The sequence below is a fragment of the Pleurodeles waltl genome, chromosome 6 (assembly GCF_031143425.1).
Source record: "Pleurodeles waltl isolate 20211129_DDA chromosome 6, aPleWal1.hap1.20221129, whole genome shotgun sequence".
NCBI lineage: Eukaryota > Metazoa > Chordata > Amphibia > Caudata > Salamandridae > Pleurodeles > Pleurodeles waltl.
In genome coordinates this window covers 522703509-522775597 of record NC_090445.1, presented here as the reverse complement: position 1 = coordinate 522775597, position 72089 = coordinate 522703509, and positions in this window count along the sequence as shown.

Here is a 72089-nt window from a genome sequence, read left to right as displayed (position 1 = left end):
TAGTTGGAATGTAACTGGATTGGCCTTGAAGCTAGAGGTTGAGGGATGGTGGTCGTTTATATCTAAGGTTGATATTGTTTATAATGCAAGAAACATTGGGTGTGTCTGAATTTGTTCTTGATGGGTACACTAGTCTTAGCAATTTTACCACTTCCTCACCCTCAGGTCATGCTAAAGAGTGTCTGGTTGCTTGGTTCAAGGTCAATATTGGATGCAAGATTCTTCTGGTATCAATAGATATGGGGGGAGGTTCAGGTTTTTGAGGTTAGCTGGGGTGGTAAGTCCAGACTTGTTATGGTGAATTATTATAATAATGATTTTCCATTTAATGACATTTCTACTTTTTGAGGCGTCTCTACACTCATTGGCTCTTTAGCTGATAGATCCCAGGCTAAAGATGGGTTATATAACCTTCTACTGGCAGGGGATTTTAATGCTAAGCTGCAAGATATAGCCCTATGTGTGGACTCCCCCTTCGACCCTGTCAGTTATGAATTGCACCAGATGGGTTTGGATTATATGCCTTCCTGCTGTTACATGACTTAGACAGTCCTCCTATTAGCTCAGACGGTATGGTGGCTCTAACCTTTATTGGGCGGGGTGCAGCTCAACTATTGACTATGTGTTCACTTCCCAGAACCTCTTAGCTTTGATCCAAGGGGACTGAAGTGATGCCATCTGTTTATAGTGACCACAAACCCCTGGCTGTATTTGTTAAAGCTCATTTGCTGGCTGGAATGAGGGTGGTCGGTTCGGATCAAGCTCTAGGGACTAAGGTTAATGGCAGGAAGGTGGTCTGGCATTTTGCTAATCTAGTGCTTATCATGGACCAGGTGCAAAATGACTGTTCCAAATTCATAACATTGTATCAAGCGGATAGTGCTTTCAGGCTATGTTGAGCGTTTGCCTCATATTAGGGATTTGATGAGTAGACCCACAAAGAAAGGTTCCTTAGCTGGTTGCTCATTGTTTGACAAAGCATGCAGGACGGCAAATGCCTCTTTGCGTCAGGCTCTTATGCAAACTCCTAGAGATCAGTTTGTTGTATCTGCCTGTAGAAAGGCATAAGTCCAGGCCTTGAAGAAGTGTAGGGCTGAAGTTAAAGAAGTGCCAATAAAAGGATACTGGGGTTTTTGGTGGGTGGTTCAGCAGGTCTAGTTAATGGTAATTCAATGGACGTTCTTACATTCCACATTACCCCAGATCAGATCAGATGAGGTTAAGTCCAATGTTGCTAAGATGAATTTACCTTTGAATTACAGTTCCCCTTTTTCGGTGATGGAGGTATTAAAGGCTATTCGTGATAGTCTCCCCAAAAAGGTCCCTGGGCCAGATAGGATTCCAATGGATTTGTTTTTAAATATATTCAGAGTTCTGGTTCCCATTTTTCAGTAATGTTTTTAACCAAGTGTGTCTTGCCGAACATTTGTAGTGGGTCACATTTTTTAAAAGTGCGACATCTTGGACCCCAGGTGGTTATTATCCAATTTCTCTATTAGACTCCTCCTCAAATTTAATAGGGTGAGTTGTGTTGGAATGCCTGATTTCTTGGGTGCAAGAGAATACAATTCTCTCTCAGGCCCAATACGGCTTTAGGAAAGGCTTGGGCTCAATAAAACAGTGTCTTAATCTTCACTTCCTTATGGCTTAGTATAAATATATGAAGGGTGCTTCCATCCACTTGACATTTATGGACCTGTCAAGTACATTCAACTGTTTCAATAGGCAGAAGATTTGGCAAATTCTATTGACAATGGGCCTTGACAGTGAACTGGTAAATCTTTAGAGACTCTTACGTCAGGCGCAGAAGACAAAAGTTAGGTATGGGCCAAATAGTGAGACCACCTCAACGTTTAGAGTCAATCATGATTTAAAGCGAGGGTGTGTTCTCACCCCCATCCTATTCCTTTTATATATTATTGGCTTTGAGAAAACCTTGGTCTTGATAGGAGCCAATGTCATGCACATTTGCAACAATGCCATTCCTGCTTTATTGTTTGCGGATGACTTAGTCCTGCTGGCCATGACAGTCAATAGGTTTAAACAGCTGGTAGGTAGCTGGTAGGTAACTTTGTTGAGTTCATGAAAGGTTTGGACCTTGAAACTAATTGCACAAAAACCTTTGCAATGTTCCGTGGAACATTAACACTCGTTCAGTGAAAATAGGATGGTGTGCTCTGGCTAAAGGAAGCTCTTTTCAATACTTGTGACTAAAATTTGATGAGGCCCATTTCTAGTGGGATTAATTGAAGGATTTTTTATTTGTGTATATGATCTGTTGTTATATAATGTATTGTATTGTGATTCTTTTTTTATCTATATTTATATGATCAACAAAAGATTAATTAATTCCTTCAAGTATTACTTTACATTAAAAAAAAACAAGAAATTCACTGAAAAAACAAAGATGAAAGTAACATTATAGTTATGCGTGATAAAAGAATTTGTTTTTATAAAAAAAACAAAATCTTAGAAATTCACTGGTTTTTTTAAAAGTAACCTTATAGTTGAATGTGTCAGTGATGACATTAAGATTTGAACTAAAAAACATAGAAAATGATCAGTTACAGTTACCATGCTAACTATAACTTGCGCCCCCGCCATGCACTGCTAAGGACATCATTCATGCCATGTTCTATGACTTAACTTATGATCTCTGATGACATATCACATTACATCACTGATGACATATCAAATTAAATCAAGCATCTTTTGTACATATTGCTCTATAAACTGGTATTCCATTAGAGCTTTGTGTCATTTGCAGCAATTAACCCCATTCTTTGCAGTGAATGGGTAGCCCAGTTCATGTTGACTATTAACCACATATGAAACGGTAACCTATCCTTCACACAGTGTTCAATTTGTATACAACTGTTCAGGGAAAGCCAGGTTCTTCCAGTGTCATAGTTGGACTCTTGCTCCTAAGTGAGACTACTGGTTAGGGATGACAACACTTCTGTTTGTAGGCGACTAAGCCATTTCCAGAACAAGTTGCAACTGTCAGCCAAACCCTCCCAGCTCACAAGCAGTACCTCACCAAAACTCAGAAAGCAAAGGTGATTTCTGGAAGCCTTATGCATGGACTCTAGATAAGCCCTCTCAGGAAAGTTGTGGTGGAACAGAAGTTACCCTTTCCTCACGTTAGCAACAAGCATTAGTCACACACATGTAATGAAGGAGATGCAAGAAAGTTTTCAATATATTTATTGAAAAGACTGCAATCTACGGGAAAATGCATGGGTTGCAATGATTAGGATAATTAACAGTAAAAGAAGTATAATTTTGACGATGAGAGTTGTGAATATAAACCCCACCTCCATCTTACAATAAACATGAGATATAAAATTCCTAGCAAAAAGAATCTATTCTCTAACTGAATGAGAGCTAGCTATGTTACACCTAATCCGACAGTACCATGCCCATGAGAAGCGCCCCTAATCCAGGCCTCTCGTTCAGCATCTGGAAGGAAACCCTGTAATGACCATGTCAGTGTAAGGTGTATTTATATAGATCATGTAGAACCCCTGATGCAGGTATGTCCCCTAACAACTGATATGGAGACAGGCTTGTGGTGGCAAATATATAAACAATTCCCAACTGGTGTACATTATGGCCCTTTTACAACCCTGGCGGTCGATGATAAAGCGGCGTTAATATCGCCAACAGGCAGGCGGAAACCGCTCAGACAGACAGACACTTTAACACACCAACCGCCAAGGCGGTAGCAACAAGCACCACAGCAGTAACCATCAACAGCCAGGAGGAAGACAACGTTCTGCCCACTGTATTAAGATAGGCCTATCTGCCACCTTTTCCAGGGTGGTACGAACAACATTAAAAGCACAGCGGAAACAGAACACAGAAGTCAAAGGACTCATCTCTGGACACTCAGGGAAAAATCACAACGCCATGGAGCCCAAGTTGCACATTTTCCCTGTGCTTGTCTACCTCTTCCTGCATTATGAGCAGCAAAGCTGGCGAAGGCGACCATGGTGAGTACTGCTGCCTAGCACACAAGGGAGGTGGGAGGATAAAAAGAGTGACACACACATGAAACATGCAACACCCCCACCCCAACAACATACACACAACCAAATGCAGTAACATTACATATTCACCTCCTACCCTTCAGTGCATCAAAATACAAACGTATATACATATTTACAAATGGAGGGACACTGCCCAGTCCTCAATGTCCATGGGCCACAGGGCCACAACACATAGGCCAAGGCCCCACCTCACTCCTGCAACAACACAGAGAGAACACTGCAGGGGCATCAGGTCAAAAACACACAGGCACCTCAGGGGAACAGGGAATGGTGGGCACCTCAGCCAGAAGATGGTACAACGCCACTGGTCCTGGAGGGGGCTACATGCCCTGTGCGATGTTCTGGGGAGTGCAAGGCCACACTCACTAGTGGGTGGTTAGCCCACTGCTTGGTCCTGGGAGTGCAATGACACAGGGGGTTATTCTAACTTTGGAGGAGTGTTAATCCGTCCCAAAAGTGACGGTAAAGTGACGGATATACCACCAGCCGTATTATGAGTTCCATAGGATATAATGGACTCGTAATACGGCTGGTGGTAAATCCGTCACTTTTCCGTCACTTTTGGGACGGATTAACACCTCCTCCAAAGTTAGAATAACCCCTACAGTCTCTCTAGTGGATGGCTTCTTCCACTGGTTCTGGAGGGGGTCTTGTGCCCAGTGTGCTTTATCCTAGCAAGGATGGGGTGAGTGGATGGCTTCTGCCACTGGTTCTGGAGTGGGCATTGTGCCCTGTGATGCAGATCTTGGGGAGTACAAAATCACAGTCTCTCACCTGGGTGACACCTACAGGATTTGCAGGGGCCAGGACGCACTACAGCCCATGGAAGCAGGACTACACACTGCCCGCCTGCGGTGATGGCTGCTCAGTGGTGGCAGTGGTGGGTCTGGTGTCGGGGCTGGCAGTGGTGGGGGGAGGCTCCAGCCCTTCCCCTGCAGCCTCCGACGGCTGCCCACTTAGGCTGCTGCTGCTGGCAGTGGTGCTGGTGGAGGTGCTGGCAGTGGTGGAGGAAGGCTCCAGCCCTTCCCCTGCAGCCTCGGACAGCTGCCCACTGGGGCTGCTGCTGCTGGTGGCAGTGCAGGTGTCGGTGCTGGTGGCGGTGCTGGTGGTGGTGCTGGCAGTGGTGGGGGAGGCTCCAGCCCTTCCCCAGCAGCCTTGGACCGCTGCCCACTGGCTGAACCGCCATGGTTGGTGGTGGGTGCTCCGAACGGTTCCCAGCACCAGGCCTCCTGTCCTTCCTGCCTGCTGGTGCTGGCTCCTTGCCCTTCCCTTTAGCAGCTGGTGGTGCCTCCTTGCTATTCCCTTTGACAGCTGGTTGTGCCTACTTGCCCTTCCCTTTGGCAGCTTATGGTGCCGCCTTGCCCTTCCTTGATGCACCTGGTGCATGCACACTTCCAGTACTGCTGGCTGGTTTCCGGGATCCTCTCCCACCTGCAGTAGCTCTCGACATTACTGTGGCTGTGGACTAGGTGGCTGAGGTGCTCGCCTGGTTCTGTCCACCCTGGCCTGACGTGAAGGACGGGGGTGGGAGGGGTAGGGAAGAGGTCAATGGTGGAGAGGAAAATCTTTTTAGGGACATTGGGGAGGGAAGAGGGTGAAGGTTTGGGAGTGGAGGAAGAGGAAGTGGTTGTAGGAGGTGTCTGCTGTGTTTGAGTGCAGGTGCATGGGCTGGATGCTGTTGTGAGGTAGATGGCTGTTGGGTGACTGAGTGCTTGTGTTTGTGTACTTTGGGAGGAGGGGGCACAGACACAGTGGGAGAGGACACAGGAGACGAGTGCATGGATGTGGGGGTGGTGACTGCCAGTGAGGGTGTGCAGTGATAGGCGTGATGGTGATGGAGGTAGTGGATGAGGATGTATTGCATGAGGTGTGTGTATAGAAGCTACTGGGGAGGGAGGTGGATGACGAGGAGGAGGGGGACACAGTGGTGGCAGTGGATGTTGGTATGTCTGTATCTGGATGGTGTTTGTGTGAGTGCACGTGAGATGTGTGTTGCTTGTGTTTGCCATGTCCACTCCTGTGTGTTGTCCTGGGTGCATGCTGGTCTGCCTGTGTGCTTGGGATAGGTTGGGGTTGAGGGGAATGGGACTGGGTAGAGGAAGTTGGAGGGGGAGTCTAGAAACAGGGACAATGGCTGCCATCAGAGAGGAGGACAGAGCCTGGATTGATCGCTGTTGGGCCGCCATGCCAGAGTGAATGCCCTCCAGGAATGCATTTGTTTGTTGCAAATGGGCTGCCAGACCCTGGATGGCATTCACAATGGTTGACTGACCAACAGAGATGGATCGCAGGAGGTCAATAGCCTCCTCACTCAGGGCAGCAAGCTAACTGGGGCAGGGACTGAGGTGCCTGGGGCGAAAGAGATGCCCACCCTCCTGGGTGAGCGGGCACGGGAAACTCGCTGAGGGGCTGCTGGTATGGGGGGTGGCTGTTGTACATGTAGTTGGGGTGGCAACAAAGGTGTCCGCCACCACCAGGAGGCTTCCATCAGAGGAGGTATCACTGTCCAAACTGTCCCCTCCTGTCTCCGCCGTGGTCCTCCCCTTGCCCTCTGTCCCACTGGTGCCTTCACCGTTGGTGGATTCGGCCTCCTGGACCCTGTGGGATGCAGCTTCCTCCGTCACCGTTGCCTTAGCTCCCCCGCCAGATGATGCTAATGCACAGAAGGACAGGATGACAAAACAAAAAGGTGGGGGAAGAGACAAAGGATACAGTGGGTCAATGGCTGCTCCAACACCACTGTTGGTGTACATGACACAAACACACACACAGGGAACAGCCCTACACATTAGGCAATGCACTATCAGTCACAATGCTAGTCACCAGCCCATGGACAGTAATAGCTAACGCCACTGACAGCATACCAGAGACCCAAAGACACCTTCCCAGTAGTGGATGGCTACTAGCTTGTTTGGAGGTGGTTCACATCATATCCTGCCCAACATGGAACATACCCTGCAATGTCTGGCCTGGCCTGTGGGCACCCACAGGCCCCCATACCCCACCGGGAGACCACCCTACCACGTGAAAGTAGTACATTTGGAAACTGTACTCACCCCCTTGTGGCTGCTATGATGCCCTAAAGCACCCATCCAGCTCCGGATAGGCCACCGCCAGTATGCAGGCCATCGGGGGGGGTCAGGGTTGGACGGGCACCCCTTCCTCATTGGGAGGCCATCCCCAGCTCCCGTCTTCCTTGCCCAGCACCTCAGGTCCTAACACCGTTTCCGGCAGTTGGTGCTCTGCCTGCCATAGACCCCCAGGGTCTGCATGACCTTGGCGATGGCACGCCATATACCCTTCTTTCTGATGGGTGTTGACCTGCAGAAAAATGCTCATGGAAAAAATCTATCAGTCAGACCGTCCGGCCTATTACACTCATGTCCCACCATAGCCCTCCCATCCCCTTACGCACAGACATTGCCCACCATACATGCAGCACACTGTCCAGGACACTTCCACCAACCCCCATTTACATGAGGCCCTCACACACAGCACTCCATGCATTCGTGCATCGTGCTCACAGTGTACTCACCTGTTGGTCTGGAGGCCCATACAGCATTCGGTACTGGGGTAGGACCCCATCCACCAGTCTGTCCAACTCCGCAGCGGTGAAGGCAGGGGCCCTTTCTCCAGTGACACGAGCCATGGTCGGTTCCAGACACAGGTCACAGAAGCACTTGCAGTGTAGGTCGTCTCCTGTTGAAGGTCAGGTAGCAGGTGGGTGAACAGATAGAAAATGGCTGTCACGTCCGCAGCGGTGCATACGGTCACCGCCAGTGTACATCACCATTGGCCACTGTAACCCATAGGGCCCAATGGGATCCAATGAGGAGTTGCACGGCGGTTTTTGACCGCCTCTTGCAACGGCGCTCAACGTCAGCGGAATTACCTCATTTCCACATGTCTCTCAATACAGGACAGGTGGATGCCATTTCATGAGGGAGGGCAGGCCATGGCACCTAACTGCATCACAGTACACTTATGCACCATTTGAGCCTACACAACAATCTTGTCTTACAGTCACGACATGCAATGTAGCATAGTGATTTGAAAAATGGGATACTGACCAGCTGCTCACCGTTTGCCCCGTAGATTGCAACCACTGCGGTTGAATCGAAGATTGGAGACATCCCCCGTGTACAGGCCCCTGGTGGACTTTGCAACAATAGAGGACAGGCACATTATCCTCACCTATAGACTGGACAGGGCCACAATCACATAGCTGTGTGCCCAATTGGAACCTGACCTGATGTCTGCTACCCGTCAGCCCACCGGGATCCCCCCTCTTGTGCAAGTCCTATCTGTGCTCCATTTCCTTGCAACTGGCTCCTTCCAAGTAACAGTGGGCTTGGCAGCAGGAATGTTTCAGCCAATGTTTTCAATAGTGCTGACCAGAGTGTTGTCTGCCCTGATTAAACACATGCGCATCTACCTCATTTTCCCCCAGGTGGAGGATTTGGCCACAGTGAACACTGATTTCTCTGCAATGGGACATATCCCCAACATTATTGGGGCAATTGATGGTACACATATTGCATTTTTCCCTCCCCGGAGAAATGAACAGGTGTTCAGAAATAGAAAGAGCTTTCACTCTATGAATGTGCAGATGGTGTCCCTGGCGGACAAGTACATCTCCCATGTCAATGCAAAGTATCCTGGGTCTGTATGTGATGCCTTTATCCTGAAGAATAGTAGCATCTCAGATGTGATGGCTCAACTCTAGAGGCACCGGGTGTGGCTAATAGGTGAGCCCTGGTTCCCACGCAGTGGATGTTGGTGTATGGGTATGGTGTGGGCCCTAAAGGTTAGTGTGTGTCTAACAGTTGTCCCTCGATATTTGCGGGAGACTCTGGTTACCCAAACCTCTCATGGCTACTGACCCCTGTGAGGAATCCCAGGATAAGGGCAGAGGAAAGTTACAATGAGGCACATGGGCGAACAAGAATAATAATAGAAAGGACGTTCAGCCTCCTGAAGGCCAGGTTTCGTTGCCTCCATCTAACAGGTGGATCCGTGTACTACCCAAGCAAGAAGGTGTGCCAGATCATCGTGGCAGACTGTATGTTGTACAACCTTGCCTTACGTCGCCGGATGCCTTTATCTGCAGGAGGATAAGGATGGATATGGGTGTGTAGCAGCGGTGGACCCTCTGGACAGTGAAGATGAGGAGGCAGAGGATGAGGACAACAGAAGTGCTATAATAAGACAGTGACACATAGGTAAGACAGTGGAATTACACTTTACATTGACAGTTTTGTATTTGACATTGTCACTGGCAGGCTGATTTTTCAAATTCTCTGCCCACTTACTGTACCCTTTGGCATCTCTATTTTCAGATATTTTTGTTTCACTATCACTCCTGGTGTGTTGACTGCAGCCAACTACAGGTCATTCATATGTATACAATACTGTATAGTTATATTGCAGTGTTTAAAGCTTGTTAAACAAATACATGGTTAAATGATGTGACAGACTCCATACATGTATTTTTTCAAAAGGTGTTTATTTAAGTCATAATGATTAGAGGGGGATGTGCAATGGGCTGGGGTGATGATGAAGGAAAGTCCAGGTTGTAGTCCAGTCTATTTGTATCACAGGTGCATTGTCCAAGGGGGCATAGGAAGGGAAGCAATGGCAATTAAAGGCAGACAGGGTAACAGAGTGGGACATAAGGGTGACAATCAGGAAAGTCTTATTTCCTGGCGGGGGGCTTGGCAATGTTCTCTGGCTTCTGCCTGGATCACAGGGACCATTTCTGGGGTGGTTCTCCTTCTGCAGGGGGTGGGGTGCTGGTGGCCTGTTGGTCCGGTGGTGAGGCCTCCTGTCCACTAGCAGCAGCGGAGGTGGAAGGCTGTTCATCAGTTTGGCTAGTGTCAGGGGCCCGGTGGTGTGCCACCCTCAGGGTGTTGGCCATGTCAGCCAGCACCCCTGCAATGGTGACCAGGGTGGTGTTTATGTCCTTCAAGTCCTCCCTGATCCCCATGTACTGTCCCTCCTGCAGCCACAGGGTCTCCTGCAACTTGTCAAGTATCTGGCCCATCATCTCCTGAAAATGGTGGTATGCTCCCAGGATGTTGGTGAGTTCCTTCTGAAGAGTCGGTTCCCTAGGCCTGTCCTCCCCCTGTCACACAGCAGTCCTCCCAACCTCCATGTTGTCCTGCGCATTTGTCCCCTGAACCGTGTGCCCACTGCCACTGACCCCAGGTCCCTGATCGTCCTGTGTTTGTGGGGTGGCCTGGGGTCCCTGTAGTGGTGGACATGCTGCTGATTGATGTGTCCTGGGGACAGAGGAATGGGCCGTCTGGGTGGGTACTTTGGCGGTGTTTCCTGAGGGGGAGGCTCTGTGATAGTATGGGACTATGCCTGGGTAACTGACTAACTGGAGATCTCTGATGGGCCAGGTTGGTCATCCAGATCCAGGCATCCAGCATTGCTGTCATCACTGTGGGCCTCTTCTGGGGGTGGACTGGAAGTTGCTGGCACCTCCTCTCCGGTGAAGTTGGGTGGGGTACCTGTGGGGATGTAAATGCAGTGTTATTGTTTCTGTGTGTGTCATCTTGTGCATGGGTGTGTTGCCCTGTATGGTTGTTATTCCCTGGCAGATTTGCCTTTGAGTGAGTAGCTATTTGGTGAGCTAGGTGATTCTCTCTAGTGTGTATGCAGGTCTGTGAGTGGTGTCTATGCATTGGTGTTACATGCAGGGCTTGGTATTGAATTGCGTGTGTTGTGATGTTGGGGTATCTCGGAGGTGGTAAAGTGATGGGAATGAAGGTAGGGGTGGGGGTTTGTGATGGCATGCAGGTGGGGGAGTAATGGTAATAGAGATTTGACTTACCAGAGTCCAGTCCTCCTCCTAATCCTGCCAGGCCCACAGGATGCATTATCGCCAAATCTTGCTCCTCCCATGTTGTTATTTGTGGGGGAGGAGGTGGGGGTCCACCGTAGCCAGCTGTACAGCTATTTGGTGTCTTGCTGCTGTGGAACATACCTTCCCCCGTAGGTTGTTCCACCTCTTCCTGATGTCATCCCTTGTTGTGGGGTGCTGTCCCACAGCGTTGACCCCGTCCACGATTCTCCGCCATAGCTCCATCTTGCAATGGACGTCTGCTGTACCTGTGATCCGAATAGCATGTCCAGAGAGTAACTATTCACTTAAAGTACCCAAGGTCTGAGGGTGCTTAAGATCAAACTACCACCAGGCTTCATACTGTGGTGAAAACTTTAGAGTTAGCCCATCTCTGGAAGCAACACAAGCACATGTGCATAGGTTAGTACCTGGTACACACAGTCTTCCATGATAAGTAAACAGTGCCATGCTGAGACAATTCTGTCTAGTAACTCAAGGCTGTTACAGTACATAGTATGAAGTAAATAAAATATGTATCCTGCTGTAAACGTTTTCTGCAGTACCAAAAAACATGTGTGGAACATAATGAACACAAGTCAAGTGTTGACAGCACTCAGATTTAGGGGGTCATTCCAACCCTGGCGGTCGGTGTTAAACCAGCGGCCAAACCGCAAACAGGCTGGCGGGAAAAAAAATGGAATTCCGACCCTGGCGGAAACCGCCAACAGAGACCGCCACATTACCACACCGCCCGCCACGGCGGCACAAACAAACAGCGCGGCGGTCACCTCCAACAGACAGGCGGGAGACAATGTATCACCCACTGTATCACAACCTACCAATCCGCCACCTTTTCCAGGGTGGTAGCCCCGCCGATAAAAACACGGCAGAAACAGCCATTTCGAAGGGAAAACGCTCACCTCCATACAGCCCATGAGGAATAAGGACATCATGGAACCCGAACTCCACATACTCCCAGCAATTGTGTTCCTACTCCTCTACCAGGAGCACGAACGCCGGCACAGAAGACAACGGTGAGTACTACACCTACAACACAGGGGAGGGGGGTGGAGAAAATATTACGTGTACACACATATGCGACACACCCACCCTCACCCACTACAACACACACATCAATGTGTATCAACACATCAGAGTGACACCCCCCAAACCCCCCGGAAGAATGCAAACACAAAAGGAAATTATTCTAAACATAGGAATATATTGTATTACTGGCTTAAAAATATAATTCTACATCAAAAACTGTTATATACATAAATGTACAAGTCCGAGCATTGTAGCATGTATTGTCCGTGGACCACTGGGCCCAAATCACATGGGCAAAGCCCACACAAGATACCTGACTCCAATGGAGAGAACACTGCAGGGGCATCAGATAGCAAAACTACAGGCACCTCAGGGGGAAGGGAAGGGGGGGCACCTCAGCCGGATGAGTCCACGATGCCAGATCCACGAGGGGCCTCCATGGCCACTGTTCAATCCTGGGGAGTGCAAAGCCACAGTCTCTCAAGTCCGGACAGTGGGTGGGTTGCCCACTGTTCAATCCTGGGGAGTGCAAAGCCACAGTCTCTCAAGTCTCTACAGTGGGTGGCTTGCCCACTGTTACATCCTGGGGAGTGCAAAGCCACAGTCTCTCAAGTCTCTACAGTGGGAGGGTTGCCCACTGTTACATCCTGGGGAGTGCAAAGCCACAGTCTCTCAAGTCTATACAGTGGGTGGCTTGCCCACTGTTACATCCTGGGGAGTGCAAAGCCACATTCTCTCAAGTCTCTACAGTGGGTGGCTTGCCCACTGTTACATCCTGGGGAGTGCAAAGCCACAGTCTCTCAAGTCTCTACAGTGGGTGGGTTGCCCACTGTTCTATCCTGGGGAGTACAAAGCCACAGTCTGTCAAGTTTCACAAGTGGGTGGGTTGCCCACTGTTCAATCCTGGCGAGTGCAAAGCCACAGTCTCACAAGTGGATAACAGTCTCCACTGGTTCTGGGTGGGGCCTGGTGCCCAGACTGCTTCGTGCAGCCCTGCCAGACTAAGAAGCGGGCCAGCCCCTGGCGCTCATGGTTCAGCGGTGCTTGAGACGGCGGTGCCCAGTTCAGCGGTGCTTGAGATGAAGGGCCCAGTTCAGCGGTGCTTGAGATGAAGAGCCCAGTTCAGCGGTGCTTGAGACGGCGGTGCCCAGTTCAGCGGGGCTTGAGATGAAGAGCCCAGTTCAGCGGTGCTTGAGACGGCGGTGCCCAGTTCAGCGGTGCTTGAGACAGCGGTGCCCAGTTCAGCGGTGCTTGAGACGGCGGTGCCCAGTTCAGCGGTGCTTGAGACGGCGGTGCCCAGTTCAGCGGTGCTTGAGACGGCGGTGCCCAGTTCAGCGGTGCTTGAGATGAAGGGCCCAGTTCAGCGGTGCTTGAGACGGCGGTGCCCAGTTCAGCGGTGCTTGAGATGAAGAGCCCAGTTCAGCGGTGCTTGAGACGGCGGTGCCCAGTTCAGCGGTGCTTGAGATGGCGGTGCCCAGTTCAGCGGTGCTTGAGATGAAGAGCCCAGTTCAGCGGTGCTTGAGACGGCGGTGCCCAGTTCAGCGGTGCTTGAGACGGCGGTGCCCAGTTCAGCGGTGCTTGAGACGGCGGTGCCCAGTTCAGCGGTGCTTGAGATGAAGGGCCCAGTTCAGCGGTGCTTGAGATGAAGAGCCCAGTTCAGCGGTACTTGAGATGAAGGGCCCAGTTCAGCGGTGCTTGAGATGAAGAGCCCAGTTCAGCGGTGCTTGAGATGAAGGGCCCAGTTCAGCGTTGCTTGAGACGGCGGTGCCCAGTTCAGCGGTGCTTGAGACGGCGGTGCCCAGTTCAGCGGTGCTTGAGATGAAGGGCCCAGTTCAGCGGTGCTTGAGATGAAGAGCCCAGTTCAGCGGTGCTTGAGATGAAGAGCCCAGTTCAGCGATGCTTGAGACGGCGGTGCCCAGTTCAGCGGTGCTTGAGACGGCGGTGTCCAGTTCAGCGGTGCTTGAGATGAAGGGCCCAATTCAGCAGTGCTTGAGATGAAGAGCCCAGTTCAGCGGTGCTTAAGATGAAGAGCCCAGTTCAGCGGTGCTTGAGAAGGCGGTGCCCAGTTCAGCGGTGCTTGAGACGGCGGTGCCCAGTTCAGCGGTGCTTGAGATGAAGAGCCCAGTTCAGCGGTGCTTGAGATGGCGGTGCCCAGTTCAGCGGTGCTTGAGACGGCGGTGCCCAGTTCAGCGGTGCTTGAGATGAAGAGCCCAGTTCAGCGGTGCTTGAGACGGCGGTGCCCAGTTCAGCGGTGCTTGAGACGGCGGTGCCCAGTTCAGCGGTGCTTGAGACGGCGGTGCCCAGTTCAGCGGTGCTTGAGATTAAGAGCCCAGTTCAGCGGATCTGGCTATGGCGTGGAGCTCATTTGCCACCTGTCCTGTGGCTGGCGGTGCCTTCCTGCCCATCTATCCTGTGGCTGGTGGGGCCCTCCTGGGCTGCAGTGCCGGGCATGTTGGTGGCCTCCTGCCCACCTGGGATGGGGCTGTTGGGGCCCTCCTGGCCAGCTGGGCTGATGGCGGTCTTGTCGGGCGTGCTGCCCTTCCCAGCCTTCCCTGATTGCCTGGGGCCCTTCCCCACCTTGGGCGGTGTGACAGCTGTCTCCACACCTCATGCCGGAGCCATGGTAGGGGTTTTTGTGCCTGGTGTCTTCACCCTCTCGCGCCGGCCACTGCCTATCTTTGATTGTTTCTCCGGGGGTGGGCTGCCCGTGCCTTGGCTCCGTACTGAACTGGCTGCCCTGGAGGGTGGGGCACTCCATAGTCCATGGCAGACTGTCATGACAGGGCCCGGTTTTGTGGTGGCTGAGGTGCTGACTGAAGTCCTATGACATGGACGGGGGGGGAGTTGGTGGAAAGAGGTTAAGTTTGGACAGGAAAAGCTTTTTAGGAGCAATGGGAGGGGTAGGTGTAGTGGGTATTGGAGTGGAGGAAGAGGATGTGGTTGTAGGAGTTTGAAGTCTGGTGTCTTTGGGTGCAGGTGCTTGGGCTGGAGGCTGTCGTGAGGTGGATGGCTGTTGGGTGGGTGGCTGCCTGCGTTTGTGTATCTTGGAAGAGGGGGTCACAGACACACTGGGAGAGGACAAAGGGGACGTGTAAATGGCAGTGGGGGTGGTGACTGCACGTTTGCGGGGGGTTCTGGTGTGTGTGCTGGTGATGGACGAAGTGGCTGAAGATGTAGTGCATGCAGGTGTGAGTGGAGACGTGACAGGGAGGGAGGAGACGAGGAGGAGGGGGACACAGTGGAGGCAGTGGGTGTTGGTATGTCTGTATGTGGATGTTGCTTGTGTGAATGCCTGTGTGATGTGTGGTGCTTTTGTCTGCCTGAGCTTCCCTTGGGTGTTGAGGTGTGTGCAGGCTGGTCTGATGGTGTGTCTTGGATAGGCAGAGGTACAGGTGATAGGGTCTGGGTGGAGGAAGTTGGAGGGGGGAGGCTAAAGACAGGGACAATGGCTGCCATCAGTGCTGAGGCCAGAGTGTTGAACGATCACTGTTGGGCAGCCTGACCAGAATGAATGCCCTCTAGGTATGCATTACTCTGGTGCACCTCTCTTTCGACACCCTGGATGGCATTCAATATGGTAGACTGCCCAACAGTGAGCGTCCTCAGGAGGTCACTGATCTCCTCACTGAGGGCGGCAGGGGTGACTGGGGCAGGGCCTGAGGTGCCTGGGGCAAAGGAGATGCCCACCTTCCTGGGTGAGCGGGCACGGGGCCAACGCTGAGGGGCTGCTGGGAGGGCGGTGCTGGTGCGCAGGGTGGCGGCTGTACCTGTTGTTGCGGGGGGCACAGATGTTGCCGCCACCACAAGGGAGCTCCCTTCAGAGGACGAGTCCGTGTCACTTATGTCTGCCCGAGTCCCCGCTGTGGAGCTCCTCTCGCCCTCCGTCCCACTGGTGAAATCGGAATCCGTTGCATGGCCCTCCATGGCCATGTGGGATGCAGCTCCCTCGTGCTCCGATGCCACTTCTCCTCCGCCTGATGATGCTAATGCACACATGAACAGGAAAACTACAAAAAAGGGGGGGGGAGAAAATAAAGACATGTTGAGTGCATGCATTGGCGACACCGTTGGTGGACAGGACAGACACAGAAGCCCCCTGCACTACGCCGCACACTTGGGGTCCACTACTCAATCCGTGGGACATGGCCTACAAGCCTATGGACGACATCTGTACACATAAATGACACAGGGCCATGAATAGCTGTACTTGGCACCCTACAGAGATGGGGGTTGGGGGCACAGGGCAATGCCTTACGGAGGGGCCTAGCCTACAGAAATCGCCCTGGCCTAGGGATACCCACAGCCCTCCTCCCCCACCCAAACACCTCCACTGCGCGCAAAGTCACCAGAATAAGAGTGTACTCACCCCCTTGTGTCTGCTGTGATGTCCTCACGCGCCCATCCAAATCGGGGTAGGCCACCGCCAGGATCCGGAACATCAGAGGGGTCAAAGTCCGACTGGCACCCCTCCCACGTTGGGAGGCCATCCCCAGCTGAGCCTCCGCCGTCTTCCTGCTCCAGCGCCGGATGTCCTCCCATCTCTTCCGGCAGTGGGTGCCCCGTCTGTGGTGCACCCCCAGGGTCCGGACGTCCTTGGCGATGGCACGCCAAATATCAATCTTCTGGTGGGCGCTGACCTATGTGAAATGTACAGGGGGAGAAAAAGAGTCATCACCTTCAGCACCCTCAATGTGAGTGGCCCCCCATCCCTACCCTTGCCATGTGGCACATGCTCTCATCCGTCGTTTGATGAATGCCTCAATCGCTCCCCTCCCCACCATCTTTCATCCACCCCACTCAACACAGGCATTGGCCACTAAGCATGGCCCCAGTGTACTTACCTGTTGGTCTGGAGGACCGTAGAGTAGCGCATACTGGGGGAGGACCCCATCTACGAGTTTATCCAATTCCTGAGCAGTGAAGGCAGGGGCCCTTTCCCCAGTCGCATGAGCCATTGTCTCTTCCAGACCGAGGTCACAGCAGCACTTGCAGTGTAGGTCCTCTCCTGTCGAAGATCAGGTATCGAGTGATTAAGCCGATAGAAAATGGCGGTCACGCCCGCGGCGGTGTGTACCGCGGCGGTGTGTACCGCGACCGCCGGCGCACATCGTCATTGGCTCCTGAGACCCATAGGGTTCAATGTTAACCAATGCTGCTTAGCGCCGCGGTCTTTGACCGCCTACCGCCACGGTGTGCCACGCCAGCGCATTTACCTCACATCCCATTGTCGCACTTCACAGGTCAGGCAGTCGCCATTTCAAGGGCCCACATGGCTTACTTTTTACTGCGTCACACATACCTAGGCCTTGCATCAACACTCATACAAGCCATTCAATGCATTGGGAATCGTGTTTTGTGCAAGCTGTGGTTACGTACCTGTGGGTTGATTGACTCTGTGCTCGCTGTTGTCCTTCATAGACACCGTCCGCTGGGACATGCGAGGAGATGGAGGAATCTTCCCGTGTACAGACCGCTGGTAGACCTGTCGACAATGGAGGAAAGACATGTCATACTGACATACAGGCTTGACCGAGCCACTATTCATTAACTGTGTGCCCAGCTGGAGCCAGACCTGATGTCACCAATCCGCCAACCCACAGGGATCCCCCCTCTAGTGCAGGTGCTGTCAGTACTCCATTTCTTTGCAAGTGGGTCATTTCAAACAACAGTGGCCATATCATCAGGGATGTCCCAGCCTATGTTTTCCAAGCTGTTGTCCAGAGTGTTGTCTGCCCTGCTGAAACACATGCGGAGCTACATCGTTTCCCCTGAGGTGGGGGATTTGCCTACAGTGAAGGGTGATTTCTATGCCCTTGGACATATCCCCAACATCATAGGTGCCATTGATGGAACCCACGTGGCTTTAGTACCCCCCAGCAGGAGTGAACAAGTGGAAGAGTTATCATTCTATGAATGTACAGATGGTGTGTCTGGCAGACCAGTACATCTCCCATGTTAATGCTAAGTTCCCTGGCTCAGTGCATGATGCGTACATCATGCGGAATAGCAGCATCCCTTACGTGATGGGTCAACTCCAGAGGCAACGTGTGTGGCTAATTGGTGACTCGGGATACCCCAACCTGTCATGGCTACTGACCCCAGTGAGGAATCTCAGGACAAGGGCAGAGGAACGGTACAATGAGGCCCATGGGCGAACTAGGAGGGTGATCGAGCGGACCTTCGGCCTCCTGAAGGCCAGGTTCAGGTGCCTCCATATGACAGGTGGATCCCTATTGTACTCACCAAAGAAGGTGGGCCAGATCATCGTGGCCTGCTGTATGCTTCACAACCTGGCTTTGCAACGCCAGGTGCCTTTTCTGCAGGAGGATGGACCAGATTGTGGTGTTGTAGCAGCCTTGGAGCCTGTGGAGAGTGAAGACGAGGAAGCCGAAGAGGACGACATAGACAACAGGAACGCAGTAATACAGCAGTATTTTCAATGACACACAACCTGGCATTTTACATATACTTAACCCCTACTACCTCTCTACTGTCTGACCTTTTTTCCCCAGTGTATGGTAACTGAGTTGTGACTTTCCCTTCCAATTTCAGAGATGTGGGCCCCACTGCGTGAATTCTGCTTTGTTTCCCCATGGACTACAGCTGTGTGACAGTGGTATGTTGGCATCACAATGTAAATATGCATTTTTGCCACGGTAATGTCTAATACATTTGTACAAACTCACAGCCAGACTCCTGATTGTTTTGTGCAATAAATGTGTTTATTTCAGTGCTCTATATTGGTGGGTGATTGCAAATCAGTGAGGGGTGATGGTGGAGGATTGTCCATGGCAGAGTCCAGACTATTAGTATCACAGGTGCATTGTCCAAATGCCTGTGGAAAGTGGAGCATGGGCAGTATAAGGATGGACAGTGTGTCAATGTGGGACAGTGGGATGACAATCAGGGAGGTATCCTTTCCTGGTGGGGGTCTTGGCATCTTACTCTGTCTTCTTCCTGGATCTCAGGGCCCGCTTGTGGGGTGGTTCTCCTTCTGCAGGGGGTGGGGTGCTGGTGGCCTGTTGGTCCTGTGGCGGGGCCTCCTGTCCACTAGTGCTGGCAGAGGTGGTAGGCAGTTCTTGGTCCATGCTAGTGTCAGGGGCCCTTTGTGGTGCCACAGTGTTCCGCAATGTGGTGACTACCTGATTCAGAGCCCCTACAATGGTGGCCAGGGCGGAACTGATGTTTCGTAGTTCCTCCCTGAACCCCAAATACTGTTCCTCCTGCAGAAGCTGGATCTCCTGAAACCTGGACAGGACTATCGCCATCGTCTCCTGGGAGTGGTGGTAGGCTCCCATGATGGAGGAGAGGGCCTCGTGGAGAGTGGGTTCCCTGGGCCTGTCCCCTCCCCTGTTGCACAGCAGCCCTCCCAGTTCCCCTGTTTCCCTGGGCCTCTGTCCCCTGGACCGTGTGCCCACTACCACTGCCCCCAGGTCCCTGTTGTTGTTGGGGTGGTGGGTTAACCTGGGTGCCCTGTAGTGGTGGACACACCGCTGATTGACGTGTCCTGGGGACAGAGGTATGGGCCCGCTGGGTGGGTGCTGCGCAGGTGTTCCCAGAGGGGGGAAGGTCTGCTATGGGCTGTGGCTGTCTGAGGGGAACCGACTGTCCAGAGGTCCCTGATGGGCCGGGCTGGTCATCTAGATCCAGGTCGACAGAGCTGCTGTCCTCACTGTGGGTGGAGTGGACATTTGTGGATCCTCCTGCGCGGTGACGTGGCGTTCGGGTCCTGCAGGGGTATAAAAGTATGGTTATTGCATTTGTGTGTGCCATAGCGTGTAATGGGTGGGTGCCCGTGTACCCCAGTGCTGGCATTCCCGTGTGGGGGCTTTTGTGACAGTGGTTTGGGGGGGATGGGTATGTGCAGTGGGCATGCTTTGTTGATGGGTGTCCATGCTTTGTGGTCGCATGCAGGGCTTGGGTTTGGGATGGGTGGGCTGTGATGGGGAGACATTTGCAAGGAGCAGGATGTAATGGGGGTGAGGGTGAGGGTGGGGGAATGAGTTGGCATGCTGGTGGGGTGGGGGGGATGAAGTAGTGAAGATGAGACTTACCAGAGTCCATTCCTCCAGATACTCCTGCCAGGTCCTTAGGATGCAGGATTGCCAAGACCTGCTCCTCCCATGTTGTAAATTCTGGGGGAGGAGGTGGGGGTCTGCCGCCAGTCCGCTGCACCGCGATGTTGTGCCTGGATACCATTGAACGCACCTTCCCCCGTAGGTCAGTCCACCGCTTCCTGATGTCGTCCCTATTTCTTGGGTGCTGTCCCACAGCGTTGACCCTATCGGCTATTCTGCTCCAAAGCTCCATCTTCCTGGCAATGGTGGTGTGCTGCACCTGTGTTCCGAAGAGCTGTGGCTTTACCCGTACAATTTCCTCCACCATGACCCTGAGTTCATCCTCCGAGAACCTGGGGTGTCTTTGTGGTGCCATGGGGTGGTGTGGGTGATGTGTGGGGTGGATTTTGTGGTGATGTGTATTGGTGTGTTGTGTGAAGTGCGTGGAAATATTGCTAGGTGAAAGTAAAATGCGCGTCTGGGTGCTCAGTTCTCTTTTTCTCAGTGCGTGGTCCCGATTCTGTAGGAGTGGGGGTTTGAGGGTGATGTGGGTGTGTGTTTTATATTGTGTTGGGTGTGTGGGAGTGGTGTGTGTATGTGTATCAGGTGTGTGTATTTGTAATTGTCCAATGTGGCTGTGTTTTGTAAGTGTGTGTGTATTTTGAGCGCGCCGGTGTGTACCGCCAATGGTATACCGCGGTTGAAAGACTGCCGCGTGGTTTCGTGTGTCGTGATAGTGTGGGCGTATTTCTGTTGGCGTGACGGTGGAAGTTTGGTCATCGCCCGTTTCTCGCTGCCCTTTGGTGTTGCGGACTTTTGTGGATGTCTGTATTTTGGCGGTTTGCCTGTTGTGGGTCAGAATGACCGTGGCGGTTTACCGCGGTCGCGGCGGTATGTTGGCGGTCTTCTGACAGCGGTAAGCGGCTTTTACCGCCAAGGTTGGAATGACCACCTTAGTCTTGAATACAAATATTTATATCTTGTTGAATATCTCTATACACCTTTAGTGCATTAGGAGCACATACACTTATACTGATTAGCTGGTTACAGGCTGTATAAGTGGAAAAGTAATATGGTAGTTACCTGCCACTATGTAACCTATAAAGGAAACTAACACACTCATTGGATGATGTCACCAATGATATCATCATGGATGTCATCAGTGATGTCAATTGAGATATCATAATTGATGACATAAATGATTTCATAGAACATGTCATGAGAGATGTTGTGAGGTCATAAGCAGTGGATAGTATGGGCATGAGTAATAGTTAGCACTGCTGACTATAACTTGTGAATTTAATTGTTTATTTTAGTTCAAAACATTAATGTTGTCACTGAGAAATTTACCTAACTATAATTTTACTTTAGCATTTGTGTTTTTCAGTGAATATATACATTTTTCAGATATCATTCTCTCATACTCCCAAGTCCATGCAGCACCTAGTAAGTGCTCAGGAGTGAAAGCCCCCAAAATACAAACACGGCTTCTCAATGAAGAAGAAAATACACACATCAAAATAACACTCTTCAAATCAGGTTTCTGTACATAACTCGATTAATTGTGGCATCCGCCAACAAGTTTCATTTTAGTGTAAATCTGTTCATTTGTTTTTTTTATTATTTAATTTTTTTCATCATTTTATGATCAACATTTCTTGACTGACTATCCAGTTCAATCAGTTCTACATAAAAGATTTACCTTACCACATTAATGGTGGTAATATTAAATGGGTGCTCCTGAAAGGCTTTGTAGTTTCCTGCTCACCTGACTCGCCTTACTTCCATCTGCCCTGTGTGAAACAATAATAGGAGTGAAATAAGAATGAAAAACTTTAAAAACAAGTACACTAAAATATTATCTTTCATGGATGCAAAAATATTCTACACAGAGTGTATAGTACCTCTGGGGTTATGGTTTAGTCAAAAAGCTATTTGTGTTTTGCTAATAACTTTTGTGCATGAAGTTGTCCCCAAAATGCCCATATGATTTATATTCAGCATGGCAAGGTTTTACAGATCTGTCTAGTGGGGAAAATATGGGATCAGGTCAGAAAATATGACATTTGATTTGTAACTGCCATGACATGGAAATTTAAACAAGGAGATGCCTTTGCTTAGAATGGTGTACATCCATTTAGCAGTTGTCAAGACACTAGAATAAGTAAAGTGTTTTGTTGGCTACAAATTTAGCCAGCTTGTCAATCAAACTAAGAATGATATATTTATCTGGACCATTAGTCTGTAGATGATTCATGAACTCTGAGTTCACGGAACATCTGTGGACTCAAATAAAAAAAGAAAAAGCTAAATCTGATTTGATGAGGGAGATTGTTATCCTGTGTTTCATTTTGAAACCACAAATCCAAAGCCGAGTTTGCTTAACAGACACTCTCTGTTTGGCTGGACACAAGTTTATTGTATTTTGCAAAAAACATTATCAGATATTGCAAAGCTGTCACTGCACCCCCCCAAAAGACAATGAAAGAGCCATGAGCGAGCAGGTGAACAACACTGGAACCCCTAGCTCCAATGAGAGGGTAAAAAAGTGACCCCCTTCTTAATTTAACATAACAAATCTGATTTTCCCCATGATTCAAGGACTCAGAGGTTGGGGTTGTGTCTTCCTAGCTCCTCAAATCTGAGGTAAATGTCCACGAATCCCAGGCAAAGGGTCTTGGATGCTTTTTTGGTGTTTCACAGGTGGACCTTTAAAACAATGTTTTTTGCTATAGGCCTGGCCCTGCAGCCATTCCAGGAAGGGTAAGGCCATGTGAGGGTGGTAGGTACCCATGACAGGTTGGGTGCAGGAAACTGTTGCTAGGACTATATGATAGAAGAAAACAATTGACTGAAAAAGCAAAGGTTAGTTTTTGTCATAACACCTAAGCATTAACACTGTTTGAATACCTTAGAAACAACTCAGTTAAAATGCTGTTATGGTTCGAATTAAAACCAAAAGCACACTGAAATTCAGCAGTTATGGTTAGAAGTTCAGCCCCTAACTGGTCCAATAGATATATAAAACATAACTTGTGCACCAAATACCATGCCTATGACCTAACTCAATTTATAACAGTAAGTAACAACACCTAAATATGCAACATAACTAAATAAAAATATATATCCAAGTGTATAAATAGTAATATATTTGTAGTCATTTTGTTCAAAGTGTTAAGGATAAAATATATGAAATCCTATCGCTAAGGTTGTTTGCATAATTTGTAATTGCATCTGTCACATCAAGGACAAGGTAATGAGCACTGCAATTGGTTTGCAAATTATTGCTTGAATGGCAGTTAACAGGATTGGAGCACTAATCAAAACTTGTGAACTTCAGTAGTTTCACAGTTTTAATTTGCAACCATAACTGCCACTTGAAAGTGATTGATTTTTTAAGTAACTACTTATTGAACACAAAAAGTCAGCTAAGCACTTTGAATGCATTGTCTGGTCTAGTGATTAAAAAGAATGTAGCCACTGGATTAATGAGTTCCGGTCCCACCTCATTCTTTCTCAAGACAAGAGTAACAACTGATTAACATAAAGTCATGTATTTCATATAAAAGCAAAAACATGTATAAACTAGAACTAAGTTATACTGGACTGAAGAGGCCCAATCAGGTTGGAACTGATTTAGGGATGCTTGTTTTCCAGTTCTAAGAGGACCTGACTTGGCAGATCAGGCTGGATAGTTCATAGTAAGAATGACTTTCAGGCATTAATCTCCTTTCTCTTCTAGGAAGCCAACATTTTATGCAAATCTATTCACTATAATTTTTCCATAAGTAAAACTTCCAGGAATGTTTATCAGTATATTTAATCATTGACCAGTGGCATTCCAATTGATGGTTTCTTATGGATTTTGTAGCCCTTCAACAATGTAGTTCTCACTCTTTTTTGTGACCCATCTAAATTCATTACCTTCATTACAATCGATTCTAATTTGCTTACCTTTTTATAGTTTCTGATATGTTATAGTTAATATCGTATCAGCATGTTTATTTCCTTGCTAGTGTTTACACCTTGAGGATATCATGTTTTCAGTCTAATAATGAACCCTCACAAAATCTTTCTCCTTTTTTTGATGTTTGAATGCTTTTGCCCCTTTAATATAATTTTTCCACTTTGTTTATTGCAAAATTGCATAATAGTTCACTGTTGATTTAACAGTCTTGTTTAAAATATCTTGCCAGATTACAGGCATATTTGCATTTTTGTGAGTTACTTCTCATGTGTGTTCAGGAACACACTTTTTATATTTAGTGCAATCTATCATTTTTGGTATGTGTATGAGCATTCTGTGACATATTACATGCTATGTGATAAAGTAATACTGTGTTTGATACTGTATCCTTTTATACCATAGAGCACCACCTGCCATTTTCCCTTTAACATTTCTGCAGGCTCTAACTGCCACAAAACAAAAAAGTAATATTAAAATATATAACATGCAGTATTGATGGAAAAATGTTGTCTCCAGTGCACCTTGATAACAATATTAGTCTACATTAAATCGTAACCCAGTATATCTATCTGTCTGTCTGCCTGTCTATCACCATATTATCTTTCTCCTATTTATTGATATATCACATGAATGTGAAGCTATGGTTAATAAACAAAACAAAATCACAGTCATTTGTCAGTTAGGGTTAAATACATTAATCATAACTTGTATAAAGTGAAGACAATTCTGGTATGCTTGACTTCACCGCTGTTGGGCAGATGCTGGGCTAATCACAGGGCAGGAGCCCTTTCAGAAACATTGTAGCGCTCCCGCCTCACAGGCTGCGCTTGACTTTGCCGCTGCTGGGCCGCTGGGCCAATCACAGGGCAGGAGCCCTTTCAAAAACATTATACTGCTCCCGCCTCGCGGGACGCACTTGACTTCGCCGCTGCTGGGCTAATCACAGGGCAGGAGCCCTTTCAGAAACATTGTAGCGCTCCCGCCTCGCGGGACGCGCTTGACTTTGCCACTGCTGGGCCAATCACAGGGCAAGAGCACTTTCAAAAACATTGTAGCTCTCCCGCCTCGCGGGACACGCTTGACTTCGCTGCTGCTGGGCTCATCACAGGGCAGGAGCCCTTTCAGAAACATTGTAGCACTCCCACCTCGCGGGACGCGCTTGATTTTGCCGCTGCCGGGCCTATGGGCCAATCACAGGGCAGGAGCCCTTTCAAAAACATTGTAGCGCTCCCGCCTTGCGGGACGCGCTTGACTTCGCTGCTTCTGGGCCGCTGCTGGGCTAATCACAGGGCAGGAGCCCTTTCAGAAACATTGTAGTGCTCCCGCCTCATGGGACGCGCTTGACTTTGCCGCTGCTGGGCAGCTGGGCCAATCACAGGGCAGGAGCCCTTTCAAAAACATTGTAGCTCTCCCGCCCCGCGGGACGCGCTTGACTTCGCTGCTGCTGGGTTAATCACAGGGCAGGAGCCCTTTCAGAAATATTGTAGCACTCCCACCTTGCGGGACGCGCTTGATTTTGCCGCTGCTGGACCGCTGGGCCAATCACAGGGCAGGAGTCCTTTCAAAAACATTGTAGCACTCCCGCCTCGCGGGACGCACTTGACTTCGCTGCTGCTGGGCCGCTGCTGGGCTAATCACAGGGCAGGAGCCCTTTCAGAAACATTGTAGTGCTCCCGCCTCATGGGACGCGTTTGACTTTGCCGCTGGGCCAATCACAGGGCAGGAGCCCTTTCAAAAACTTTGTAGCGCTCCCGACTCGCGGGACGCGCTTGACTTTGTCGCTGCTGGGCCGCTGCTGGGCTAATCACAGGGCAGGAGCCCTTTCAGAAACATTGTAGCGCTCCCGCCTCGCGGGTCGCGCTTGACTTTGCTGCTGCTGGGCCAATCACAGGGCAGGAGCCCTTTCAAAAACATTGTAGCGCTCCCGCCTCGCGGGACGCGCTTGAATTTGCCGCTGCTGGGCTGCTGGGCAATCACAGGGCAGGAGCCCTTTCAAAAACATTGTAGCGCTCCCGCCTCGCGGGACGTGCGCGGGCGGTGCCCGGGCGAAGCCTGGGACAAGGCGCGGCCTGTCCTGCGCCCATCAGCGGCTGGCAGGGGCTGGGCTGGGCCACCCCCCTGATAATTTCCTTTGTGATCCTAGGAACTAGTCGCCAGGCCTTAAGCAGGCATTGCATCCATTTTATTCTTGATCTCTCGCAATTGACCGCTCAAGCCTGTAACCCAGCCTCCCAGTTAAAGACTTTCAATATTGTGAGAAAAGCTATTTTCCCTTGTCTTCTCTTCCTCACTAACAAGTGCCTGTTACTATACCTCTTATTAAAGAGCTCTTGTCTCTAGGCAACCATTCAAATCAAATCAAATCAAATCATTAACATTTATAAAGCGCGCTACTCACCCGTGCGGGTCTCAAGGCGCTAGGGGGGAAAGGGGGGGTTATCGCTGCTCGAACAGCCAAGTCTTTAGGAGTCTCCGGAAAGCGGAGTGGTCCTGGGTGGTCCTGAGGCTGGTGGGGAGGGAGTTCCAGGTCTTGGCCGCCAGGAAGGAGAAAGATCTCCCACCCGCCGTGGAGCGGAGGGTGCGAGGGACGGCAGCAAGTGCGAGGCCAGCGGAGCGGAGGGGGCGGGTGGGGACGTAGAAGCTGAGGCGTCTGTTGAGGTATTCCGGTCCCTTGTTGTGGAGGGCTTTGTGTGCGTGGGTGAGAAGACGGAAGGTGATCCTTTTGCTGACTGGGAGCCAATGCAGGTGTCTCAGGTGTGCGGAGATGTGGCTGTTGCGGGGTACGTCGAGGATGAGGCGGGCCGAGGCGTTTTGGATGCGTTGCAGGCGGTTTTGGAGTTTGGCGGTGGTCCCGGCGTAGAGGGTGTTGCCGTAGTCCAGGCGACTCGTGACAAGGGCGTGGGTCACGGTTTTTCTGGTGTCAGCGGGGATCCAGCGGAAGATCTTGCGGAGCATGCGGAGAGTGAGGAAGCAGGCGGAGGACACGGCGTTGACTTGCTTGGTCATGGTGAGAAGAGGGTCCAAGATGAAGCCGAGGTTGCGGGCGTGGTCTGCGGGGGTCGGTGCGGTGCCGAGGGCCGTGGGCCACCAGGAGTCGTCCCAGGCGGACGGGGTGTTGCCGAGGATGAGGACTTCCGTTTTTTCAGAGTTCAGCTTTAGGCGGCTGAGCCTCATCCAATCTGCGACGTCCTTCATACCCTCTTGTAGGTTGGTCTTGGCGCTGGCGGGGTCCTTGGTGAGGGAGAGTACAAGTTGGGTGTCGTCGGCGTAGGAGGTGATGATGATGTCGTGCTTGCGTACGATGTCGGCGAGGGGGCTCATGTAGACATTGAAGAGTGTCGGGCTGAGCGATGAGCCTTGAGGTACGCCGCAGATGATCTTGGTGGGTTCTGAGCGAAACGGAGGGAGGTAAACTCTTTGGGAGCGGTTAGCGAGGAAGGAGGCGATCCAGTCCAGGGCCTGGCCTTGGATCCCGGTGGAGCGTAGGCGGGTGATTAGGGTGCAGTGACAGACGGTGTCAAAGGCAGCCGAGAGGTCGAGGAGAATGAGGGCGACTGTTTCACCGTTGTCCATCAGGGTTCTGATGTCGTCTGTGACTGAGATGAGGGCGGTTTCCGTGCTGTGGTTGGTTCGGAATCCGGTTTGTGAAGGGTCGAGCAGGTTGTTGTCTTCCAGGAAGGTGGTCAGCTGTTTGTTGACGGTCTTTTCTATTACCTTGGCTGGGAAAGGTAGAAGAGAGATGGGGCGGAAGTTTTTCAGGTCGCTTGGGTCAGCCGTAGGTTTCTTTAGTAGGGCGTTGACTTCAGCGTGCTTCCAGCATTCGGGGAAGGTAGCAGAAGAAAAAGAAGAGTTGATGACGGTCTGGAGGTGCGGGGCGATGATGTCGTCGGCTTTGTTAAAGATGAAGTGCGGGCAGGGGTCCGAAGGGGCGCCGGAGTGGATAGAGTTCATGATGGATTTGGTTTCTTCCGTGTTGATGTGGGTCCAGTTGTTGAGGGTGATGTCCGGGGAAGCGGGTTCAGTGGTGTATGGTTGGGTCTGGTGTCCGAAGCTGTCGTGGAGGTCGCTGATCTTGCGATGGAAGAAAGTGGCGAGGGATTCGCACAAATCCTGTGAGGGCGTGACGGCGTTGGCGCTGGCGCTGGGGTTGGAGAACTCTTTGACGATGCTGAAGAGTTCTCTGCTGTTGTGGCTGTTTTTGTCTAGTCTGTCCATTACGGAACCTCTTTAATTAAATAATAAATAATAATGGGAAAAAGGAAGCAACTTAACGCAAAAGACGCTCCATCCCAGAAAGATCATGCAACAATATTAAAATTTATTTCAGGAGACATGGTGGTAATCGACAAACATATCATCAACGTTGATGAAAAGATATTAACCCAGAACGGGTCGCAAGGAGCTTCTAGCCCCCTTCCGTTAGTAACAATCTCTGTTAGCCTGGCTAAGTCTGTGGTAACTGGAACTCAGTTCAGAAGTATTAATGGTTGTATCCAAGACACAATTGACTCCATCTCAGACGCTGATGAGCATCCACCTTCACCAAAACGCAAAAGGAAACCCCCACTAGCAAAGAAGGATAAAGTATCTAGACAAGAGCCATCCTTTAACACCAGACCTGGCCCTTCGGAAGTTCAACTTAACGTATCTATGCAAAATGCACAAAATGGCTGCCAGAACATAAAACGTGGTCACAAGAATAAACAACACATGGCGAAAGTGAAAACCAGCACCTCAGAGTCTACGAATTTCCTAGAACAATTAGTCAGTTAATGTTTTGATCAAGTAATAAAATGTTTAACTCAATTGGAGGGAAAAATTTACTTATTGTTCAATGTAACGAAGGCACAACCTGTAAATCCAATGGCTTTAATTACCCAACACTCTGGCGATAAAGACCCCAATGTGAATTCTCCCTTAATCCATCAGTCTCTCTACTTACTTCTCAGATCACTCAAAGATATGCTGATTCTCGTGCTCTACCAGCTAGAACTAGTAATTCACAATTTCAAAAAGTGTCGTAAAAAAGCAGGGAACACACAAATATTGTGAAACCTTGCCGGGGTACTTCTTTAATACCAAGAGGAACACTTGATCTTCCGTCCGTGGCTATGCCATATGTGATAGTCCTCGCTAATGTTCCTACCCTATCTGGAGATCACAGGGAATCATGGACAGCTTTGAGGAATAAATCCTTGAACTGGATTGTAACTCGTCTGAATCCTGGCATGACAAATACACTTTTTGAGGACATTAAGATGGTCAGAAGGGTGAAATGGGTGGGCAGAAACCATAAAACGTTTAGGGGCGATTGTGTAGTCCTCTCATTCAAAACCCCTAAACTGGTTGACAGAAACCTAAGTCCACGGCAGATTATCGATCATGGCATTGCCCCGCTTCCCCTGGGTTTCTTTTACACAAGTATTACAGGTCATGATGGGCCTGGCCTCTCCTCTGGGGAACAAACAAGCAGGCCTGAGAGCCAATACACAATCCCCACTGCGAATAGATTGACTATCATCTAATAAGGAATTGAGTAGGTCCAAGCATACTACAGAAATCTTAGTCCCTGACCAATTAGGTGGCGATAGCTTGGTGGAAAGTTTTGGAGAAGAACGGATGGTCATGGAATTTTCCTCCAGACAATCTGCCAAAGATGAACCGCTCCCAAATGGCTCCTCAAAAAAACTGCCCACTCGTGCATTGACCTCTTCTGCTCTCAAAGAAAGCAACATCATTCCCAGAAAAAAACAGGCAAGCAACAAGTTTCCTGTTGGGCAGGGTACTAAATCGCAGAGGGAGAATTTTTCATTCTTATTTTGGAACGTGGCAGGTCTTCAAACCAAAGCGAAGAACGAGGTCTGGTTAGAATACATTCAATGCTTTCCTTGGGTATGTCTTCAAGAGACCTGGTCCGTGAACCCGATTCACATAAACGGCTACAGGACATTCCATACCCCCGCTGTCCCTTCCGCACGGGGCAGGGCTAAGGGTGGTCTTTGCACCTTAATTTCTAATAAGTGCAATATAATCAAGGATATTGCTTTAACTTCTAATATGTTTTATCAGGTGATCACATGTGAACTAAAAAATATTGCACAATTGGTGGTCATTAATTTTTATAACAACGCCCCCCAACAAAGCTTTCAATTTGTACTCAATCTCTTACAGGAAGATCTAGATCGAGTTTGCAATTCTTCGCATAAACAGTCCTACATTGTGTGGGATGGTGACTTTAATATACATCTGTGCCCTCAAATGATTAAGGGACTTTGCCCTCTCGCCCTTGGCGGAGATGACGACTTGCTCCACTTCACACATAATAATCTAGGCAATTTGCTGAACGAAGCCTTATCCAGATTTGACCTCCTTCTGTGTAACAGTCTGACTCATGGTAAACCACAATTAAAACCCACTTTTAATGGCAGGCATGCTAATACAATAATCGATTTTATATCACTATCCAATAATTTTCTTCCTTATGTATGAGTATAATATTCAAGACACCATGTTCAGTGATCATAATCCTCAAATCTTCCTCAAGCTATTTCCAATCACAGGGAATCGGAAGAGGTGGTAGTAAACATCGAATCGGGTGCAAGAAATGGCTATAAAAATTCGGTGGTCAGCGATTGAACACATAGGTTTCATGGAACAATTAATGAATAACTATTCTAAAGAATTAAATATCTGTCTCTCAGATAATACCACTCCACAAGATTGTATAAAAGCCTTCACCGTAATCAACACTGGTATAAAACAGTCCCTTACAGTAAGTTTTAGTAAATTGAGACCACAGGTAGATAAAGGTTGGTTCGACGTTGAATGCACACAAGCCATTAAGAATTGAAAACATTATTTACAATTACAAAAACTGATAAACATGAATTAAGTCTTAAGACGAAGGAGTGTAAAAACACTCTAAAGAAAAGGAAACAGAACTTAAAAAACGAGGTATGGCAATCCCTTCACAACGCAAGCCTCCAGAACGACAATGTTAAGTTCTGGAAAATCGTGAATTCCCCCTTCCTATGTAATGGAAAGTTGCCAACAATTGAAATTGCCATCACGGAAGAGGATTGGGTTGCTTTCTTCTCCGCTATATACTACTCAGAAAATCTGGCTCTGGAACCAAATCTCCCTAAACTAGACTCTTATCCCATTTCTCCACCATTCAGCCTAAATGAGGTTATTGACGCTATTAACGCCAGCAAAAGCGGGAAAGCCCCAGGCCCAGATGAAGTCCCAGTTGATATTTATAAAAACCAATGTGTCACTCTGGGGCCCACTATTGCTCTACAGCTTTCATCTCGACCTGGGCTGAGTCTATAATTATTTCAATCTTCAAAAAGGGAGATCGTCAAAATCGTGCATGCTATCGCCCAATATCTCTGCTCGATACATTTGCAAAGATTGCAGGACAAATTGTTTTAAATAGATTGCAAGACTGGACAGAGGACAACCACATCCTCTCTGACTTGCAATATGGGTTTAGGGCTGGGATAGGGACAACCGAGCAAGCTCTTGACCTAGATATCATACTTGGTAAATACACAAGGGCCAAGGCCGGAGCCCCATACCTTGTGTTCGCTGATTTGACCTCTGCATTTGACTGCGTAGTGCATTCTAAACTGTGGTCCATTTTATTGGATATGGGGGTTGATACTGCCATAGCACATTTCATTAGGGAACTGAACGCCAGAGCCAATGCCAGGGTTTGCTATGGGATCCAGGGGGAATGCACTTCCTCGTTCCCTATTGAACGAGGGGTGCGTCAAGGCTGTGTGCTAGCTCCCTTATTGTTTGCCTTATATATCAACAAATTAGAAGGGGTCCTATCCGATGCCTGCAGCGTTCTCCCACAAGTAGGCCCTCGAAAGATCCCAGCGCTCTTGTATGCGGATGATGCCGTTTTGATGGCCCGTACTCCAGTAGCCTTGCAACGGTTAATAACAACTTTTGACAATTGTATGAATGCTCTGGGTCTCAGAATTAATTACTCTAAAACCTTTTCAATGACATATAGCAGAAGTTCCATAAAGAAATGTCAGATCATGTTAAAAGGCGTGAAACTTGTTGATATTGGAACATTTTCGTATCTAGGCATTACGTTTGACAATAAAGGTACATGGGCACAAGCCATAAAAGTGAGGAAACTGTTATTCACAAAAACCATCATGGGCATAAAAAACTTTTCTAAAAAGGTTGAGAGAGTGACTTCTAAGAATATGATGTCACTGTACAATGCGAAATGCATTTCGGTCGCACTATACGGGGCAGGACTTTGGGGACACCGGTACTGTAATACTTTACAGCTAGCTGAAAATGCTCTTTTAAAGACAATTTTAAGTGTCCCGAAATCTACCTCAACATCAGTATGCCATTTAGAAATGGGAGTAACATATCTCACAGATTTTATTTGTTTCCAACAAATTTTACTCTGGCATAAAGTATGGACGTCTGATCCCGCCAGGCTGAACAGGGCCATTATTGAAGATGCATTAGCACTAACTCATTCGCTTAAAATTCCATGGCTAAACTACATAAAGAATTTTCTCGTGGAGTTGGGCCATCCTGAGTTATATTTCACTCTAGACAAAATGAAAACAATCTCTAGCAAAGATTTGAAAAATACCTGCCTCACTCATCTGGCTGATTTGAGATGGGATATAGAGGCAAATAAACATAGCGTTAGGAGAAATCATATGTTACAACAAACAGATGGCATGGAACCTTACCTAAATAACGTGCTGAAGCCAAGACATCGGTTTGTCCTTACGTGCTTAAGACTAGAGATTTTCCATCGTCTTGTCAGCTTTCCTCTGGCTAATGATTGGTCCTTAGTTTTGGAAAAATGTCCTTGTGACACAGTTTCTGATCAAAACACAATGCACACACTTTTCTTTTGTAAATTTTACTCAGCCCTGAGGAAAACATTTGTGATACCACTTTTAAAACCAAGCATTTTAAACAATGTTGACCAGCTTTCCTGTACCTCTTGTCCCTCCCATCAATTATGGTCTGTAATGGATTAGCCTCATACCTGTGTGCAGTGATTAAGGCCAGACTACACTGCGAGGCAAATGAGTGAGGCCTTTTAAGTTCTACAGGTATTTTAACAAAGAGCATTTTCCCTTTTTTAACTAAATTGTTTTATTGATTTTTTACTATTTCTATCCTTTTTACTTGGTCATATTTATATTCATATTCATTTTGTACTTGCCTGTTTCTTAATACTGTTTTTTGTATGTATAACTGCTTTTATGATTGTTAAATTCAATCGAATAAAGTATTTTTGGATGATGATGATGATGACAATTCTGGTAACTTTGGATGATGTCATCAATGATCTTATACATGATGTCATTTGATATGACATCTGTTGAGTTGTAAATCATGTCATTTAACATGTTATCATGGATGTCCTGCGAGAAGTCATCATGAGCAGTGCATAACAAGGGCACCAGTTAGGTGAGCTTACCTAACCATAACTGGCATATTTAAGTATTTTTGGGTTGTGCTTTGTAGCTATAACATCCCTTGAACTATGTTTTTTTAGTGTTTTTTTCAAAGAAACATATAATATATAGCTGTTCCAACAATAACTTTAATTAAACTGTGGTGTTTTTCTTGTGAATTTTGAGGTTTATTTAAATGAAAATTATAATAGTGCATACATAATTTCTAACCATAACTTCAATTTAACTGTGGATTTTCAATAAATATATTTTAGATTGCATATATATATATATTTATATTGCTATCAACTTCAGCACTCTTTGACAGCTCTGAAAAAAACGTTGCACACCTCTGTTGAAACTTGTAAATATTTGCATGCCAAATTTTCAGCACATCAGTTTCTAAGAAAGAAAATTAAGTGTTGGTAAATAACGATGCATTTCTCATGGGAAAGTGTGCTCATTAATGCAGCAAAAACTACTGAACAGAGCTTCACCAACCAAGCATGAATGTTGTTTACTAAGAGGAGGTTCATTGCTTTACTTTGCTGTTAACCTGTTCAGTATTTATTGAGATATTAGCATTTGAAGATGTGTGAGGCAGGCATGGACACATTGAAATTTAGATACACTGACTCTTGAAAACTGTTTTAAAAAATATTGCGCATTAGCCCATGACGGCAGGAGTCCATCGTGGGACTTGTTAGGTATAGTACCATGTCTGTGGCAATCGCTTGGATAGTAGTAGGCCACACCTGTTGCAAATTGGATGACTGTGAACACCTGCAAACTACACTATAAAACACACTCCATTTACACCACAATCCTTTGCCATTCCACTGCGGAAGAACAGCCAGCCGAATGCCTAACATAGGAGACAGGTGTTTTGATTCTGCTTACCTCTTCCTCTATGTCTTTTTTGTTAAATCCAATTTTCTTACAGTACACTTCATTTTCTTGAGCACTAGTTTTTCTTTAAATATATTTCACAATGGCAGGAAGAAGGAATCCCTGTTTCACAGAGGGAGAATTGTAAGTCATGGTGTACCTCTCCTTCTAACATAATGCAATATGGATAGTCAGAGTGTGTGTAGTTCTCCATTGATCATTCCTTGCATGGGCTCAGCCTATTACTGTCCATCAATGAATGTTGATGTGCTTCTACAAACAGGTCCATAACTACATCCATTTTCACAGGAGAGTATGGTGTTCCTAAGTTGTATTTTCTCTTAGTCACATTATATCCATATGTGTGCACCAGTTTCAATTGTGCTTTTGTCTCTAAGATAGTCTCTGTAAGTGATATGAGTAATTTACTTGTCAGACAAGTAATGTCCATGCTGTCAATAGATGAGTACAACTACCATGATGCACTGTTATTGGATCTAAAAAACAATAGTGGGATGTAATATTCTTACACTGTTCTTTACTTCCATACGCATACACATTTCAAACACCAGTGCATTTGTCAGTCACTATGTGATGTTATGGAATAAAATACCACTTCTTTTGTATCTCACACATTTTGACACCTGCTCATAGCTATATTGAATTGATAACAATGCTTGCATTATTTATTGTCTCTTGAATCCAAGATATCCAAAAATGTGTTGTAGCATGGTGAACAGAATTTGTCGCCACACACAAGTGAAATTTCACTGTCCACACGGTGACCAATTACAGTATTCTGTGCATTATGAAACACTTTGAGCCTGATTTCTACTTTTTTTGTGCTGCATTTGCGTAATTTTTTTACCCAAAAGTGGTGCAAACTTACAAAATTTCATTGAATTTTGTAAGTTTGCAATGAGGTTGCGTCAAAAAATGATGCAAATGCGGCGCTAAAAAATATAAATCAGGCCCTTTGCATCCAATGTTTTGCAGCCTAATAGGCCTTGGAATGATCCAGTCCTCTATTCTACTTACCACTGTGTTAGGTTTAATGTCTGTCACATGTTACCCACAAATCAGAACAAATACTTTGCCATTTCAGGACATCTTTACAAGGTCAGCACTGTAGTTGCCTTCTGTGTAAATCAGTCTGCGTAGGTAAAACAATGAACATAATACAAATCCCCAATCAGTCACTCTTTCTAAGTTTTAGGTTGTCCCTTTTGTAGAAAAAGACAACAAAGACAAGTGAAATGCACAAACTATATTTTAATCACATAGCCTCTCTATCCTTCACAGGTCCAACCACCCGGCCCAGTCCACCATCATCTGCCATCCAAGACCCCTCCACTCCAGCCCACGATAAAGCCTTTAGTGAGGATTTCAGTGCTGCAAGCCCTGAATATGAGGTGCAAGCTGGTTCATCAGGTCTATCAGGCCACACAGCTCCAGTGAGTCAAAACCAGTCCACAGCTGCACCTCCAACCACAGCTGCAACAGGGCCTCAGAATGAGGATCCCTCCACTTCATGTGCACGGAGAAGCAAACCAATCTTGTGCCCCCCATTCCTGGCTAATGTTAAACCACCAACAAATCAGCCTCCAGTTCTGCCAGGACACAGTTGTTTGGAGCACACTTCAAGGGCACAGGCTAGTGGGAGTAGGGTTCATAAGAGGGCATCTTTGGGCCATCCAAGGGAGGCCACTGAAGTTTTAGTTAGCCAGACACCCATGACCAAGTCTTGGTATCAGTCCAACAGTCCCAACAAGTGATGGTCCAGGTCCTAAACGAGCTCTGAAACATTAAGCATGTTCAGAGGTAGAACAATGCAGAGATGCCTAATATCACTTCCAATGTGTATTCCTTGACTGGGAAGATGTATAGCATTTATCATATTGTGCACAGGGCTTTTCCTAGTCCATCTACCCCTGCCTGAGATCCCTCAACATCTGGCCAAAGGACAATACTGCCAGCCACAGACAGGGAGGCCCTGCCAACAGGATAAACCTGTCCCTACTACACCAGTTCCTGCACCTGCACCCCCGCTCCCTGGAGGGAACAGTCATCTGGACCCACAGCAGAGGATGGCAGGGCCAAAACCTCTACCTCCAAGAGACGTTGAACCTAATTTACTCTTTTTATGCCGACCATTTACTCAGTGGACTGTTTCATGGACATATTTACCTGGTCAAAGGACAGTCGTATTTTGGAGATTGCACTTCAAACTATATTTGGCTCTGCTACCATGCTTCCATCCACCATGATTGACTCTTTTATTTTATTTCATCCTATTTTATTTCACGTTACAATTGTTTTTTTCATCATAAGAAATGTAATGGACACAGAGAACAAGACTCTTGTTTGATTATTTGGAGCATTTTCTTTGTCATGTACATCTTTCACCATAATTTTGGAGAAAACTATAGATCATCCATTTAGGAGAACAATGTTGCAATTACAAAAAGGAATTGCCTTGATGGCAGCATCACACAGACAACAGGTCAGAAACAATCTTCAGAACTTCCAAGCTATCAGAGTGCAAGTTGTCTTTGGAAACAATTTGTCCAGCCCAAGTGGGTGTCTGTCCCAGGATCAACCCATGTACACTTTGTACTTCAAGACTGAAATGTATCACAGCAAATGTTACAACACTGAAATGTCCAAATGAATATGACCTGATGAAGGACCCTGAAACAAAACAACAAGGGAAAATTAATTTTTACCTTATAGTAAGTTGAACACAATTGTCAAAGTCATGAAGACACATATACTTAGCATAAGCACAGTTCTTCTATGTGAATGACCACAAAACCCAATGCACGGAAACGGTGATCCACTAACATCTTTGCCTTGAACTTTCATTCACTGAACATTCCTAACAAATTACAGTAGCAGACAGATATATACTCGAGTTGTACTGACATAGGAGCCTAAAATTTGATAAGGTAAACTTACACTCAGGTGAAGAAGTGGGCAATCGCATCTAGATGTAAGTCAATTCCTTCTTCTTCACCACTTTCATCTTCATAGGACATGTCAACACCCTCACCCGGGGGGCTCAACACATTCTCCCTCCTCTACAACTGTAGGAATATCTCTCCTCACTGCAATGTTATGGAGAATGCAGCTGGCAACCGTGATTTGGCACACCATGTCGGGTGAGTAAAGAAGGACTCTAATGGTCTTATCTAGGCACCTAAACCTAGCATTCATGAGCCCAAAAGCACACTTTACAGGCCTTTGTGTTCTTCTATGGGCCTCATTGAAGCAGACTTCCCCTGGCATTGTTGGATTCCTCAGCGGAGCCAATAACCACGATCAGTTAGGATACACTGCGTCTCCCATACAAAAGCAACACATCCACAGATTACTCACATATCAAACAATTGTCCCTTCAGGCAAAAGATCCTGTCATACTCATCAACAAGCCAGGTCCTCCCTAGTCCAAGTTGAGACACCTGCATGGGTATGCTTCTGATATGAAGTATGAATGAATCACGTGTTGACCCAGGGAAGAGGACACACACATTTGAGATGCATAAGTCTGGTAAGGAGATAACTTGCACATTGATGGAAAGTTCTTCCAATTGCAGTAGACCTTTTCTCTGTTGTGTGGTGGCACCAATGCAATATGCATTCCATCTGTTGCTCTAACAACATATGTTATTCCACCTAAAGCATAATGTTCTCCCTTCGCAGTGGCCAAATCCTGTGGAAGTAGGAAATGGATGTAGTTGTTGATGTATTTCATCAGGGGAAGAAAGGACGTCTTGTAGCACACAACTAAATGTTGGCTGGGACATGCCCCCAGATACTGCCACAATGTATTGAGTGTGCCACTGTGTTGCCACTCTTCCTGGTGGGACTCGTGGTCCCAGGATTCCTGCTTGTTGGCAGGGGGGCCAGACCTGAAATGCGGGTGCTTCAAAGCGCGCCGCGTAGCCCCACCAACTGTTGCCACACTTCCTGGTGGGACTCGTGGTCCCAGGATTCCTGCTTGTTGCCTGGCGGGCCGGACCCGAGATGCGGGCGCTTCAAAGCGAGCTGCGTACCCCCGCTGACTGTTGCCACACTTCCTAGTGAGACTTGTGGTCCCAGGATTCCTGCTTGTTGCCTGGGGGGCCGGACCCGAGAAGCGGGCGCTTCAAAGTGCGCCGTGTAGCCCCGCCAACTGTTGCCACAGTTCCTGGTGGGACTCGTGGTCCCAGGAGTCCTGCTTGTTGCCTGCAGAGCTTGTCCCGAGACACTGGCACTTCAAAGCGCGCCACGTAGCCCCGCCGACTGTTGCCACACTTCCTGGTGGTACTCGTGGTCCCAGGATTCCTGATTGTTGCCTCGGGGGGCGGACCTGAGACGCAGGCGCTTCAAAGCGTGCCACGTAGCCACGCTGTGCAGGACGTGCCTGGGCAAAGCCCGGGCCAAGGGCAGGCCTGTCCATGACTGTCGGAGACTGTTAGAGGCCGGGCAACCCCTCTGAGACACAGGGTAGGATTGCTGAAGTCTTCGTGTCTATATTTGTTCAAGCGTTATTCCTCCTACTGTGTAGTGAATTTATATATTCAATGGGGAAGCGAAAGGCAAAAGGAACCCTGTCATGGGCTCTGCCCAATGGAAGATACCTAAGCTCCTCCAACCTTCACTCCCCCTTTCCAACTGTGTAGCCAATGAAATCGACTCATTGATTGAAGAGGTAGAATCCATCCCGAACAAAAAAGAGAAAATCTTGCGGAAAGGTCTGAAGAATGGTTCTCCTACATTGTTTTTGACTGCCAGACCTCTCTATAAAAGCAGTACCCAACCCAATAAAGTCCGTCAGCAGGGGTTGGCATCTCAGGGCGACAGCACGAATGCTGTTCTGCCAGTACCTCTCTCACCTCATCATAACTCAGAAGCTCCACTAGAAAGTGTGATTATCCACGAAATCCCTTGTTCCAACCGCTTCTCTTCCTTGGAGCATCAGGATCACAAGCATGTTCAAGAAGGTTCCATGTCACCTCTTCAATACGCTAGCTAACATCTGCCTGAATTTCTGAGCGTTTCGCCTCAATATGACTTAACCCCTTTGGTGACTGGTTTAAAAAAGGAAGTGGGAGAGTTGAAAGAATTAATGGCAGAAATACTCAATACCCTCAAATTTATTGGCTTGAGGAGAGATCTTTCTAATACTCATGAGGATGAGGTAGTCCCTCCGAATACCCAGCATTCCTCAACTTTTGGGATGATGTCAAATTTAAGTGTTTTATTTTGTCCTAAAAGGCAAGTTCATGCCCTTGGAGCCTCTCTAGACAAATTTGACAACGCTCCATGTTATAGGGGGGAAGTTATTGCTTCATCAGGGCACTATCCACGCGTGGAATTGGAGTGGGACTCAACGACTGCTTATGGCCATCGCACACATTTCAATAAGGGCCACCCCATTTATATGTGTAATGTTCCCCCATTACCCCCAACACCCGTGAAGATAAATCCTCACTTATAAATAAGGTTTCACATTGGTTACGCCATATTAGACGCTGTGGCTCTATTATCCACTCGGATATATTATTGGCTCATCGACTCAGCAGCAATTCTGGCCCCTGGGATGTTATACAACTTAAACTTGCTAGCCCCCATTTGGTAAAGGGCTTGCTTTCTATGGAAGCACATAACCACATACGGAAGGGAACTTCTATTTTTCTCAATGGTAGCTGGCCTGCCACCAGCATTTGTGGGCTAAATTCCTTGCTCGCCCTGGAGCCCACGATGCTGAGTGAGGGTTTTGGGTGCCCAGCCTTTAACGAAGAAATGCCCTGTGTGGCTTTGATGAAGGAATTTGAACCTGCTTTTGAGAAAACCAATTCACGTGAGCTTGATTTTTTGTTGGCCACATCTGACATTGATTGACTGCACTTTCCAATATCTTACAAGAATGATAATAGTTATTTTCGAACTGTTCCATTATTTTCTAATGTCCCTTCTACCTTTGAAGTTGTGGTCCCAAGTAGGACCTTTCAATGACACTACAGTAACTGCAAATTCCGTGGAGTACCTTCCTGAGGCAAATTGTCTCGCTAATTCTCATGAAGGCACTTGCTCTACTGAACTTTCAGCGATGAAGTTCTTGTCTTGGAATGTGGCAGAAATTCGCAGTAAATTAGTTGACGCTGACTGGGGGGTGTGTATAGATAACTTTAACATTTGTATGTTCCAGGAAACTTGAGCTACCCACAATGTGCACAGACAGAGGTTCCGCTCCTTTTTGAAAGAAGCTAAACAGTCTCCGGACGGTAGAGCAGCAGGGGGCCTCATTACCTGGATAAGAATATCTGAGGTGGGTGGAGTAAAGGAAATATATGTGGATTCCCCTGACATCCTGGCCATAGCTATACAGACTAATCAAGGCCCTCCTGTTCTGTGTATAAATATTTATAATAGACCGGACCTCCCTAATCAGTTGTCTCCTACTATTCAGATGGTGAATTCTTTTGTATTGGATTTCCATCTAACGCATTATATTATTATAGCTGGGGACCTTAATGTGTCCATTGAGCCCAACTTAGCCTTCTCTGAGGCCATGCAGTCAGGAGATTTTATATGGAACATCCCCCCTATTCTTCTCAGATGAAGCCCCCCCAAAATTAGCAATAGGGCTCTCCAGATTATTGATCTTATGATATCCTACTGTCTCCTTCCAGGTAATGGGCGTTTCGCCTCAGACAACCCTGCCAAATCAACCTTTTTCAGAGGGGCATACAGTAGTATCTTGGACCTTGTTCTTATTGATTTGAGGATCTGGCACTTTATAAAAGATGTAAGAGTGGAAACCAATATACTAGAGATCATGCCCCCCTTTTAGTACTGTATGATAGCTCTTTTTAAGTACTGAGCTTCCCCCTGATTACGTAATCCCTGAAGCTTTGGAGGTGTCAACTAATAAGCGTGTGGTGAGATGGGAGTCCTTTCAGAACTCTCATAAATTATGGGGCAAATTGTGCGCATTAGTTTCCACCCATCATTTATTTGCTGGCTCCTCCTCGTAGACTCCATATGAGGTCATGAATCTGCATTCTGATTTTCTCTCCACTCTTAAAGAGCTATTCCTCCAAACTATCCGGGAGAACACTCATCCAGGAGCTCATTCCAACCACAGGTGGTTTGACAAGGGATGTAGGAAGGCCAAGAGCTCCCTGATAGAAGCATTAAGATCTTAAGACAGAGGTAAAATAATCCATGCTAGGCGTAATTATGCTTCTATACTTAAGTCTAGCAAAAACAACTGGGAAGAGACATCATGGAAAGAACTAGCTCAGGCTGCCAATGACTCAGACTCTAAACGTTTCTGGTCCCTGGTGGCTAGCAATGGCCACAACCAAGCTCTAAGGCCAGAGTGCCATATTCCCCCAGAAATCTGGTTTAGCTATTACTCGGAGTTGTACGGTTCTGTGCCTGACTGCGCCGCTGCAAATTGTGGGGAATCATTATATCCTTATTTGACCTCAGGCGCCTTGACACCTTTCACATTGAAAGAAACCGTGTTTGCCATTATAGCCCAAAAATCAGGAAGGGCCCCAGGTCCAGACAGCATTTCTTTGGATATGTTTAAATCGGACCTGAACCATTGGGGCCTCTATGTCATTAGGGTCTCAAATGCTGTCTTGGCAAGCAGAACTTATCCTCGGTCTTGGAAGGGAGCAATCATTGTCCCCATACACAAAAAAGGGGAGAGGGGCATCACGGGAAACTACAGACCTCTCTGCCTTCTGGATAACTTACAAAAAATGTTTTGCCACCAGATAGTAAGTAGGCCAAAAGAGTGGATTGAAGATAATCAGGTGCTTAGTCACCTTCAGGCCGGTTTCCGGAATAAAATAAGTACAATTGACCAGGTATTTTGCTTCCTAACTATTAAATGGGAAACAGTGGATGTGGACGAAGGGAAGCTTTTTGTGGCATTTGTAGACCTGAAATCCACTTTTGATCTTGTTCCACGCTGTAAGCTATGGGAGGTCATGAATAAAGCGGGGGTGCCGGGTTCCATGCTAAACATAATTAAAGATCTGTACTCTGATAACTTTGCTAGAATTCGATGGGGGTTAAAAGGTGAGTTAGCAGCTGAGGTCCCCATACGTCAAGGTGTGAGGCAGGTGTGTATGCTGGCCCCTACTTTCTTCCTCTTATTCATTAGCGCATGTATCCCTTACCTTCTGGATTGTATCAATGATGCTCCCAGATTAGGAGGTCAAAAGTCTCCATGTCTGCTATTTGCAGATGACACTTTGCTATTATCACAAACGGCCGTTGGTCTCTCCAATTTGCTCACAAAGTTTGTGGGCTTTTGGAAAGACCACGGCCTGGAAATTAATGCAACTAAAACCAAGTACATGGTATTCCGGGATCCAAGACATAAAACAAAGAGACACATATACTTGGAGGGTGTCATATTGGAAAGAGTCAGCAACTTTGATTATCTAGGGATCAAACTGGAGGATTCTCACAAATGGCATGCCCATTTATTAAAATCATCTCTGAGTTTGAAACAAAGGTCGGGCAGTATTGTGAGATATGCTGCTGGGTCTTCCATATTTGCTATTACTCCGGCCATGGAAATATACAAATCGCAAGCAAGGGGGGTGGAGCCCTGCATGTGGCAGAGCTATGGGGTTATTGCAATCTGGAGGACCTAGAAAGAGTTGAAAACTCCTTCTTAAAGATGCTGTTAAAGGTACCCAATAGTACTCCCAACCTGCCAATCAGGATGGATTTAAATCTTTACTCTATTGTACACACTGCCACTCTAAGACCGTTATTATATTGGATTTGGATTTGGTCATCAAATATTTTTAGTCCTTATCGAGATTGGTTGAGCAACTTGGTGAGCACCAGTACTACTAACAAAATCAGGTGGTGTACTTATGTGGAATAAACTTTTTCTAACATTGGGCTGGGAAATTATTGGTCAGATCCTTCTCTCCTTCCGAAAAATGCTGTTCAGATTGTGAGGGATGCCTATTGGCTAAATGTCCAAACAACTAAATTAGCAGAAGTCTCCACCTCCACCATGACTAGTAGTTTTTTACAAAATAAATACCACTATGACTTTGAGCATTATATGGACGCAGTACTGTCCACATTTGCACGTGCAGTTTATATCAGATTCAGATTAGGATTTCTCCCCCTACGAACTTTAACTCATAAATGGTCCAAGTCTGATAATCATTCTAAGCTATGTCCAACGGGTTGTGGGACCGATTAATCTGTTACCCATGTTCTTTTCCAATGCCCCGCGTATTTCAACCAGAGGGCTCATTGGATTGTGCCGCTATGTAAATCCATGGGCTGTAGGAATTGTTTACTAGCACTGAGGATAGTTAAATAGGATCCAACTGTGATAATGGCATGCTCCTTGTCAAAGTTTTTTTAAGCCATTTGGCATTTTAGACATAGAATTTTAAATTGTTAATCTTAATGTTGCGTAGTACTTGTAGTTGGAATTGCAACCTAATAGCTCCAACATTTTAATGTATGATTAGTAGTATACAATTAGGTGAGGCTCTGCTGTTTAGTAGTTATTGTATGTATGTGAGCATCACTTGGATATTTATTCAAACTATTATGCATTTTATTGGTTTATTTTAACCCAACAGTTTTTTTTCTTTTTAATGTTGCACTTAAAAGTTATTGTCTTTCGTGTTTTATCTTTTTTTTAAGTACTTTGCATGTGCTTTTATGGTATATTTTTACCGAAATAAAGCGGAATTGAATTGAGTGTGCCACTGGTTACAAAATGCAGTACTGCCATGAGTTTTATTATTGGTGTTATGGCTGTTGGATTCCTATTGTCAAGCAGGGGATCAGGCTCCAACTGATGACACAAATCCTGGATAGTTTGCATATTTTGACAATATTGCTTGTTGACTTCCCTTTCCTCATGGGTGGCAAGGTCTGGAAAGGTCACAACACCTGGAGCTATCACCTCCTAGCCATGGGTGGGTTCAGAAATCTGTATGTATGGAACAGAAAAGATCAAGTGAAATGGTCACTCCATACTTTCAATGTTAATCCATATCTGATTTCTGGATAACAATAGAAATGTAATTGGTTAATACATGTACGCACATTACCATCAAATAGTTGGTCCTCTAAGATCTTAAAAAAACTTATTTAGGACTTTTAGTCATTATGTGCAAATAATACATTTGAACTGTATTATTTACACCTATTTTATTTGTTATTTATTTTAAAAAACTGACCACAAAGGTAGTATTTCTCCTGTGGCATTATAGTTGTAAAACACAGTCACGGTACAGATTTTAGTGTGTCATATCAAAGTGTCGGTTGTATCTGACATTTAGAATTGCACTAGCCTCTGTTTTGAGTGATGGTGACACAAAAACATTTGTAAAATGCACAGCTTCACATCCTAAAATGGCTGCTGACTGATTTTTCTGTCAGGACATTGGCTGCCTGATGGTCTTCAGTGGACGCTGACCACATAGTAGGGTAACCTCCACAATAGGAGTATGACGGCTATACACAAAAGCCAATGGCTGTGTCTGTTCCCATCACGGATCACGTTTGCCGTGTACTTGTATGCTGTGTTGTGAAAAAACATTTGCTTGTTTCCTAACACTGCACCCATCAAGACCTCCTAATTTTTTGCTGCTGTTACCATCCTCTTGGAGCCAGGATGCTGATCAAAGCAAGTAACAGGGCCCCAGTCTTCTCGCGTAAGAAGTTGGAGCTCCTTGCAAGGGAGGTTCTTTCTCTGTGGGACCCCAGAGGAACAGGTACATGTTTGATTGTGGAATCTCTAACTAAGTAACATCTTTCGTAATGATTCACAGGGCTTTTGGCTCCTTTTTGGTAATGTGGGTAGTCTTGTGCTTGGAGTTGACAGAATGACATAGCTGGGACAAAGTTTTGTGATCAGTGTCTGAAATATCTGTGCCTGGCAATGTTAAGTCACCTGACACTAAAAGCTCTAATTTGTGTCCATGTAACACACAAATCCTATTTCATCATGCAAACAGCAGGCCATTGACTACCAGTGGCCTGTAGAAAGTGTGCCAGTGGTATGACTGACAACATAGCCAATGTTGAAATGACAGCGATATTGAGTCAAAAATAACATAGCCAATGCTGAAATGACAGTGATATTGAGTGAAAAATGGGTAGGGCCTGGAGCTGTCTGATGCTGTACTGTCATGTGGGATTTCAGCACATATTTAGTATCAGTTTGCTCTGTAAGGTTTAAACCTGTCATATACGTAGACTTGTAGACTTATTTTATGTGCAATAAGTTCAAATAACACTGGATCACCATAATCCATCCCAATCTGTCTCATTAGAAATCACACTTGTTCAAACAACCCACAAATCCATGCTCTCATTGACATACCCAGTGCTGATATCCTGCCCCCAGTCACTGTATGTGATGCAGACCATGGGGTCTGACTCTTGGGAGTTTAGGCAGGAAGCCAATGTAGCTCTTATTATGATTATGTACATGGATTGTACAGGTGGTTTGGCCTTCAGTAGCTCACAATGATTGTGAGTGATCAGGGGTGGCTCTCACAACAGGATTGGTTGCATAGGGGCCAGATGTAGGTAGCTGAAAAATTGCGAGTCGGAATTAGCGATTCAATGCGAATCACAATTTTCGCAAAATGGAATCTAAGAAACAAGTGTGACACCAATTTGCGACTCGCATATGTGTTGCACCGCAATTTGCGAGTTGGCTTTTAGCAAGGTCGCAATTTGCGAGTTGGCTTTTAGCGAGGTCGCAAATTGCGAGAAGGGTGTCGCAAATTGCGACTGACTCGCAAATTGCCTGCAGGTGCTGCACAACAGTTTGGAAATTCACTTACTGGCTCTTGGTGATGACATCAGAACCAGGAAGTCATCAAATACACCTGGGAGGAGGGAGGACCACACCCTTTCCAAACTGCTGTGCAACACCCAGGAGAGAGGACCTGCTGCTACAATGGAGGAGACAGGCAGTGCTGGAAGGAGAAGGAAGCTAAAATGTTCAGACAAAGAACTGGAGGTGCTTACAGAGGAATGCTGCCTGCACCACAACAAACTTTTTGGGAAGGCAGCCATGAGTGTCCCAGACACTGAAAAGAAAATTATTTGGCACCAAATCCAGGAAAGGATTAATACCATAGGGGTGAGCCACTGCACCCTTGAAGAAATCAAGGAAAGGTGGTATGTCCTGCGCTCTAGGACAAAGGAGAGGGTAGCAGAGTGCCTGAGAGAGATGAGGGGCACCGGAGGAGGCCCATCCACTGTCCCACCACCAACAGCCATGGAAGCAATGGTCAAGCAGACCCTGGAGCCTGAGGCCGTAATTGGAATGGGAGAAGTGGATAGTTCTGCGCTAGGGACATCCAAAAGTAAGTACCATGAGATACGCATTCACACCCATAAATGCAGTATACACACTCTCCCAGTACACAGCAGCAGGCACCACCGGACTAGCTCCGTTCCAGTCTAGCAACCTCTAGAATAGTGCATTATGGGAAATGTAGTACAGTAGGTCAGAACATAGGCAAATGTTTATTATGAGGTATAAAACAGATGTGCGAGACTGACAGTGTATTCCTATGTCCCACAGGTCTCCCACAAGACACCCCCAGCAGCGACACCATGGCATGGGCCAGAGACAGTGCAGGAGGCTGCTGCTGAAATTCCTGGGCCCAGCAGGACACCGACAGAGTCCTATCAGGAACACAAACATGAAATGGGGGCAGCTGATACAACCCCACTGCCCAGCCCCACAGCACGTTGATCTGAGCCAGCAGCAGGACAAAGGCGCAAACGCCAACGCAGAGTTCTGGCGGTGCCCCAGGAGGAGATAGGGGAAGCAGGCTTTGCAGGAATGGAGGCATCCCTCATCAATGGTCAGAGCTTGCAAAATAGACAACTGAGGTCAATCTCAAGAACCTTAAACAGGATGCAGAGCAGCATGACCACTGGGCTGGCTGAAGTGAACACGCAGTTCACTAGAATGAACAAACATATGGGGGATCTCACCCAAGCCATCTGCCATCTTGTGACAGAACTGGTGGCAGACAGACAGTATGCAAGGCGCAGGGAGCGCCACACAGTGGCACGATTCGACCGCATGGCTGCTTCCATTGGGCGTCTTGCAACCAACACAACTGGCCTGTCTAGACGGACAGTAAGCCTACAGGTTGAACTTGGGCACTTTGCGGGTGATGTGGCGTGTAGACTTGGCCGCATCAGCCACGCTGTGGACTTGATGGAAGCTAGGGAGGTGGCATGGGGCACAGTGAGGAGGGGTCTACAATAAGTAGTGTGTCTGCCAGTGAATCCCGTGTGCTAAGGAGTGGAAGTGCAAGGCAGGGGTCAGGTGACCCACCAGGGATGAGCCACGCTGGGCGCACAAGGAGGAGGGTGTGAGCCACCAGACAGCATGGTTCATGAGGCACATGACGTTAATGTGTCCTCATCACATTTGGACAAGTACAGACTTTAACGGACAGCACTTTTCTTTCACCCTCTAGTTAACAAATAAAAAGGTTTTGATTGTTCCACTACATAACTGGGCTCTGTGTGTCTGACATCAGTGAGTGTGGTGACAGTTGCCACGTACCTGACAAAGTATTGGGTTGCAATGTGGCTTCGTCTCTGTCTGCCTTGATTTGCAATGCTTCTATCCCCAGGCTGTCTGTGTCTTCAGGGGTGAGATGTAGCCCACGTCCGGTGGCAATGTTGGGGAGGATTGCACAGGCGGCGACAATCTTGAATGCTGTTTCTGGGGCATACCGGAGTGCACCTCCACTTTTGTGGAGGCATCTGAATCTTGCCTTTAACAATCCAATGGTCCTCTCAATGACAGTTCTGGTCCGCTGATGGGCACTGTTATAACGCCTCTTGTTCTCATTGCCAGGTGTTAGGTACGGGGTAAGTATCCATGGTCTTAGAGCATTTGCACTGTCACCTGTTTGCAAATATAGGCAATGTTAGCAGGGCATGGATGGTTTCCACAGTGACCTGTATGTAAGGCTTCAGGGTGTATTCAGCAATACCTAATAGATATCCGTCTCCAAACTCCCCACGTTCTAGGCGTTGGTGTATCCCACTGTGCCTGATTATGTATGAGTCATGTGTACTCCCTGGAAATTTAGCTACAATGTCAGTAATGACATTATGGGCATCACATGCCACCTGGATGTTTAGTGAGTGGGTGCATTTCCTATTGTGGAACACATATTCCAGATTTGCAGGAGGGCAGATTTGGATATGTGTCCCGTCCACACACCCTATTACATGGGGGAAGCTGGCAATTCTGTAGAAGTCCAACTTGGTGCTGTTAATTTCTTACTCATTCCTAGGTAGGTATATGTATCTAGACATGTGTGTGAGTATGGCATCTAGGAAACATCTGAAGAATCATGAGAGTGCACTTTGGGATACCCCACCTGCCACGGCAATCACACCCTGATAGCTACCCGAGGCCAAGAGGTGCAGTAAGCATAGCACTTGCACATGTGTAGTTATGGCGCTGCTGCGCATTGTCTGTCATTCAAGCTGCGGATTGAGTAGTTCAATTAATTCTAAAATTGCTGCACTGCTCAGTCTATATTTGTCATATATCTCCTCCTCAGTTTGTTGGAATAGTGTCTGCCTGGTTCGGTATATCCTCTCCTGTCTCTGCGTCCTCCTCCTCCTCTGCTGTGCAGCATGGACTCTCCTCCTCCATGCTATCACATACAGTTCAGCCATTTTGAGTAACCCAGATGCCTTCTGGGTCTCCTTTTATACTTTCGTTCTGGTTACCACCTGCTCTGAATCAGTGGTAATCTGGATGTACAAAATGGGCTTTTTGCGACAAGTTGCAATTTGCAACTGGCTTTTTCATATGGTTTGCGACTCGCAAACTGCGACTACCTATTTGCGGGTCCCAAAATCAGGTCGCACATTTTGCGAGTCGGTAATGGCTTGCATCGCTATTTGCAGTTCAAACTACACTCACAACCATACATGTATGCACCAGCACACCCACAAACACCACAACAAACACCACAACAGATGCACCCACACACCCATATACTTCACACAAACAAACAGACAATCAGTGTTCACCCACACATTCCAGAGGCACATGCACAACAGACACAGCCACTTCCTCTACCTCCCAACCTGAACTCCCTCTTAACCACCCTACCCATTTTCTCAAAGAACACCTTCTTTTGACCTGGCCCTCCCCCTTTCCAAATCCCAAACCACCCCTTCCAAATCCCAAACCACCCCTACCAAACCCAGCCGTCGCCAACCCAAACCAACCCCTCCAAACCCCAAGGACCGACCCTCCTCACCAGTAACATCATTATGGTGCCTGCTCTCTGCCCCATGGATGCCCCTTACAGAGGAGTTTATTCTGGCAGTGAATTTAGTAGGCAAGTGATAGGCCTGAAAGCCATTGTATCCCACATGGGCTGGGACATTATTTTTTAAATATAATGGACTTATGGCATATCATTGAAAAACTAAACTCATTATTCTGTAAAGTGTTTTATTTTGAGAATACCTTTGTTCTGGCCTTGCTATTCAATTGTTACTAATTGTTTGCTGATGATGTTATTTCTGCATATGTGTGAGCCATGCACTTACTCTCCTTTGTAACACTGATTAAACACAGGTTATATGTTTTCGGTGTTTTTTTTAAACGCATACATTAGTGTTGTACATTAGTGATGGACATATTAATTTTAGTGCAAGCATTTATGTTGTTAGTGGACACTAAAATAATATATGTGCTTCTGTTTTTGTGAGTGGAGAATGCATGTGTGTTTATTTTGACATTATGAATCAATAATATGCACATATGCATTACACAGATGCCCTGACACTTTACAGTTGAATGTAATCGTATGTTTGTGATATTTTGCACACACCAAGGGGAAATACGACCTTCATACATCTCTGACAAGTTTGAATATTGTGTTACATTCTGTGTACACCCACCTGCAGCATGTTGTAGTTTAATTGCGGCATTATCATGGCATTGTTTGGTTCAAATTGGGGATACTGTTACAGTTGATACTTAAGATTGTTTTGGTACATTCTTGCACACACCTTTACAGACACAATTCTATTTGTGATTGTTGAGACTTTTTGTGTAGATGTCCATTGCCATGTAGGTGTGTGTATAAAATTGGTGGGTGTTACTTTTATGTCGAGGTCTGTTATACATTTTCAAGTATCAACATTATACACTTCAGCACTGCACAACAGTATGGTGGTGTTTACACATATTATTGACCCATATACAAGTCCAGTGGTACTATGAAGCTGCAACTCTGAGGGTAATAGGTATGTCCATGACTTACCTTCTGTTCTGGTGATGATGGGGTTGATTTCAATCTTAGACCTAGCCCAGGATCAATGAAAGAACTTGTAGCAGTCGGTTCATGGTGACAGGATAAGTAGAAAGTCTTCAAAAGGTGAGTTTTGTGTTTATATAGCTGCCAATCTGCGAACTCAAGTGTGGAGATTTAGCCATCACAGTTGTGTCGGCAGGACTGCACATCATGATTGGCTCAGGAGTAAAAGGGGCTGGAATTCCACCATCAGCTGTTTTTGCCTATGGTTCCATCGACATGGGACCACTGGCAGTCTTTTGCCTAGGCTCCCACTGACATCTAAATAGGATGGGTGGAACATCACAGCAGTGAGCAGGTTTCCCTTCAGAAAGTCGATGGCGGGACCATTACCATCAACATCAAAATCAGGCCTTTAGTCATTTAAGTCCTAATCCACCACAGGAGTATACTTCTGAAGCCCCTTGTGATCTCAGTAGAGGTACTTAGAGACTCACAGGGTCTCAGGCAGAGACCAATCGCAGGTTCCAGTTCAGATTAAGTTTCCACTCCTCAGCTAGACTGTTGCAGGAAAGGTCTTTTGTAGCTTGTTGTAGCCTTGAAGCTTAAACAGAAAGCCAGTATTTTACCTGGGTTCTTGAGGGAATAGTTTGAGTCCTTCGGGGCTCCTCTCAGGTCACAGACAACAGGTCCACTCCTCTGTTCTTTCAGTGGTGGTCTGAAGTGGGTACCTGGAAATAGCACATTTTTGCTTGCCTCAAGCTAGTTGGTGGAAATTAGTTCTGGGCACAACCAATACAGTGGGGTAAAAGTTCCCTGTGTCAAAGCATACCCACACTGAGCATTTTCAAAATGACAAAATAGGTCACACTAAACCAGGACTCTGAGCCTGTGTGTGGGCATGCACTATGGTAATCCCAATACCCTCCCACACCTCGCACTGAAATCCAGGTTGAGGCTTTAGGCAGCAACTTTACCCACCACAGCCCCAGAGACAGAAGTCTGGTTGACCAAAAGCACGGTTTTCCTGAAACCAGTGTGCACCCAATGCTATATGTAAAAACCCAGAGACTGGAGACTAGTGGGACAAAACAGGGTTTTTCAGCAACTAGACAGTAGATACACAAGAATTGTCTTGGCATCCTGTTTACTACCTTCCAAGTGTGCACCCAGTGTCATATGAAGCCCCGCAGACTTGTCAAGCAGTATTTGACACTCAAGCAGGACACGATATGGTAATGTTGAAAAAGATACTCACATCCCCCAACCTTTTGCTGAGCTCAAAGAACTTATCCCTTCCCATTCGGGTTGACCTTCCAATCACAGTGACCTATTGTGTAGGTCCTGGAATGGAATTCAGACCTCATTCACGCTTGTTCATATACTACTTACTGGCTGGGAGAAGCTGGAGAACAAAAGCAAACTAGCTGCTAGGACTTCCAATAGAGAAAAGGTGGCTTATCAAAAGTTACTTTTCACCAACATTTATTAAAAATCTGTCACCATTAAATTCAATAGTATTAAAAATCATTGTTGAATTAATTTTTTTAGCTAGTCCCATTGCCTTGATACAGTTTTAAGATGTTAATCTGTACTCCAGTTTTATACATATGACGGCTAGGCCTACCACAGTGAATAACAGTTTTTGGGTGCTAGTTACTATAAGGACATGTTAACATACAATTTCTATATAAAGTACTTTTAAATTCCATGCAACCTACCTTGTGGGCTATAAGGCTTACATAAGAGTGACTTAATAATATGTAAAAGGGAGATTTTGACATATCAAAAGGGTTTATTTTGGCAGGTTGCACTGCAGTGTTTACATTTCCACAGTCTGGCTACAATGTTAGCCCTGAAGCAATGTTTTATACTGTCACTGTAGTGGATATCCCAGTAGGTGCAGTAACCCACTAGTGACATTTAACTTACATGTCCTGGGTAAATTATATACCATATACTGGTGACGTATAGCTAAATAACCACTTAGGTAAATGCCAATTCAACCATGTTTAAAGGGGGAGCACAGGCACTTTACTACTGGTTAGCAGGGGTAAAATTCACAGAATTCTAAATCAAGAAACTAAAACTCTGGGGTGACTGTGCCGAAAAAAGCAGATTGTATGTATTTCAATATATACTGAAAAAGTCAAAGGCTAAAGCGGTATTATAATTAGGAGTTGAAATGACCCCTGCTCTGCACCATCAGCAAAGAATAGGCATACATCCTGGGTTGCGTTTTGCCATGCATCATGGGTTGCGCCCAGTACCTGTTTGAAGACTGTGTGCAACTGTTGTTAGCTGCATGCTGGGTGTTGGGGAATTTTTTGTTACTTCAACACCTAATTATACCCTCACTTTAACTTTTTATTTTTCAAACATTATTCACTTAAAAATCAAAAAACTAAAAAAGCTGAAATTCAATAGTTATATGACCTAAATAGAAATTGTGGCCTCACCCTGCACTGCTTATGACCTCACATATTATATCACTTCTGATATGTTTAATGATATTGATGACATGCAGCCCGGCCTTACAGCCAACACCCTGCTGTTTATGACCTTTGACTGTAGTTCACAGGAGGATGGCCTCCGGCTAGTCTTTGTTCCCCACTCCCCACAGATGACTCCCCAGTGCAATGCCTTTGGCCAACTTCTCACAGTGCATAGCCTTTGGCAATGTGTGGGGAAGATGGCCACAGGGCCAGGCCTGACCATCTGCCAAGTGCTATTCCAAACCCACTGCTGGAGCTCAACGTACCATGGCTGTCCCTCATTTTGTTTATTCACACTTTTCTTTTTTTGTGGTGCTGCACTACTCTTGTGGGACTGCTGTGCAAGCCACACCTACATGGCACCACAGGACCATGCAAACTTCACTTACAAAAGCCTTTGCAGTCCTGCAGTAACATGGAGGTGCCACTTGTTCCTGCAAACCTTTTCCCCAGTCCATTAGGTGATGGGGTGTTAAGTGGTTTATGATAAGAAACTTGGCTCTTTGATACAGAAAAAATGGCTGTTCTGAATTAAACCTGATTTAGCAAAAAGTTACGCTGTTACTCAGAAAGCACGCTTTTTATTAATTGGTATAAATCAATGCAGCCGTTTTTTGAAACTTGGTTTTAAAGTGTTGAATAGGGTTGTCATGAAGGGGTTAAAAAGTTATTGATATTTGCCTAGTTGGTCCAGTGAGAGTTCCGCCAAACTGGAAATTCTTTAAAAAAATAGGGTCGATTGGCTTCGGAGCTTCTTCTCACATTGGCCTTTTCTGTACCGGGTCACTCATGAATAGCTAAATGGCATCTTTAATTGACATTACTGATGACATCATTGATGACATCATCCACTCAGTGTTACATCGTCCTATAGGATTTGTGGACCAGGAGTTATTCAACATGCTGCATCTATGGCCAGTTTTCTATTCATCTTTGTGATTACCCTTTTAAAGAGTTCATATGACCCACTTTTTTAAGTAAAGGTGTTCACGAGTATGCATTTGACATTAAAAGAAATCTGTTTCTAAGTCATCTGCACAGCACTATACACATACCTACTCCTAGTAAAACAAGGTAAACCCAGGGTGTGCAAGACGTGGGTTCTAGAGTTATGATTGAAAGTAGGTTGTGGCTTAAAGCTGCTTTTGGCAATAGATTGTACACCAGTGGATACCTGACTACAGGCTCATGTTAAATAGTTGTAATCAGTGCTATTAGACAAATGCTATGTAGTGAGAAATATGTTGATGTTTATTACCTAAATTCTGTTGAAGATTTTGTGACATTACAGGTTATTGAATAATGTAGAATGTAGCAATGTGACTTAGATGTGGTTTATCTCACACTGCTGTTGTTTGCACAGCTCTAAGGAACCAACATAGTAAAGAGAGATCATTATTCATAAATATTCATGAATATTGCAATAGAAATACCAACAAACCTCAAACAGATTTTAATCCAGGTCAGGGTTGCAGGTATTGGGGGCATTTGCTTGAAAGTTATTGGTATGTTGAGTGCCCCATAAAATCAAATAGTAATTCGACTTAATGTTTTCATTTCACTGGATTGTACTATCTAGCCAATTGTACAATACAATTAGAAAGGCAGTGGAATATATGTAATACAGTGGGGTCTTACATGAGTCACAAAGCTTTCAGAGCTATAAATAAAGAGCCTGCCAGTGGTCCCTATTTGTAACCCCAACAACTCCCACTCCAACTGTGTACAAACTGTAAGAAGATTGCATTACTCCTAGCACATCTTGTCCACTAGCTGCATCTTCTGTAGATGGACAGTTCTTGGGCTGCACATCTTTAGATCACCCAAAATCCATAATTAAAGTTATGGTGTAGGACATATTAAAAAAATACTTGTCTTCTGTTTCTAAGAATCCAATATTAGAGTATGATATGCCCCTTCATAAGGTGGGTGAGACTGATAGAGAACTGGAAGTGGTTTAGAGTATGTAAAGGGTGAAATTCTGGTGGAACTTCTTGTTTATCATGGGCGTAATTTGTGGCTACAGGAGCTGCTCCTGCATCTTCTGTTTCTCCACAGCTTGAGGAAGATACCTTCATCAGGCATGGTCCTGCTTCTAATCCTGCCCTTCCTCTAGTAGCTAGTGTATGTATCTTGAAATGTTGATCCTGCAAGAATGGGTAACGCATAAAAAGTGTATTGAACCTGAATATTGGCAAACACTGTAAAATCTTCAGGATTTGTTTAATCACATTAATTGAGACTCTCAAGACTCAATCTCTTTTATCCTGTTTGGTGAAGAACACCAATGTGGCACCCAAGGATGCAGTGCCACCAAATCCACTTGACAAGAAGCTGAAGAGGCTAGATAGAGCCTCCATATTCACCTAGAGATTTAAGACTTCATGGTGCAGTTGGTACTCCTCTTTTGTGCATTTTTAGGCTTGATGTGGCTTCTCTCATTTCAGTTACAGCTGCTAGCAGCCAATATTGGATAAGGTCATAAAGGGGGACGTTAATTGGGTGTCCTTGGTGCTTATACCCGTTTTTTCTTGTTTAGAAGCTTTTTGAACAGAAGTTGAGTAAAATCTCATTTTCGCAGTATGATTCCTTCCAGTGTAAGGATTTCACTTCACTGGTGGTTGGTGAAGAAGTGTTTTACAAGGAGATGTTCAACTGTCTGACACTTTAGCATGTAACCTTGACTGTAATAACAACAACAAAGGTAGCGTTTCTTGACACTAATTTTAGATAGAAGTCTGGGACTCACCTTTTTGTTAAGCTCCTCTTCGTATTTTTGCGAGAAAGGCTACAGTTGTGGCCTTCTCTATAATTTACCCCTAAGGTGTGTTTACGTCTTCTAAAGTTTTGCTGCCAACTCTCTGTTCTGGGGGGTCGAGCCAGCCTGGATATGATTTCAATTTTGCGGTGTGCTCTCTGGGTTTATCTAAACCACATAGAGGCTTTCAGTTAGTTTGCTGTATTGCTTATTTGCTTCAAATATAGGCATTTGGATGGTAAACTGTCCGTTTCAGCATCAGTGAATGAATTATCATTCCCTTTGTCTAGGTGAGCTCAGAGGAGTGACTTCTATAGTGTACTGGGTAGGTCAGTGACAGGGTTGACTATATCCTGGGCAGACTTTATTCATGTATTTGTTTTGTACACTTGCAAGACCACTACTTCAGCTTTCCCTGACACTATAGGGTGTATGTATTTGCTGCATCCTTGTTTTCTGTCCTCAGTGTGCCGACTTTTTCTTATTCTTCTTTTGTTTCTTTCTTGAATATTGTTTTTTTGCAGATTTTTGTTCCTAATCTGTACTGCTCCCTCAGCTCCATGTGTATTTTCCTAGGCATCCACACTTTAATTTTCTTTGCCCTCACATTAAAGGATTGCAACCAGGAAGAGGGATGAGAAGCTAACGCTTGTACTGTCTACTGTAAATATTCGTAGTCTAAGTCCTGCTATTCTTCATCACAGCCCTGCAACACTCCATTGGGCCTCAGTTTACTTATTATGTTAAATTAGGTGTTAGGGGGGATAATATCTTATGGGATATACCCCATTAGGAGTTGATTTATTAGTAATGAGGATGTTTTAACATCACAGGTATAGCCTTTAATGAGAAAGGGTAGGATTTGGAGATTCCTGGTATTTAATCCAGATACTCACAGTGATCAGAGGTCCTCAAAGGATCTGTCAAGATACATTTAAGATTTAAGCATATTTCCCTATTCAACATGTGTGCCTTGTTTCATTAAAAGTCCTACTAGACCTCTCAGCAGTCTTTTACATGGTCTCCAAATCAGCCCTGATAGGAAGTCTATGTGATGCTGGTATCTAAGGATCCGCTCTCAACTGGATTTGCTCCTTCCTTACAGGAAGTACGTAAAGGGTCAGCATGCCACTCTATGCATCAGAGGCCAAGAATCTCATCTGTGGATTTCCCCCAGGGATCATCGCTCAGCCTAATGTCATTTAAAATCCACATGACCCGAGTGGCAGACCTCATAATATTGCATGCCATCAACATTTTTTCCTACAATGATGGCACTCAACTGATACTATCCCTGACAAACAAGACTTCTATAACAAAAATCAACTTCACCACCTGCATGATCTGGATAAGATCCAACTGCCTAAAACTCAACACAGAGAAGACCAAAGTGGTGACCTTCGGAGGAAGACCACTGCATGGGACTGTACCTGGCCTGCAGACCTCTGCCCCAAGCCAGTCCATACCAAATATACCAGAAACTTAGGAATCAGTCTCAATGAAAAGCTCAGGATGTCAGCCCAGATAAACACAGTGACCGTCACCTGCTTCAACAGCCTGAGGATGCGATGAAAAATCTGCAAGCGGCTACCAGAAAAACAGTCACACAGGCCCTGATAACTCGATTACACCAACTCACGCTACATGGAAATCACCAAACAGCTCCTGAAGAGGCTTCAAGCTGTCAAAAACACTGCAGCAAGACTCATCCTTAAGCAACCTTATCAAATCCAAATCTCTTCACACCTCAGACTACTTCACTGGACCCCCATACACAAGCACACTCAATTCAAACTACTCAGGCAAAAATACAAAGCACTGCACAGTATATCAATTGCTAAATACACTTCCACCTCCTCTCAAGACACCTCTGATCAGTTGGACTCTCATTAGCAAATACAAAAAAGCAGAACTGGAAGCTGCAACTTTTCTCACTCCTCTCCCAAAGCCTGGAACAACCTGCCCCAGCACATCAGAGCTCCTCATCGCTTCTTGCGTTCCGCTCTTCAAGTAATCTTTCTTTGGGAGTCCACAGCCAACCCACCTAAAAAGCACCTAGATAACCTCATGGTTGATTGGTACGGTATATAATTAGCCATAACATAGCACTGCAGGTATTTTCTTGATGTCCTACTTTTAGCTTGCTGATATTAGCAGATTGTACACATACAAAATAACTACATCGATGATTATGTGCATTGTAAAAATTGTGTTATTTATTGTACAGGTTGTGAGGCATGTGTAAGTAATAGGTTCATAATTGCCTCCTTGCTTCAGTTTAGCCTTTCACTGTCTCAGGACAGCAAAGCTGAGCAGTCCAAGGCTTACTCAGAGAAGGTGATATGGGCTAGTAATCTCCGTCTGATGGTATGCATCAAAAACACTCAATAAGTTATTGTCTAGTCAGTGATTTTTCTTTGAAAAAGGAAAAGTACATACATTATGAACACACTACTAAATACCACACATTAATTTACATATATACATCTGGCAGATGGCAATACCTTTGATGACATTCTTAAATCACATCTGATCACTAGTGGGCTATGACCCATAATTACAATGCACCCTCCACCTATACTAGATGCAACATCACAATATAAGGGGCTGCCATTTGAAATACATCATGCCTATGGGTTTTGTCAAGGGTCACCATATCAATAAATAAAATAAGCCAATTGACTTTTTTCATGGGGTCATAACATTATTTGAACAATAATCACATGTTAGAAATCACCATCATACCAATGGAATCAATAAATTAAATACAAAAAGGTATTTGGAATAAATCATTGCAAACCAAATAAATTGCATCAGAGTCTTTCTTTACACTCATCAGGCCACAGAAAATGCCACTACCCACAAGCTGTAATGTTAAAGATTCAGCTTTGAGATCGCTTGAAAAAAAGGTAAAACATCTCCTCTGGGTTATACATCCTAAGACCTGAAAACATAGGGTTAAGTTCCTAAAACAATCCAGGGGTACTGATGCACTTTCTGTGCCCTATACTGTACTTTACAAATATGTTGGTGGATTCTCTCCTTTGGACATCACAAAGAAGAGGCACATGTAAATAGACCACTCGCAGGGCATTTTCTGTGCTAAAGCCGGCAGAAAATGAACCTTTTATTAGAGGCTTCTCCTGTGATGTTTTTGTTTTAATTATAGCTATCATAGGCCTACAGATGATGCCCAGTTGCTGCAGTTGACAATTGGAGACTGGGGACCGGCTCCCTCACACCCAGTCTACTCTATCGGCCGATGTGTGAGTCAGCCACTCTACCTTCTCCCAACTGTGTGGTGTGCATGCAGGGCACTGCTTCCTTGTGGCCCTCTGCCCCTCCCCAGACGAAGGCATGGAGGTGGAGAGGACATACGGCATCACTCCTGAGTGACTAGCTTTCACTGAAGCAAGGGAAGTAGTGTTGTGGTGCTCTGTGGCTTTCGTCCGGGGGGGTCAGGGTCCACAGGACACATTTACCTGCACTCTCCCTAAGGGATACGGATGAGTCTGAGATGGCAGGCCTACACACACCCCACTCCCTGGACAGGTTGAATTACTAGTAATGCTCAGACTCTTGTGGCTTGGGCCTTCCTTGGGGAAATCTTGAAAGTGGTGCCAGAGCATCATGTCTTCCACTACTTGCACTAGATAGGTTAAAATGGATGATCTTCAAAGGTGCATATCTCGGGAGCCATTGAGCCATTTTCTTGATCTTTGGCTCATTTTGTTTTGCTCCTGGTGGTAAATTCGAGCCAGCAGAAGCATTTTCCACAGGCCTCATGGGTTCTAAAAATTTGAACTTCGCACAAAGCTGACTTCATTTGGTCCCTGCACCATACTTCTCCTATGATCTGCCCTTTACAGGTGCATGGTTTTCTGGCCATGTTGCAGGGCAACTAGGATGGGTAGCAGTGCAGCCTAAGTCCTCCACCAACTGGCCCAGAGGGAGGATAAAGGTGTGTGCACCACCAACCCTATTGAGATCCATCTAGGTCTAGGAGCCAGCTATAGACAAAGTACTTAATCCATCAGATTCACCTGGTAACTTGTCCTTCCAGCTGCCCATTGTTCTGCTCTTGTCACCTGCCAGTTCCAAGGTCTTACTCACTGTCTCTCTCTCATGCAGAAGTTTATAAATGTGGGTGGAATGTTTTAAGTGCCAGGAACCCCTTCCAAGTCCCGGGGTGCTACATAATCTGCCATCCCTGTCCTAGAGGCCTCCTGCACAACATTCTGGAACAATCCAATATAGCAGAACTCTTCGTCCCCTGTGAAGAGCTCCAGTGCTCATCCAGAGGCGTGGCTACAATAATGGACAAACCCCCATTGTAGTCACTCAAAACCAATTCAGGGACAGCTTCTCCTCACACTGGGTTTTGAGCATGCTGGCTAGAACAACCCCCAGAACTCCTGTCAAGGAGTGGAGCAAGCCAGCTGCCTGGTGATTGTAGAAAGGCCTTAGAGGTTTCAGGCAGAAAATTGATACCTTTTTAGAAGTCCCTGTTGCTTAACAGTTACACAAAAGTTGATTTTACCATTAGACAGGATTTTGAGTAAATATAAAAATGAGTCATTGAATTATTTCTCTACCTGCTACCAATCCAAATTTAGCATTTATTAAATGTAATAATTTAGCTCAGTGTTTTCCAAGGAAGCAGCCAGTCATGGAGATCTTTCACTGTAAGCCTGTGTTCAACATTAGCTTTTACATGTCCCACTTATAAACATTGTGCACTAGGCCTTTATAGGTAATAAGGCCTACTTAGAGGTGAAATATCATTTTTTAAACAGAAGTGTTATGCTTATCAAAAGAGGTTGTTTTGAATGGTTACATTTACAGTAGTTTTAAACAGCCAAACCAGCAGGTTATCTGTGAGCAGCTCTCAGGCTGTGCACAATGGTAGTTTCTCAAGTGCAACTTGCACACATGTGAACATGGTTTCATGTGTAAATAGTCAAGCAACCCTTACCCTAAGTGCACTGCAGTAGCTGTACCTTAAAAGGCTGACACTGATGGTAAATGTGCAGTCCAATTACCATGGAATTTGAGTGAGATTTATTTAGAGGCACTAACCCACATAAAAGGTCCAAAATCTGGGTAATCACCTCCCCCCACAATTGCTCCATTCCTTTTGGTTCTTGCTTGTGTATCTTTTATATTGACATTTAAAATGAACTAGATACATGTCCTTATTTGATTACATTGGTAAAATGCCTTGCTATATTTAAATGCACTGAAAACAATCAAAGGGGCATATTTATAGTCTGTGCTGAAATATTTCAGCGCAAACTTAACTCCATATTTATATTTTGATGCTAGACCCGCCTAGCCTCAAAATATTGGAGTTAAAGTCATTTTTTTGCCTACGGAAAACTACCTTGCGTCAATGAGATGCAAGGTAGGAGTTCCCTTTCAAAAAAATGACTCTAAGGCCCAGATGCCTTATTTTCCCTCCCATGCAAAAATGGTGCACGGGAGAGAGGTGGACCTAAATAACCGCGCTAAGCTTGCTTAGTGCCATTATTCACTTCCTGGGTCTGGGCAGGCATTAGGAGACCAGGGGGCCATTTCCATGGTCAGAGACCATGAAGAGAGCACACAGGTGCCCTTCCCTAGCCCCAGGGACACCCCCACCCACACCAGAGGGACAGCGGAGGATGGGGAACCCCATACCAGGTAAGTAGAGGTAAGTAAAAAAAAAATATTTTTATAGGGGTCCTAACTTGGGCCCCTCTACATGGCACTGGGCCCAATGGCCATGCCCAGAGGACATACGTCCCCTGGGCATGGCCATTGGGATGGTGGGCATGACACCTGTCTTAATTTAGACAGGAGTCACGTCCATGGGGTTTTAACATCAGAAAGTGACGCTAGTCTGGTTAGAGGCATTATCTATGCCTCTGCCCATACTAGCGTCATCCTTTGACGCTAAACCTCCTGTTGCCCCTATGCCTCCCCCACCCGGCTAGCGTCCTTTTTTCAAGACGGTAGGCGGGCCTTCTCGCCGGCTACCACCAACCCATAAATATGACGCCCGGCTGGCATTGCGGGATGGCGCTAGCCAGCGGTATACTTTTTGAAGCTAAACTGCGTTAGCGCAGTTTAGCATCAAGTTGTATAAATCAGCGCCAAAATGTTTATCTTTAAAGACTGTTTCTGGTGTCAGAAGCACGTGGATAGTTAAAAAGACAATGCTTCCCAACACAGGGAATTCCTTAGGCATTTGTGCGTTGATTGGGGAAAAGCGGAGTGACAAAAAAAATGCTACCAACATTGCTAGATTTCTGCTCTTTCTGCTTTGTACAAAGCTACACCAACTTACGTTTCATTCCAATCGTGTTATTCGAGCTTGGAAAATATGTCTGTTTTACTTTGCATTCGTGGCTCCTAAACCGCATCAATTGGCGTTGTCTTTCATTTCACCTTATCCCGAATTTTAAATTCAATTGACTGTATGTTTTAGCCATGTAATATGTTGTGCTTTTATTACTGTTAAAGTAAGGTCATCCTTCCTTTCTAATTATATCTCTAATAATAACTCTCCTTAAGGATTTACCACAGTGCTCCTCCAAAGGACTAATTGAATGTGGTGTAATTATGACACCCCAGGAAAAATTTTTGAAAGTACTTAGGAGTGACAGTTTCCTGTGACTAAAATCCCCATGGATGCCTTGCAAATTTCCTTATTCACATTCATAGTAGGTGAAGAAAAAAATGTATGAGATTAAATACAAGGCTTAAGGCCATTATGGTTAGAGCTAATAGTTGCTGTCAATAAAAGCGGGGTCTCCAATTTCTACATCAAATGCATTTTCCAGGTCTTTCATCTGTACATTTATGAAACACATGTAATTCGCACAACATACAGCATTTCCATGATTTAATTCTATACCAGTGGCTTAAAATTGCCCATTCAAATCCAATATGTTAATTTGTTTAATTATTTGCATGCAGTGTTACCACAGATGTCTCTGTATTTTGCTTTGTTTTGACTTTACAGCACATGATTACCCTAATCACAGCTGCCTAACCGACTTTTCTTTTAGCAGAAATGCAATAAAGAAACAAGCAGGGTATAATGCCAGCATTTTGGTTACAAGGAATAACAGGAACCAGACACAATAAGTATGTGACAGAAACTTGTAGTCTGGAAAGTCAAGCAGTCGACGCCCAGGCTCACTAACACCATTAAAAGAGGGCGAAGGAAGAAACTAGATTGCTCTGTATGCAACCTACGTTATTAATCCATTTTATTCACCTGATTAGGTGAGTGGAACAGCCCTTAATTGTATAAATTGTCAAAAGAGTGCTTGACCGTGGCATTGTTTCGAAGATTAATGCCAGACATTGCCCTCATGGTGAGAAAAGTGCAACCATAGCTAGAAAGTCACAAGACCTAAGACACCTTGGTGGTCATTACAACATTGGCGGTAAAAGCCGCTTACTGACGTGCAGAAGACCACTAATACACCGCGGCGGTGGCGGGAGACCGCCACAGCTATTATGACCCACAGCACAGAATCCGCCGAAATTCAGACACCCACACAATACTGCCACACCAAAGGTCAGCGAGAAACTGGCGGAAACACATCCTCCACGCCAACAGAAACACGCCCATGCTATTACGACCCACGAATCCAACAGGCGGTCTTTCAACCGCGGTATTCCATTGGCGGTACACACCGCCGCGCTCAAAAAACACACACATCTCCCAAACACCGCCACATTTGACAATTCAAAATACACACACCTGATACACATACAAACAACACTCCCACACACCCAATACAATATAAAACACACACCCACATCACACACAAACCCCTACGACCAAAAATTAGAGACGAAGGCCAGAGAGAGACAGCACAGAATAGAGAATATCATCACACAGAGGCACACTACACCATCACCCACACAACATCCACGCACAAAACACCACATACCACTACACTCACCACACTCATCAACACATACACCACCTCACACATCACACACACCACCCCATGTCACGCCAAAGACACCCCCGCTTCTCCGAGGAAGAGCTCAGGGTCATGGTGGAGGAAATCATCAGGGTAGAGCCACAGCTATTTGGATCACAGGTACAGTACACATCCATAGCCAGGAAGATGGAGCTATGGCAAAGAATAGTCAACAGGGTCAACGCTGTGGGACAGCACCCAAGAAATAGGGAGGACATCAGGAAGAGGTGGAACGACCTACAGGGGAAGGTGCGTTCCACGGTATCCAGGCACAACATCGCGGTACAGCGGACTGGCGGCGGACCCCCACCTCCTCCCCCACAACTAACAACATGGGAGGAGCAAGTCTTGTCCATCTTGCATCCTGAGGGCCTCTGAGGAGTCGTTGGAGGGACGGACACTGGTAAGTCAAATTTCAACTATCATATCCCCCACCCTACCTGCATGCTATCACACACCCCCACCCTCACAACCTCCCCTATCACTCCAAATCCTCACCTATCTACCCATGACACCAACCACCCATCCCAACCCCAAAACCTGCATGACCTAACTAAGCATGGATACCCATCACTAAAGCATGCCCACTGCAGACCCACAACACCCCCAACCATCAGCACACAAGCTCCCACACAGGAATGCTTGCACTGGGGTACACACACACCCAAACATTGCACACCATGAAACACACACATGCAATAATCATGTACTTATACCCCCGCAGGAACCCAAAGGAACATCACCACACCAGAGGGTCCAGACAACACCACTCCACCCCCAGAAGAGGCCCACAGTGACGACAGCAGCTCTGCCCTACTGGATCCTGATGACCAGCCCGGACCATCGTGGGCCTCAGGACAGTCGGTTCCACTTGCCCAGCCACAGCCCAACACCGGAATTCCACCCTCTGGTAACACCAGCACAGCACCCACCCAGCGGGCCCATACCTCCCTACCCAGGACAGGTCAATCAGCGGTGTGTCCACCACTACAGGGCACCCAGGCTAACCCAACACCCCAACAACAACAGGGACCTGGGGGCAGTGGTAGTGGGCACACGGTCCAGGGGACGGAGGCACAGGAACACAGGGGAACTGGGAGGGCTGCTGTGCGACAGGGGGCGGACAGGCCAAGGGAACCAACTCTCAACGAGGCCCTATCCTCCATCATGGGAGCATACCACCACTCCCAGGAGACGATGGCCACGGTCCTGGACAAGTTGCAGGAGACCCTGCGTCTGCAGGAGGAGCAGTATTTGGGGTTCAGGGAGGAGCTCAGGACCATTGGCTCCGCCCTGGGCACCATCGTAGGGGTTCTGACAGACATTCAAAAGACCTTGAGGGACACCGTGGCACTCCAAGGGGCCCCTGACACTAGCATGGACGACGAACTGCCCACCATCTCCGCCGGCGCTAGTGGACAGGACGCCCTGCCACAGGACCAACACACCAGCACCCCACCCCCTGCAGATGGAGAACCACCACGAAAGCGGTCCCTGAGATCCAGGAACAGGACAGAGCAAGATGGCAAGACCCCCGCCAGGAAATAAGACTACCCTGATTGTCCCCCCACTGTCTCACTTTGATGCCCTGTCCACATTGGAACAGCCCCAGCTCCACTTTCAATGCCCAGATGTGCAATGTACCAGTGAGACTAATAGACTGGACTCTGCCATGGACATTCTTCCATCATGACCTATCCCCATTTCACAACCCATCCTACATTTTTATGCACTTCAATAAACACCCTTGAAACCTCAATAATATTGGAGTCAGTCAATGATTGTGAACTTTGTATTGTCAATTACAGTGTTAAAAAAGGTTACCCATTAGAAGGCCAACATACCAATGTCACACATCACAAGCCTTTCAAGGGTGCAAGCTGTTGACACGTAGGTTACCACAATAGTGAAACTGAAATGGAAGGGGACAACCCAGTTAACAAATAGGGAGTGAAATGTGGGTAGAGGATAGAGGTAGACGTGTGAAAGTTAATATTATGTGATAAATGAAATTGTACTCACCTGTGTCTCACTGAAAATATTGCTGTATGACTGACTCCCTGTTGTTGTTTTCTTCTTCATCAGCTTCATCCTCATCACTGTCCACAGGCTCCACAGGCTCACCTGCTGCAGCAACACCGTCATCTGGATCATCCTCCTGCAGAAAAGGCACCTGGCATTGCAATGCCAAGTTATGGAGCATGGAGAAGGCGATGATGATGTTGCACACCTTCTTCGGTGAGTAGAATAGGGACCCACCTGTCATATGGAGGCACCTGAATCTGGACTTAAGGAGGCCGAAGGTCCGCTCGATCACCCTCCTAGTCCGCCCATGGGCCTCATTGTACCGTTCCTCTGCCCTGGTCCTGGGATTCCTCACTGGGGTCAGTAGCCAGGACAGGTTGGGGTAACCAGAGTCCCCCAATAGCCATACACGGTGCCTCTGGAGTTCACCCATCATATCAGGGATGCTGCTATTCCGCAGGATGTAGGCGTCATGCACTGAGCCAGGGAACATAGCATTAACCTGGGAGATGTACTGATCTGCCAAACAGACCATCTGGACATTCATCGAATGATAATTCTTCCTGTTCCTGTACACCTGTTCATTCCTGCGGGGGGACCAGAGCTACATGGGTCCCATCAATGGCACCTATGACGTTGGGGATATGTCCAAGGGCATAGAAGTCACCTTTAACTGTAGGCAAATCCGCCACCTCAGTGAAAATGATGTATCTCCTTACATGTTTCATCAGGGCAGACAACACTCTGGACAACACATTGGAAAACATAGGCTGGGGCATCCCTGATGCCATGTCCACTGTTGTCTGAAATGACCCACTTGCAAGGAAATGGAGTACTGACAGCACCTGCACTAGAGGGGGGATTTCAGTTGGATGGCGGATTGGTGACATCAGGTCTGGCTCCAACTGGGTACATAGTTCCTGGATTGTGGCACGGTCAAACCGGTAGGTCACGATGACATGTCGCTCTTCCATTGTCAACAGGTCCACCAGTGGTCGGTACACCGGAGGATTCCGCCATCTTCCAATATGTCCCAACTGACGGTGCCTAAGAAGGACAACAGCGAAGAAACTGTCAGCATTCCTCCAGGTATGTACCCACAGTTACACACAAGGCTACAACAGACAATTAAACCATCCGGGAAAGGTTTTGAGTGTAGTCCTCGGTATGTGTGGCGCAGTAGTAATTGAAGCCATGTGGGCCCCTGAAATGGTGGCTGCCTGACCTCTAAACTGGGACAATGAGATTGTGGGGTAACTGCGCTGGCGTTGGACACCGTCGCGGTAGGCGGCCGTAGACCGCAGCGCAATGCTGCATTGGTTAACATTGGACCCTATGGGTCCCAGGAGCCAATGAAAAGGTGCGCCGGGGGTGATGATGCGCACCGCCGCGGACGTCACCGCCGCGGACGTCACCGCCGCGGACGTCACCTCCATTTTCTAGCTGTTCAATCACTAGATACCTGACCTTTGACAGGAGAGAACCTACACTGCTAGTGCTGCTGTGACCTCGGTCTGCAAGCAACGATGGCTGCTGCGTCTGGGGAAAGGGCCCCTGCCTTCACTGCACAGGAGTTGGAGAAACTTGTGGATGGGGTCCTCCCCCAGTACACGCTACTCTACGGTCCTCCAGACCAACAGGTTAGTACACAGGGAGCATGTTGTATGGGCTAGGCCTGGGTGGAGAGGGCTGGATGGATGAGGGAAGGGGGCAGAGTACATAGAACAGTCATGCATGGGGATGAATGGGCCGCAGGGATAGAGTTGGGAGGGGGCCAATTACAACGATGGTGCAGTAGGTAATGACTGTTCCTCTTCCCTTGTGCATGTCATGTAGGTCAGCGCCCACCAAAAGAGGGACATTTGGCGTGCCATCGACAAGGAGGTCCGGACCCTGGGGGCCCACCAGAGACGACGGCACCCACTGCCGGAAGAGATGGGAGGACATTTGCCGCTGCAGCAAGAAGACGGCGGAGGCTCAGCTGGGGATGGCCTCCCAATGTGGGAGGGGTGCCCGTCGCACCATGACCCCCCTGATGTTCCGGATCCTGGCAGTGGCCTACCCGGAGTCGGATGGGCGCTTAAGGACATCACAGCAGACACAAGGGGGTGAGTACAACCTCATCCTATGGACTTTGCATGCAGTGGAGCTGTCTGGGTGGGGGTGGTGGGCTGTGGTTGTCCCTAGGCCAGGGCGAGTTAGGTAGACAAGGCCCCTACGTTATGTAGGCCATGTGGAACTCTACACCAGCTCTAAAATAAGCCTAATTGATGTATAGTTGCCCCTTTGGCGTCCATGTGGGCAGATTTCTACCATAGCCATGTAGGCCATATCCCAGAAATTGCATGTGCAGAGGGCAGGAGCACGGCGTAATGAAGGGGGCTACTGCGTTTGTCTTGTCCGCCAACGGTAGCGGTATGCCGTGCACTAAAACTCTCTTTCTTCTGTCTCCCCCCTTTTCCTGCTCTCCCTGTCCTTCTGTACATCAGCATCAACAGGCGGAGGTACAGTGGCACTGGAGCACGAGGGAGCTGCATCCCACATGGCCATGGAGGGCCACACCACAGACTCGGAATTCACCAGTGGGACGGAGGGCGAGGGGAGCTTCACGTCGGCCACAGGATCACCAAACAGCGACACGGACTCGTCCGCCGATGGGAGCTCCCCTGTGGTGGCGGCACCATCTGTGCGCCCCACTTCTACAGGTACAGCCGCCACCTCCCCTATCAGCACCGCCCTCCCAGCAGCCCCTCAGTGTTCGCTCGTGCCCGCTCACCCAGGAGGGTGGGCATCACCTTCGTCCCAGGCACCTCAGGCCCTGTCCCTGTCACCCCTGCTGCCCTCAGTGAGGAGGCCATTGACCTCCTCAGGTCACTCACTGTTGGGCAGTCTACCATTTTGACTGCCATCCAGGGTGTAGAACGAGAGTTGCAACACGGTAATGCATTCCTGGAAGGCATTCATTCTGGTCAGGCTGTCCTTCAGCGAACCCTGCAATCTCTGGCCTCAGCACTGATGGCAGCCATTGTCCCTGTGTCCAGCCTCCCCCCTCCAACTTCCTCCACCCAGACCCAATCCCCTGTACCCCAGCCCATCCCAAGCACACCTACAGACCAGCATGCACACAAGTCAACACACACAAGTAGCTCAAGCAAACATAGGTACCACACACACCACAGGCACTCACACAAGCATCACACCCATACAGACACAGCAACATCCACTGTCTCCCCTGTGTCCCCCTCCTCCTCTTCTCCCTCCTCCCTCCTCCCTCCCAGTCTTGTCTACACACACACCTGCATGCACCACATCTACAGGCACTAGGACTCGCACCAGGACACCCAGCACCACAAGCCGCTCACCTGCACTCACCACCTCCACTGCCATTTACACGTCCCCTGTGTCCTCTCCCAGTGTGTCTGTGACACCCCCTCCCAAAGTACCCAAACGCCAGCAATCACTCACCCAACTTCCATTCACCTCACGACAGCCTCCAGTACCTGCACCTGCACCCAAAACAGCTAAAGTGACACCTCCTACAACCACCTCCTCTTCCTCTACTCCCAGACCCCCTCCAGCTACCCATCCCAGTGTCCGTCAGAAACTGTCCCTCTGTGAAATTGACCTTTTTGCCCCCACCCCTCTCCAGTTCATAAGTCCCGTCGTAGCGCCTCAGCCAAAAAGCCTCCAGTACCAGTGGTGCGTGTACCAGGTTTTTGGAGTGCCCCGTCCACCAGGGCAGGCAGTAGGACCCGGAGCCAAGGCACTGTCAGCCCACCCCCTGTAAAGGCTCTGAAATTGGAGAGTGGACGACGGGACCGTGTCAAGACTCCTGGTGGGACAAAAAGTGAAATGGGATCGAAGGCGATTGGTGGGTCATCTGTAACTCCAAAGAAGGTGGGGAAGGTCCTGAGGAAGTCTCCCCAACCTGTTGTGAGTGTCACGGCGGAGAAGTGCGCCATCATTTCCGGCGGTCCAAACACAACCGCCAGCACTGTCGTTACTGGTCCAGAAACCACCGCCAGAGTCATAGCCCAGGAGGGCCCAAGTATCGTTACTGGTCAGGAGACCACCGCGTCATAGCCCAGGAGGGCCCAAGTATCATTACTGGTCAGGAGACCACCGCCAGAGTCATAGCCCAGGAGGGCCAAAGTATCGTTACTGGTCAGGAGACCACCGCCAGAGTCATAGCCCAGGAGGGCCCAAGTATCGTTACTGGTCAGGAGACCACCGCCGGAGTCACAGCCCAGGAGGGCCCAAGTATCGTTACTGGTCAGGAGACCACCGCCACTGCCGGAGTCACAGCCTAGGAGGGCCCAAGTATCGTTACTGGTCAGGAGACCACCGGCACCGCCAGAGTCATAGCCCAGGAGGGCCCAAGTATCGTCACTGGTCAGGAGACCACCGCCGGAGTCAGTGTCCAGGAGGGTCCTGAATCTCACAGCCCCGCTGGGCAATGATGGAACATCAAGCCACACACCAACGTCCAGTATGGAGTTCGTCATGCCACACACCAATGTCCAGTGTGGAGTTCTTCATGCCACACACCAATGTCCAGTGTGGAGTTCGTCATGCCACACACCAACATCCAGTATGGAGTTCGTGATGCCACACACCAACGTCCAGTATGGAGTTCGTCATGCCACACACCAATATCCGAACCAGAATCGCCATGTCAAAGCACTGCTGAACAGGGCAAAGACTGCCATGGTGAAGACCGCTGAACAAGGCCAAGACCGCCATGTCAAAGCACCGCTGAACAGGGCAAAGACCGCCATGGTGAAGACCGCTGAACAAGGCCAAGACCGCCATTGCAAAGCACCGCTGAACAGGGCAAAGACCGCCATGGTGAAGGCCGCTGAACAAGGCCAAGACCGCCATGGCAAAGCACCGCTGAACAGGGCAAAGACCGCCATGGTGAAGACCGCTGAACAAGGCCAAGACCGCCATGGCAAAGCACCGCTGAACAGGGCAAAGACCGCCATGGTGAAGATTGCTGAACAAGGCCAAGACCGCCATGTCAAAGCACCGCTGAACAGGGCAAAGACTGCCATGGAGAAGACCGCTGAACAGGCCAAAGACCGTGTGGGTATGAATAGTCTGGCACATCAGGCATCGTTCTCCCATGTGCAGCTGGGACTGTGACAGGACATGTACTTTCACGGGGAGACTCATCCAGTCTGGGCACCAGTCCCACCCAGTACCAGTAGAGAACTGCATCTACTTGCGAAGATGTGGCTTTGCACTCCCCAGGATGGCACAGTGGGCAAACCACCCACTGTAGAGACTTGAGAGACTGTGGCTTTGCACTCCCCAGGATGGTACAGTGGGCAACCCACCCACTGCAAAGACTTGAGAGACTGTGGCTTTGCACTCCCCAGGATGGCACAGTGGCCAAACCACTCACTGAAAAGACTTGAGAGACTGTGGCTTTGCACTCCCCAGGATGGTACAGTGGGCAAACCACCCACTGTAAAGACTTGAGAGACTGTGGCTTTGCACTCCCAGGATGGTACAGTGGGCAACCCACCCACTGTAAAGACTTGAGAGACTGTGGCTTTGCACTCCCCAGGATGGCACAGTGGCCAAACCACCCACTGAAAAGACTTGAGAGACTGTGGCTTTGCACTCCCCAGGATGGTACAGTGGGCAACCCACCCACTGTAAGGACTTGAGAGACTGTGGCTTTGCACTCCCCAGGATGGCACAGTGACCAAACCACCCACTGAAAAGACTTGAGAGACTGTGGCTTTGCACTCCCCAGGATGGTACAGTGGGCAACCCACCCACTGTAAAGACTTGAGAGACTGTGGCTTTGCACTCCCCAGGATACATCAATGGGCATGGAGCCCCGTCGTGGATCTGGCTTCGCATTCATGTGGCTGAGGTGCCCCCCCTTCCCTTCCCCCTGAGGTGCCTGTATTGTTTCTATCTGATGCCCCGGCAGTGTCCTCTCGGATTTTGGTCAGGTATCTATTGTGGGCCTCGCCCATGCATTTTTGGACTGTTTGTGCACGGACATTGTTGTGTACATATCTGCACTTCTTCTTGTATTGTACATTTATTTTTGACAGATTTCGTGATATATATCAGTATATTTTTTTATGAGTACTATATTGGCACAATACAAAGTTTGACCGCAATTCGCTTTGTTTTTCCATTCTTCCGGGGGGATT